Genomic DNA, 72,089 nt, shown 5'->3' with positions numbered 1-72,089 from the left:
TGGGGTGATGTTGGTGGAGGAGGGGACTGGGGGTGTTGTGGGGGTGATGGTGGTGGAGGAGGGGTGTGGGGGTGTTGTGGGGGTGATGGTGGTGGAGGAGGGGTGTGTGGGTGTTGTGGGGGTGATGGTGGTGGAGGAGGGGTGTGGGGGTGTTGTGGGGGTGATGGTGGTGGAGGAGGGGTGTGGGGGTGTTGCAGGGGTGATGGTGGTGGAGGAGGGGTGTGGGGGTGTTGTGGGGTGATGTTGGTGGAGGAGGGGACTGGGGGTGTTGTGGGGGTGAATGTGGTGAAGGAGGGGTGTGGGGATGTTGTGGGGGTGATGGTGCTGGAGGAGGGATGTGGGGGTGTTGTGGGGGTGATGGTGGTGGAGGAGGGGTGTGGGGGTGTTGTGGGGGTGATGGTGGTGGAGGAGTGGTGTGGGGGTTTTGTGGGGGTGATAGTGGTGGAGGAGGGGTGTGGGGGTGTTGTGGGGGTGATAGTGGTGGAGGAGGGGTGTGGGGGTGTTGTGGAGTTGATGGTCGATGAGGGTGGATGTGGGGTTTTGTGGGGGTGATGGTGGTGGAGGAGGCGTGTGGGGGTGTTGTGGGGGTGTTGGTCGTTGACGGTGAATGTGGGGTTTTGTGGGGGTGATGGTGGTGGTGGAGGGATGTGGGGGTGGTAGAGGCGGTGATGACACATGTGCCATTGGGAACCGCAAATCAGTGCGATTTCACTTGCTCGTCCGATGCCGACCTCCGCCCCGTCGACTACCCTCTCACCGGGCCCACCAACCAGACCCAATTCCTGCTCCTCTGCTGCAGTGAGGGGCCGCACGTCCGGTGTTCCCCGTCCAGTTTTACCCTCTCCCGGCGGCAGTGGGCCACCTTCTCCTGCGAGGGGGAATGGAGACAGAAAACCCACATTGTTAGAGAGTTGGACGCATGCAGCACAGGGAGTGGGTAGCTGGTGGCCTTCGTGGCCAGCGCACCCGGCCATTGCGACTGCTATGGTTCCTGGCATGTGGTGCAGGGTGGGGGTTCAGTCGCCCTCCGGGTGCAGGACTGGGCTGGTGGGGTGGTTAAGTGTGTCTGGAGCAAGGGTTGGTGCCAGGGACACAGTGCCTCCTAGTCACCCTGGCCGCCCTGAGTAGGTTGTGCAGTTTTTTCAGGCACTGCTATCCGTTGCTGGTGGTCGGGCCCATGGCGCACACAACCTCTGCCACCTGAGCCCAGGCTTTGTATGCTCCAACTCTCCGAAATGGCGTCATCAGGTCGCCCGCCACTGGAACTTGAAGCCCCTCCCCGATGCGCCGCCCCCGATGGGCCGAGTTCCCGAACGCGTGGTTGGCGTGTAGTCTCAGCGGGCGGGAGCCAGTCTGCTGGATGGGGGGGGCTTCCGTGAGGGCTGGGGGGGGGGCACTGGTGGGGGGCGGCCAGGAGGTGGCTGGAGGATGCTGTCTGGCAGGTCGGGTCCACGCACGGCCGGCGCCATGTTTTACGGCGTGACCGCTGCGGGTCGTCACCGTGCCGTTCTCCGGGCGTTATTATTGTAGGAGCCGGGGGTTTTACGTGGAGCGGTGCGGCAGCTAGCCCCTCACCGGTTGCAAGATCCTCAGCACTTAGGCTCAAAAATGGTGAATCCAGCCCTTAGTCTCTGAAACGGAGAATCTCGCCTCAGCTCATCTTTAGACTGGGCGCTTTGCAGACTTAAAACTCAACATTGAGTTCAACAATTTTCGATTCCAACCTCTGCCCCCATATTGTTTCCCTTTTCTTTGCTGCTTTTCATTTCTCTCTCGTTTTTCTCTCTTTCTCTCTGGATGATAATTGTTCCTGATTCTACCATTCACACATCTTCTGTTTCTTTTTGTGTCCCATTATCATTCCATTTGGCTTTGTGCCATGAACCCTTTTGTTATTTAATCTCGTCTGCTGTTCACGCCATCATGGACCTTCATTGTTTGTTCTTTTCCCAGCTTCCTCCTTTTGTTTGTTTGAAACCTATTGCACCTCTAACTTTTCCCACTTCTGATCAAAAGTCATCGACCTGAAATATTTATCTCTGTTTCCTTTTCCACGCATGCTGCCAGACCTGCCGTGCGTTTCCAGCATTTCCTGTTATTATTTCAGATACCCATCATCCGCAGAATTTTGTTTTTATAATATTCCGGGAGTTTGTTCAAATGAACAGGAGTCTGGCTTGGAATTTGAAAATGGATGAAAGGAAATGTTCCAAAAAAACGTCTTTCCTCATCGGTTGTTTCGGATGTGGAGTTCTCTGCCAGAAACCATTGGTGATGTTGAATCCATGTATTCTTTGAGAAAGGAATTAGATAGTTGCTTTAAAAAGAGGGATATAAATGGGAATGGGCAGAGTCCCCACTCCCCTGCCCTTTTCCTGTAGCCCCCAACGTTTTTATCTTCAGTGTATGTACAATTCACTTTGCAAATCACAATTGAATCTCTCGGACAGTGCACTCCAGATCCTAACAACTCGCTGTGCAAAGAAATGCTTCCTCATCCCACCAGTGCTTCATTTGTCAATCACCTTAAATTGGTGTGCGGGATTCTCCATCCTTCCGGCCAGGTGTTTCTCGGCAGCGCGCCGTTCGCTGGCAGCGGGATTCTCTGCTATCCTCATTGATACATCTGTTTGAGGCCAATTACCTTTAGAAAGATTTTTGAATTTCCGGTGATTGACTGGAAGGTTCACACACCAAAAATGTTGAGTATAAAAACTTTCACTGTAACAAACAAACTGAAAGCAATATTGACTAAACACGATTTCAGTAGTCAACTTACATTTTAAAGCACAGAAAGGTTGCCCCATTTCACTTTTAAAATAATGGAAAATGCCCCGCCAGCCCAATGCTCCAGATGGCTTGCTTAACTTTTCCACCTGGGTTTTGTTTAATCCTCATACTGACTTTCTCGGTGAGGGCTACCCTGGATATTTCTCCCTCCAGCCAAAGTTAGGCAAATGGTCCAATTTTGTGTAAATCCTTATGAATTTTGCCTCTACAGCCCAAGTGCAAGATACCCCAACCACATTCTGTGTGATGAGCAATAGAGGCGGCAGCCTCTATCTCTATGCATTCTCTTCCTCTCTCTTAGATTCTTGTAAACTGACTTATTTCTGTCAGGTTTAATGATATCTTAGAAAACCCTGTAAGCTGACACTTCATGACTTGCTAAGGGTCTCCCTCTCTCAAAGTCCATCTCATGACAACATGAATCACATAGGCCTGGTATATAAGTAGAAATGCTAATTAGTTATCCTCTAGGTCCCAACAACATTCCATCAAAGGGGGCTGGTTTAGCACAGGGCTAAATAGCTGGCTTTTAAAGCAGACCAAGGCAGGCCAGCAGCATGGTTCAATTCCCATACCAGCCTCCCCGAACAGGTGCCAGAATGTGGTGACTAGGGGCTTTTCACAGTAACTTCATTTGAAGCCTACTTTTGACAATAAGCGATTTTCATTTCATCTTGGAATTAAATAGGCAGATTAAAACATAACCATTTACAAAACCTGACATTTCTAACACTTCCCTGTGAAACCTGGGACAGGATTGTCAACAGCCATTCAGGATACTTTAGAACTGAGTGCCACTTCTGCTCTCCCTCTTTTTTTCCACTTCCCACGTGATTATAATTCAAATTCTACGTGCCAGAGGTCTGCATGCCAAACATGTGCGACTTGGCGCTGGTGGAAGATTTTCATTGGAGAGACTCATCATCGATGAACTTTGAGATTGCCAGCCATCCTGCCCATGCATGCCGGATCAGGCAGTGCGCAGGCCCGGAGCCCAGTGGGGTGGACAGCCTCCTCCTGATGGCAGCGCGCTGTCCAGGGTCAGTTTTTTTCAGCAAACAATGGAGTTCTCCCACCGGAAGCGGTGTAGAGAGCAGGTTATGTGCCCCATATGCTGACTTTACAACCGACGTCACATGTTCTGGCCATGAGAGAGATTCCTCCATTTTGCAGCTGCCAGCAGGGCGCCTGGTGAACAACCCATGAAGAAGCTGAAAACAGGAACAAAGCAGCATGAAGATGATTACCTGAGGTATGGGTTATTAATTGTGCCACTGCAAATCAGGATTCCAAGTTCATGTGTGTTATATGCAGGGAAGCACCGGCAAATGAAAGTTTAAAACCCTCAAAACTTCAAAAGCATTTGAGGACTAAACATGGCGAGTTCGAGGACAAAACTCTTTATTCTTTTCAACGGATGCAGTGAGATCTTAAATCATCAGCTGAAGTCATTAGCAGAAATATAACATTGGAAACAAAGCAAGTTAGTTCATGAGGTTCACCTGTCACATTAAAGGTAAGAGAAAATGTTGGGTCGAGAAGGTTGGCCGGCGTGGGTTGCGAAGGTCGGCCGTCGTGTGTCACAAAGATCGGGCAGCATGGGTCGCAAAGGTCGGCCAGCGTGGGTTCCAAATGTCAGCCGGCATGGGTCGAAAAGGTCGGCCGGTATGGGTCGCGAAGGTCGGCCAGTGTAGGTTGCAAAGGGTGGCCGGCATGGGTCGCGAAGGTCGACAGGTGTGGGTTGCAAAGGGCGGCCAGCATGGGTCCCATAGGTTGGCCGGCGTGTGTCCCAAAGGTTGGCTAGCATGGGTCCCAAAGGTCGGCCGGATTGGTTCCCGAAGGATGGCTGGTTGGTCATAATGGGTCCGGGCAAAAAAGTTTGAAAAACACTGAGTTGACAATGATCCAAGTTTCAACAAAATCAGAGAATTTACAGAATTTATAGTGCAGAAGGAGGCTATTCAGCCCATCGAGTCTGCACCGGCCCTTACAAAGAGCACCCTACTGAAGCCCACGTATCTACCCTATCCCCGTAACCCAATAACCTCCACTTAACATTTTTTGGACACCAAGGGCAATTTAGAATGGCCAATCCACTTAACCCGCACGCCTTTGGACTGGGAGGAAACCGGAGCACCCGGAGGAAACCCACACAGACACGGGGAGAAAGAGCAAACTCCACACAGTCACCCGGTGCCAAAATTGATCCCGGGTACCTGGCGCTGTGAGGCAGCAGTGCTAACCACTGTGCCACCGTGCTTCCCATTATCTTGCTGGCATCTCGCATTATTTGTGAAGATCTTGGTAGAATGAAGAAATTCCAAGTGACATTGACGATCCCTTAATGATCACAATCTTCATGAAAGGAGACAAGTTGAACTGCACCAACTGCAGAGGAAAAGGCAATGGTGTAATGATCCTGGACTAGCAATCCAGAGACCCAGGATAATGCCCTGGGGATTCAAGCTTGACGTCCACCATGATTCTCCACCCTCTGGTCCAGGAATCAGGTGGCCGAGAATTGGTGCAGGTCTTGATAAGCATGTACCTGGTGTGGTGGACCTCGCGGTGGGCCAAGAGGGTAAATCTCCTGTCCACGTGGGCTATGGGATTGTGATGGAACATTGCTGCAGCCTGCAAGGCAGTCATCCGGCTGCGCATGCCGCCGACTGCCCACTGTGAACTTAGTGCCACAGATCGTATGGGTGCCTCCCCAGGCCACCCCCCAGGTGACCTTTGATCCCAGCCGACCCATCAATGGGATGGGTGTGCTCCAATGAAAGAGGCGCCATCATCTTGGCTGTGATGAGGGTGTTTAGGGAGCGGAGTGCCTATATGCAGCTCCTGCTTGTCAGGCTCTCCAGTGCCGATCCCGACCCCATTATATCACACGGCCACATGCATTGGAATTGCACTAGTTCCACGTGGTGCTGGTACGAGCCCAATAGGATGCCCTGAATCGTTTTGAGACCGGCGCCGCTATCGTGAACATAGAACACTCGCGATTCAGTCCTGGTGTCATCACCTAGTCTCTCAAATGGAGAATCCAGCCCAACATTCTTGACAATCTCCCAACACCAAAAGGAACAAAGATTAGTCAACAGTTCAATATAATTCTGTCCAACTTGGTGGGAAAGAAAATGGCACATTTCATGTATGATTGATTGTTTCTTCGTACATCTTCCCAGCGATGTTTCCCATGAGAATCTAAACTCATTTTGGCTTCCACAGTGGAATACATATGTGTATGCAGAATATATTTGGTCCAAACAATCATGGCATTGACAGGTAGATCACACTGCACAAGCTAAAATTTCCCAGCCTGGCTCTGCACACACTCAAAACGATCCATGCTCCGAACGTCACTATGGAAGAGCTAATATTTTCCAAGCCGTCTGGATCCAGACTGCATAAGCAGATGTTTTTGAGATTGTCCCATTTGAAGCAAATAGTCCACTTCCTGGAGACTAGAGTCCAATATCCTATCATTTCTACGCTGTTCTTGCTGATCATTCTGCCCATCCTATTGCTTTGCAAACTTTCAATAGTCCAATTCACAGGTACTTTGGCTTCAATTGTCTGACAAAAAAATCACTTTAATTGTTAGTCAGGTGATAATGTAACTGCATGGAGTAAAATAGGACTAATTAGCTTCAGTGCAAATGAACTGATCTGCATGAGATTGATTCCAGCTTTGCGCTTCCCAGTTTACCAATTTTAATGAAGCACAGACGCTGCAGGAAAGGATGTCCCGAAGCGTGGTACATTGGCGAGACCATGCAGACGCTGCGACAACGGATGAACGGACATCGTGCGACAATCGCCAGGCGGGAATGTTCCCTTCCAGTCGGGGAACACTTCAGCAGTCAAGGGCATTCAGCCTCTGATCTCCGGGTAAGCGTTCTCCAAGGCGGCCTTCAGGACGCGCGACAATGCAGAATTGCCGAGCAGAAACGTATAGCCAAGTTCCGCACACATGAGTACGGCCTCAACTGGGACCTTGGATTCATGTTGCATTACATTCACCCCCCACCATCTGGCCTGGGCTTGCGAAATCCTACCAACTGTCCTGACTTGAGACAATTCACACCTCTTTAACCTGGGATTATCCCTCTCTCTGGATCTGTAAAGACTTAATTACCTGCGAATGCTCGCATTCAAAGCATTGTCTTGCATCTTTGACCTTGTCTATATATATGTTTCTGGAACCTACCTCTTCATTCACCTGAGGAAGTGATTTGAAGCAAACCTGCTGGACTTGAACCTGGTATTGTAAGACTTCTTACTATTGATAGGAAAGATAATGAAATCCATATTCAAAGATGGGAACAACCATCGAGAAACAGAAAATACAATAAAGTACCATCATAGATTATCATAGAATTTACAGCGCAGAAGGAGGCCATTCGGCCCATCGAGTCTGCACCAGCTCTTGGAAAGAGCATCCTACCCAAGGTCAACACCTCCACCCTATCCCCATAACCCAGTAACCCCACCAACACTAAGGGCAATTTTGGACACAAAGGGCAATTTATCATGGCCAATTCACCAACCTGAACATCTTTGGACTGTGGGAGGAAACCGGAGCACCCGGAGGAAACCCACGCACACACGGGGAGGATGTGCAGACTCCGCACAGACAGTGACCCAAGCCGGAATCGAACCTGGGACCCTGGAGCTGTGAAGCAATTGTGCTATCCACAATGCTACCGTGCTGCCCACCATCAGGCCAGCTTTTAAAAGGGAAAGCCATGCTTGAGCAAGCTTACTGAATTCAGTGAAGCAACAGAGAGGGTAAATAAGGGTAATGTGGAGCATGTAATAAATTGACAGAAATACATTTCCACAAGGCTTTTGATAAAGTGCCGCAAAGCATACTCAGAACCAATTGGAGGAAATATGGGCAGGATTCTCTGTTCCTGGGACTAAGGGCTGGATTCTCCGATTTTGAGACTAAGTGCTGAAGCCGGCGTGGAAACAGTGGCGTTCTGAAAAAATGGCGCAACAGCTGCACTGATTCAGCTACTTTAAATGGGCTAGCACCATCGCCACGTGTTACACGGTGGACCAGGGCAGCACGGTAGCACAGTGGTTAGCACTGCGGCTTCACAGGGCCGGGGGTCCCAGGTTCAATTCTCAGCTTGGGTCACTGTCGATGTGGAGTCTGCACGTTCTCCCAGTGTCTGTATGGGTTTCCTCGGGGTGCTCCGGTTTCCACCCACAAGTCACGGAAGATGTGCTGTTAGGTAATTTGGATATTCTGAATTCGCCCTCTGTGTACCTGCACAGGTGCCGGAGAGTGGCGACGAGGGGCTTTTCACAGTAACTTCATTGCAGTGTTAATGTAAGCCTATTTGTGACAAGAAAGATTATTATTATTATTTATTTCAGGGGTACCGTTGGCTGTCACTGTCTTCACCAGGGGCTACTGTGGGTGTTGCCCTTGGTGGGCCACCAGTGGGTGACAGCCGCCGGGGGGGAGGGGGGGGGATTGGGGCAAGGGGGGTGTTCTGGCAGGAGGTAGGGTGTGTGGGTTGGGATGTGGGGGCACCCATAAGGCCGGTGTCAGTCTGCAGAACCAGGGACCAAGGTGGGTGGTCAGTGAGTGTGCAGCAAGATGGTCACTGTAATGACGGTCCGTGCCTGGACACCGCCCCAGTCCAGTGGGGAGGTCAACCCGGCCACTCGGCCTGTTCCCCCCGTCACCCTCCCTCTCCCGGCCCTGGCAGCCGGGGGGGCCACTCCAGCCAGCATGGCCAGTGTCCAGTCCGGCAGCTCGCAGCCGCTCCTCTCCGGGTCCGACCTCCTCTCTCTCTGCTTCACCAGCCACGACGGCAGCTTCATGTTTTTTAAAAGCACAAGTGAACCGCGCCGTCGGGAACTTGGCCCTCGGAGGTGGAAAATCGCGAAGGCCCCAGAGAAAAACGGGTTGGGCCCGCTAATAATATGCAAACCGTGTTTACTGTATGTACGTTATGGACCGCATTGGCGCTGGTGTCGAGGTGCTGGAGAATCGGAATTTGGTGTCAAATCGGCGCCAGCCATGATTTTTGTGTTGGAACCTTTTATCCGCCCAATCGCATTTTGTGATTTTGGCGTCAGCAAATGGAGATTCCCGCCCATGGAGTCAATGGACAAATAGTAGGATCGATAGCAATGTGGCTACAAAATAGAAACCAGGGCATAAGGGTTACAGATTGGCCCATAACTTGCGTGTTTTGTGCTGGTGTATGGAGAGCGCACGCTGCACATGTGCATCGGGATTATGCAGATGTCCCAAAGTACAAAGATGTTCAACCTTCCGAAACGTTTTGAAGTTTTTTTCTGCTAGTGTGAAGCAGCTGAATGTGGAATCATGGAGCAGCGCTAACACGGCCTGTGTGCCCCAATGTTAGGCCGTTATTTACGCTTATTTATATGCACTTTGTCTTTCTCTTCCAGAATCAGTGGGCAGAGGCAGGAGGCACTGGAGAGAATTTTTTAGGAGGGTTAATCTTTTATGATTGTGTTCATAGGATGATTAAAATGCACATAAAGTTTTTAAACTTTGGTTTGTCATGAAGCTGTTAATTCCATTAAAAAGTACTTCAATGTGTTAAGTAAGTTTGGAGTCACAGAAAGTGAAAGAAAGTTTTTGTAAACTTTGATTTGTCATGAAGATGTTAAATCCATTAAAGGAACGATAATGGATAGAGTAGGTTTGGAGTGTATGTAATAAGCTTCAGCTGTATTGTTTAAGAGTCTCCCTGATGTAATGTTGATCCTTACAGACCTCAGTGATTACTTCAAATACTTTATTTTTTATGAATTTAGAGTACCCAATTATTTTTTTTCAAATTTTGAGGGGCAATTTAGTGTGGCCAATCCACCTAATCTGCACATCTTTAGGTTGTGGGGGTGAAACCCACACAGACATGGGGAGTATGTGCAAATTCCACACAGACAGTGACCCAGGGCCTGGATTCAAACTTGGGTCCGCAGTGGCTAACCACTGCGCCATATGCCGCCCACTACTTCAAATACTTTAGGAAAGTTTAATGCCTTAATGACATATGCAAGCCTCTGATAAGCAAATGTGAATTATCTCTCTGACAGGCATTGAAGAATGAGGCTGGTTTCGCTCAGTTGGCTGGACAGCTGGTTTGCAATGCAAAGTCAGCGGTGTGGGTTCAATTCCTGTACTGGTTGAGATTATTCATGAAGGCCTACCTTCAACCTTGTCCCTTGACTGAGATGTGGTGATCCTTCGGTTAAACCAGCAGCAGTTAGCACTTCACCTTAAAGGGGAAAGCAGCCGACGGACATCTGGGACTATGTTGACTTTACTTTATTGCAAAATCCAACGCAAATTCAATATTTGGAGTCATGCTCCACCACCACTGGAGCAACACACCAGCTTGGCTTCGATGTAGGCACAGGGATTAAGAGAGAAGAGTCAGGCTACATGTCCGCCTGATGAAGAAGTGATTCAATTACCCACGCCTGAGAGTGTACAGGCAAAGGACATCATATAAAATTATATCAGAGGAGATAATAATAATCTTTATTACTGTCAAGTAGGCTTATATTAATACTGCAATGAAGTTACTGTGAAAATCCCGTAGTTGCCACACATATTACATAGAACATACAGTGCAGAAGGAGGCCATTCGGCCCATCGAGTCTGCACCGACCCACATTAATCCCTCACTTCCACCTTATCCCCGCAACCCAATAACCCCTCCCAACCCTTATGGACACTACGGGTAATTTAGCATGGCCAATCCACCTAACCTGCACATCTTTGGACTGTGGGAGGAAACCGGAGCACCCGGAGGAAACCCACGCACACACGGGGAGAACGTGCAAACTCCGCACAGACAGTGACCCAGCGGGGAATCGAACCTGGGGCCCTGGCGCTGTGAAGCCACAGTGCTAATCACTTGTGCTACCGTGCTGCCCACACCATGGCGCCTGTTCGGGTACACTGAGGGAGAATTCAAAATGTCCAAATTACCTAATAGCAGATGTGTGCTAGGAGACTATATTTAAGCAAGGAAGCAATGGGACATTTGTGAAATGCTGAAGACAAACTCTAACTGCCGCACTGTCTTAACAGTGGACATGAAACTCAGGACAGTGCTGAATTATTTTGTGTCTGGGTCCTTTCAACATGGCATTAGTGACATATGTACCCTTTCACACAATGCTGCGAGGACCTGCATTCATCAGGTAATTACTGACATTTATTGCAGGGCTTTGGAGCTTATTAGTTTTGGCATATCCTCCGTGAAGATGAAGGAGCGGTCTAACGCATTCCATAGGATTACTAGTTTTGCAAAAGTAATCGGGGCTTTCGCTGGAATACATATTGCACTGAAGGTACCAAGAAATGGCACTGTCTCATGCATCAACAGGAGGGGATTCCATTCTTTAAATGTAATGATAGTGTGTGATGCACAAGTGAGGATCCTTACTGTAAATACAAACAACCGGGGAAGTGCCCATCACTCACTTGTCTTTGCAAACTCAATGTTACACCGGGTCATGACAACATTACCAGGGATTACAGGATGGTTACTGGGCGATAAGGGATACCCATTGAGAACATGGCTTATGACATTATTCTGGAGGACCAATGGTGAAGCACAGGAATGATACAACCGTGAACATGTAGCAACACGTCTGGTGGTGGGGAGGACAATTGATGTTTTGTAATCACGTTTTCGCTCTCTGGACAGGTCAGGGGGAACATTACAATATGCACTGGAGGTAGTCACAAAGATTGTTGTGCATGATACAACTTTACCCTTCAGCATGGACTGAGCATTCACCCGGAAAATGGCTTGCCACCAGAAATGGGGGAGCTGAACGGGGTCAATATGGAGTCTGATGCAGACATAGCTCCTGGTGCAGGTGTGCAAGCTCAGGTTCCAGGTGATGCAAGAGCAGTTCGAGATCTCCTGGCAGCTGCTGCTTTTGGACATTGAACTCTCCTTCTTTCCTTCCCTCCCTCCCCTCCTCCCCTCCCTTCACCACCCTTCCTTCTCCCCCCCTCCCTCCCTTCACCTCCCTAATTTACAGAATGAAAGCACAACCGTTGAGTTCAAGTAAAAAAAAATATTTTAGGGCAGCACGGTGGCACAGTGGGTAGCACTGCAGCCTCAAGGCGCCGAGGTCCCAGGTCCGATCCCGGCCCTGGGCCACTGTCTGTGTGGAGTTTGCACATTCTCTCCGTGTCTGCGTGGGTCTCACCCCCACAACCCAAAAACAATGTGCAGGTTAGGTGAATTGGCCATGCTAAATTGCCCCTTGATTGGAAAAAAAGTATTGGGTACTCTAAATTAATTTTAAAAAAATATTTTATTGATTATTGTGTTAATGTGAAAAGATCTATTTTATTGCAAGAAATTTGGAAAAGTTGAGGTCGTTAGTAAACAAAATATCATACTGGCACTGTGAGTGTTAAATGTTGAGTTGAATGTAAACAGAGTAACAAAGCTTTGTATTTATAACATTATTTTTGTTAATAAAGATTTTCCAATAAACTTAATAAAGACAGAAATATAATAAGGATAAACAATTTTTTTAAAAAATCAGCGGAGGGATTCTCCGTTCCTGAGACTAAATGTTGATGCCGGAGCAGGAATTGTGCACTTCCATAACACTCATACGACCTGTGGCCCTAAGTGCACAGCGGGTGGTCAGCGGCATGAGCAGCTGCATGGCTGCCTTGCCAGCTGCGGCAATGGTGCTCCGTGCCTGTCCACCCCGACCGCACAGCCCACCTCCTGACCATTCTCCTCTACTCCCCCTCGGCCCTGGCAGAAGTCCCCTGGCCAACGGCACAACTGTCAGCAAACTATGGAAATGTTGGACACTTCCCGTACCCCCTCTCTCTCTCTCCCTCAGCGGCCACAACACCTGTTTCATGATTTTTAAAAGCACACATGAACTGCGCCGTCAGCAATTCACCCCAGTGGAGGTGGAGCATCACGGAGGCCCCAGAGAATACCGGGCCAGGCTCACTAATGATATGCCAATGGTGTTTGCTGTACGTGCGTTCTGGAACGCATTGACACCGCTGTCGAGGCACCAGAGAATAGTGATTTGGCGTGAAACTTGCGCCCGCCACGATTCTGGCATCAAAACCGATTCTCCGCCCACGCGTGTTTCCTGATTCCGGTGTCAACCGACGGAGAATCCCGCTCCAGGTCTTACAAGGACAGAGGCAGCTAAAATTGAAAAGCCCTGGGGGGCACTTTTAAAATCTTAAGATGAGGTCAGAACCATCTCCTAACACCATTTTATGACCCCTTCTGCAGGTAGGTAAGGAGACGGTGTGATTGACATTTTGTCCTGATTCAAGAATCTCCATTGTCAGTGCTCCAAGACATTCTGACTTCTCTTCTTTCCAACTAAATTTTCAGTTGCCATTCTAAATTAAAACATAGAAACACTTTTAAGCATGTCATACATAATGTTATATAATAATATCGCGCAGATTTAAAGAGCAGTTTCACAGATTTGAAACAAATAACAAAACCTATGTTCACTTAAAATATTAAATAATAATCATCTTCAATCATAAAAGATAAAATTAAACATTATTTTAAACAAACAATAACAATAGCATTCGCTGTTTAAAAGAAAGAACAAAACAAGGTTTAAAATTTAAAAAAAACATTTAATACAGCTGTTTAACCTGCTGCTTGTTATCTTCAATATAAACCTGCAGTTTAAATCCCTGACAATGGCATTCCCTTAGTTCCTCCATTACAAGGGGACATGGCTACATTCAAACTGCGCCTCGTCCTGGCCTGCGCAGTGTCCTTAATGCAGGCACGAGGATGCTGCTGGAATCGGAAAGTTCGTCGTGATTTTTGGGCACTAGTAAGTGGGCACCTTTATAACTCAGCATTGGCAAGTCATGGCTTCCTGCCGATACACGGAGGTTATGGACCATTTCTTGGAATGGTCACTTCAGGGGCCTTATCTAGCACCCCTTCCACCATCAGCTCCACCAGCATATTCGAGACGTACCTCGTGGTAGTCACACCTTCCACACCTTCAGGCAGGCCCACTATTTACAAGTTCTGCCTTCTCGAGGTATTCTCCTGCTCCTCCACCTTTGCCCTCACTGATTTTCAAAGGTCTCCTAAGAGCCCCACCTCCTCCTCCTGAGCCACCACACGATCGCTGTGGTCCGAGATCACTCCTTCGATTTCTCAATCTGGGACCCCTGCACCTCCAAGCACATCTCCTCCCGTTCCATCGAACTCTTCAGGGATGCCACAGCTCCTTCAATGGCCTTCGAGTGATCCTCCCCCATTTCTTTCCTCAGTTGGCGGAATTCCTCCTTAATGAAAGCCTTCAACTGCTCCATCTGGGGCTTTTCACCTTGCAGCAGCCCTTCCCCCGCAGCCATCCTCACACGGGCTGCTGCTGCACCACAAGTTTCCTCCAACTCTTTAGCCTGGTCTCTCACCGTCTTCTGCCGGGTTTGATAACCTGTGGACATACCACTCCTTGGGGAAACTAATCCTCCGACCTTCAACTACATCTTTTCGACACAATTACACTCAATATCGAGCAAAAAGAGCTCTTTTCTATCCCTTTGAGCAGGAGCTGTCCTGTGTGTGATCACTCACATCATGGCCGCAACCGGAAGTTGATCGCAAGAGCTTTATCTAATTTCTTCTTAAAATTACACACCGTTTTGGCCTCAACTATTTTCTGTGGTAGCGAATTCCACAGATTCACCACTCTCTGGGTGAATACATTTCTCCTCACCTCAGTCCTAAAAGGTTTATCCCTTATCCTCAAACTATGACCCCTAGTTCTGTGTCAGGCTATTGCTTGACTAGTCTTTGAGACAGCTCACCCAATTTGGCAGTAACCCCGAGACGTAAATGAAGACTTTGCAAGGACTTTGCAAAGCACAGTGGTTAGCACTGTTGCCTCACTGCATCAGGAACCCATGTTCGATTCTGTGTGGACTGTGCACGTTCTCCCCGTGGGTTTCCCCTGGGTGCTCTGGTTGCATACCACAGTCCAAAGATGTGCAGGTTAGGTAGGTTTACGGGGTCACGGGGATGGGGCAGGGGAGTGGGCCGAGGTAAGCTCTTTCGGGGGGGGGGGGGGTCAATGCAGACCCAATGGGCTGAATGGGCTCATTCTGCATTGTAGGGATTCCATGGATCCTATGGACAGGGCTGGGTATACTGTTCTTGTTTCACTGTCTAGGTCAATGTTAGGTGCTCAGCCTGGTATAATGCCCTTTTGGTTTTGTAGCAGTTTGTATAATTGAGTGGCTTGCTGGGCCATTTTGGACAATATTTAAGAATCAAGCACAATGTGTGGGCCTGGAGTCACATGTAGGCCAGATCAGGTAAGCATGGCAGATTTTCTACCCTGAAGGAGATTAGTGAACCAGATGAGCTTTTATGACAAACGACAATGGTTTCATGCTCACTATTGCAGAGACTGACTTTTTAATTCCAGATCTGTTCATTGAATTTCAATTCCACCAGCTGGCATGGCCCAATAGCATTAGCCTGGGCGTCTCAGTGACATAACCATCATGCCACCTACTCCCCTGAAAGACAGTGGTAATGGACAATGGTAAAGACAATGACTAGGTAAAGTTTGATTTTGGTCTTCAGCTTAATGTCATGTTGCACCCAGACATGATTATAGAGTCAACTGTAGAAAGAACTTGCTTTCTGGATGTGTGCACGGTTATCGTTGTTAATAATGACATCTTGAGAGATGTTTTCTGCAACCTAGATACTGTACCATCCATCAATAGCTACATCTGATGTTTCATAGTGTGTACCTGGTGGTTTGGATATCAATGTTTTTGGTGGTTCAGGGAGAATTTGTTTGCTATAGTCTGGATATCTTTCTTGTTGTGGGGAGCTAGGGCAGAGGCAAAGTCATCTGCTTATGGAAGCTCCTTGATGATTGACTCAGTGACTTTGGTAGAGGCCTGCAGTCTGGAGAGATTGAAGAGCTTCCCTGAATGGAACCTAATGTTGATGCCTGCAGGCTTGTCACCAGTATGAGGTGGTACATTTTGGTAGGAAAAATCGAAGACCACATTTTGCTTGGAAAATAATCACCAAATTGAATAGAGGAACTGAGGTACCTGGGTGTACATTTCCACTAAAAGTAGCGACACAGGTCATAAAAAAAGCAAGTAAAGTACAGGATTCATTTTTAGAGGGATATATTTGACAAATGGAGAAATTCTGGTAGATTTTCGCGACTGAGGTGTGTAGCTCGAGCCAGGAAATTTCCCGACTTGGTAGATCTGCTTTGGTATAAAGTGTCCCTTTCCAACCTATTTTTACTCTGGGGATGTGGGAGTGACATAGAACCAGGGCTACTGCCCCTGGAAGTATATTGGAGGCAGCCACAAGGGTGTCCCTTTGCTGAGATGGGCTAGTTATAAGGCCATTCTTGGCTCTGTGGAACCTTGGCCAAGTTACATTTTTCTGGCTACATTTTAGGTCCCCAGCCCACACCCTTCAAATTGCAACATCCTCCAAACACTCCCCATGCCATCTGCATGACCCCATGCCAACACATGCTCCCCATCCACACCCATTGCCCAATGTCAACTCACACCCCTTACCCTGTCTCAATAGCCCCTCATACCCTAAATGCCAACTCATGGCTCTTCCAAGCTCATTCACACAGTATTCGTTATGTACAGAATAAATGAACCATATGATAATAATGGCATATGTGAAACTACTGAAAAAAAAATGCCCATCCCTAATTTTTGAAGAAGAACTGGTATTCCTATGACCCTATAAAAGTGCCAATTAACCAACACATGCGAGTATCAATAATAGAAGTTTTAAGCACTTGGTACCTCTTAAGTGGGGGCCCTGTACACAAGCAGCGTGAGGTAGATGTCAGAAGCAGAATCCGCGGCCTTGCAGATGAGCTGCTTCACAATGTGCATACCTTTTTCAACCTTCCCATTGGACTGCGGATAGTGTGGGCTGGAAGTGACATGTTTGAAATGGTATGACTTGGCAAACATAGACCACTCTTGGCTGTTGAAGCACGGGCCATTGTCACTCATGACAGTGAGTGGGATGCCATGCCTGGAGAACATCTCCTTACAGGCCTTGATGATGGTCCGAGATGTGATGTCTGAGGACTTCACGGCTTCAAGGTAATTGGAGAAATAGTCAATAATCAACACGTAGTCACGACCATTCGCACGAAAGAGGTCGATGCCAACCTTGGACCACGGGGAGGGCTCGATTTCATGCTGGAGCGTCTCCTTGCTCTGCGCTGGATGGAAGCATTGACAGGTCGCACAGTTGAGGACCATGTTCGAGATGTCCTGGCTAATACCGGGCCAGTAGACAGCCTGCCTGGCTCTGTGTCTACACTTCTCGACGCCCAGGTGTCCCTCATGGATTTGGCGGAGGACCAAGCTCTGGAGACTGAGTGGAATGACAATCCGGTCCAGCTTGAGGAGGATACCATCAATCACCGTCAGGTCGTCCTTTATATTGTACTTACTTTCTGCCAGCCATTGGCGAGGTGGTGTATGACATGCTGCAAGAGGGGGTCTTTGGCTGTCTCCTCGTGGATACGAACCACCTTCTCATCAGACGCCGGGAGGGTGCTAGCAAACTGCTGCACCTGTGATTCAATCTGCTGGATGATTTCCAGCGGTTCACTAGGTAATTTGATGGAGCGGGACAATGCATCAGCGATGATGAGCTCCTTGCCAGGCGTGTACACTAAGTCAAAGTTGTACCTTCTGAGTTTGAGGAGGATACACTGCAACCGAGGCGTCATGTCATTAAGGTCCTTGTGGATAATATGGACCAGAGGCCTATGATCTGTCTCGACAGTGAATGTCGGCAGGCCGTAGACATAGTCGTGAAACTTGAGAATGCCAGTGAGAAGGCCCAGGCATTCCTTCTCTATTTGCGCATACCTTGTTTCAGTGGGCGTCATGGCCCTCGATGCGTAGGCTACCGGTGCCCAGGATTAAGTGTCATCGCGTCGAAGCAGCACCGCACCGATGCCATCCTGGCTCGCATCTGTCGAGATCTTCGTCTCCCTTTCTGGGTCGAAAAATGCCAAGACGGGTGCAGTGGTGAGCTTGGCTTTCAGCTACAACCACTCTGCCTGATGTGCTGCCTTCCACTCAAAGGCAGTGGACTTTTTCACCAGGTGTCGTAGGGCCGTGGTGTGTGAGGCCAGGTTTGGGATGAATTTGCCCAGAAAATTGACCATGCCCAGGAAGAGCAACACCGTCTTCTTGTCTTCAGGGACCTTCACGGCTTCGATGGCCTTGACCGTGTCTGTGTCCGGGCGCACGCCCTGCTGAGAGATCTGGTCACCTAGGAACTTGAGTGTCGGCATGCCAAAGTAACATTTGGACCTGTTCAGCTTCAGGCCATTGGCACGGACATGGCGGAATACCTGCTGGAGACGGGAAACATGTTCTTCAGGGGTCGTGGACCAGATGATGATGTTGTCCACGTACACACAAACCCCTTCAATGCCCTTCATCATCTGCTCCATGATGGAAGATCTCCGATGCCGATACAATGCCAAACGGCATGCGATTATAGCAGTATCTGCCAAACGGTATGTTGAAGGTACAGAGCCTTCTGCTGGACTCATCCAGCTGGATTTGCCAAAATCCATGTGACGCATCTAATTTGGTAAAAAAACATGCGTGTGCCATCTCACTGGTGAGTTCCTCCCGCTTCGGGATGGGGTAGTGTTCACGCAGTATATTCTTATTAAGATCCTTGATCCTTGAGATATTGAATTCCAAGATGGCGCCAGAGCGAGGCGACTCTCTGCGAGCTCTCCCCAACAGATCCACTTTTTACTTAACTTATACTCGTTCTAATCTTTTAAAAATTAATTCCAAAACTAACATTATTACTAACGTCACTCTTTTATCTTCTCTTGCAGGCTTGAAAATACTCCGAGGCCCTTGGAGACCTTTTGACCCGACCCGACCTGACCTCTGCGACCTGGAAGAAGATCGGGCCCAAAACGGAAGTGAAGCCCTGACCTCGACTTGGAGCCGACCCGGACCTCGGAGCTCCCAACCCGGCCTAACTACCGAGGCCAGCCCCCGGATTGTCTTGCCCAGTCCCCGGAGCTCCCGACCCGACCGCCGACGGCAAGACCCGGCCCAACACTACCCTCAGAGACCCGCCCAGCAACCCGACCCGGAAAGGCCCGCCCAACAACTCGACCTACCTGGTGATGGAAGAAAGAAAAATCCACGTGGAGGCCCGACCGGGCCTACTTCAAGATCCGATCCCAGGAGCACCCAGGGAGGGAATAGACAATGGGACCCAGCCCAACCTGCCTCAGGAAGCCCCGGCCCACGACCCAGGACCCCCGAAACGGCAGAGACCCTGCGCGAGGACCCAAACGCGCTGCAAAGGTATTCCAGCGCCCGCAGAACGCCAGGAACCATCCGGATTGCAAACATGCCCCCCTAGCAACCCCTCTACCTCAACCAGTGCCCGGGACCCCCCTGCCAGATGCGACCCCAGATACGTAAACAGCACCCTGGTCCCCGCCAGGGCCCTGGACCCCGCCAGACGCAACCACGTACCTTCCACAAGAGCTGACATCTCCCATCGGATCCCAGGATCATCCAGCAGCAGCAGTCGACCGAGGAAGCGAGGGAAACGCGGCGGTCTGCAGGTTAGACTGAGCAACGCGGTTTCAAGACCCCTCTCCCCAGCATATTCCTGGCAAACGTCCAAGCGATCGAAAACAAGCTGGATGAACTTAACGCCAGACTTACCTCTCAGACAGAAGTAAGAGACTGCTGTGTGCTCTGTTTCACAGAGACATGGCTCAGCCCCGCCTCACCGGACTGTGCCATACAACCTGAAGGCTTCTCAATTCACCGGGCGGACCGCACGGCATCATCAGGCAAAACGAAGGGTGGAGGGGTGTGCCTCCTCATCAACTCCTCTTGGTGCTTAGATGTGGCGACCCTGGCGACCTACTGCTCCCCAGACCTGGAATACCTGACCGTGAAGTGCCGCCCATATTATCTTCCACGTGAGTTCACTTCAGCCATTATCATGGCGGTCTACATCCCACCCCAGGCAGTAGTGAGGAAGGCGCTGGACGAACTATACACAGTAATAAACAACTACGAAACAGAACACCCGGAGGCCTTGTTCATCGTGGCCGGAGACTTCAACAAGGCCAACCTCAAGAGTGTACTGCCAAAATTCTACCAGCACATCTCCTGTCCCACCAGGGGCGACAACACTCTTGACCACTGCTACTCAAAAATCAAGAGCGCCTACCGTTCTGTCCCCCGACCTCACTTTGGGAGATCAGACCATAAGACAGTGCTCCTCCTCCTGGCATACAGGCAGAAACTCAAGCGGGAGAATCCAGCTAAGAAGCTTGTGCAGGTCTGAGGAGACAGAAGAGCTCTTGCGTGACTGCTTAGAGACAGTGGACTGGTCCATATTTAAGAACTCAGCGACCAACTTAAATGAGTATGCCACCACCGTCATAGACTTCATCAGCAAATGTGTGGACGACTGCGTGCCAAAGAAAGCAGTACGTACGTTTCCCAACTGGAAACCATGGCTCAATCGCCAGATTGACTCCCTACTGAAGGACAGATTTGAGGCGTTCAAGACAGACGACCCTGACCTATACAAGAAATCCAGGTAAGACCTCCGCAAAGCCATCCGAGATGCCAAGAGAGAATATCAAACTAAGCTAGAGTCACAGACGGACTCTCGGCGGTTGTGGCAAGGACTAAACAACATAACGGGCTACAAAGCGAAGCCGAACAGTATCTCTGGCAGCAGCGCACCCCTCCCCAATTCTATGCTTGGTTCGAGCAGGTAACCAACAATCCGCTGTCGAGTGCCCTTGGCAGCCCATAATTCACCCATACCCACCATCACAGCTTCCGAAGTCAGATTGGCCTTCCTGAAAGTGAACCCTCGGAAGGCGACGGGCCCGGATGGGATCCCTGGTCGTGCACTCAGAGCCTGCGCGGACCAGCTGGCAGAGGTATTCATGGACATCTTTAACCTGTCCCTACTCCATTCCGAGGTCCCCACCTGCTTCAAGAAGTCCACCACCATACCGGTACCAAAGAAGAACCAGGCAACGTGCCTCAATGACTACCATCCAGTGGCCCTGACTTCAGTCGTAATGAAGTGATTCGAGAGGTTGATCATGGAGCGCATCACCTCCATGCTCCCAGAAAGCCTTGATCCACTGCAATTCGCAGACCGTTGCAACCGGTCCATATCAGACGCCATTTCCCTGGCCCGACACTCATCCCGAGAGCATCTCGAAAACCAGGACTCCTACATCAGACTCCTATTTATTGACTTCAGCTCCGCCTTCAACACCATAATCCCAGCCAAGCTCATATCAAAGCTCCAAAACCTAGGACTTGGCTCCCCACTCTGCAACTGGATCCTTGATTTTCTGACCAACAGACCACATTCAGTAAAAATGAACAACAACACCTCCTCCACAATAGTCCTCAACACCGGGGCCCCGCAAGGCTGCGTACTTAGCCCCCTACTCTACTCCCTGTACACACACGACTGCGTGGCAAAACATGGTTCCAACTCCATCTACAAGTTTGCTGACGATACGACCATAGTGGGCCGGATCTCGAATAACGACGAATCAGAATACAGGCGGGAGATAGAGAACCTAGTGGAGTGGTGTAGCGACAACAATCGCTCCCTCAATGGCAGCAAAACTAAAGAGCTGGTCATTGACTTCAGGAAGCAAAGTACTGTACACACCCCTGTCAGCATCAACGGGGCCGAGGTGGAGATGGTTAGCAGTTTTAAATTCCTAGGGATTCACATCTCCAAAAATCTGCCCTGGTCCACCCAGGAAACTGAGGAAATTCAGCATGTCCACATTAACTCTTACCAACTTTTACAGATGCACCATAGAACGCATCCTATCAGGCTGCATCACAGCCTGGTATGGCAACTGCTCGGCCCACGACCGCAAGAAACTTCAGAGAGTTGTGAACACCGCCCAGTCCATCACATGAACCTGCCTCCCATCCATTGACTCCATCTACACCTCCCGCTGCCTGGGGAAAGTGGGCAGCATAATCAAAGATCCCGCCCACCCGGCTTACTCACTCTTCCAACTTCTTCCATCGGGCAGGAGATACAGAAGTCTGAGAACACGCACGAACAGACTCAAAACAGCTTCTTCCCCACTGTCACCAGACTCCTAAATGACCCTCTTATGGACTGACCTCATTAACACTACACCCTGTATGCTTCATCCGATGCCAGTGCTTATGTAGTTACATTGTATATGTTGTGTTGCCCTATTATGTATTTTCTTTTCTTCCCTTTTCTTCCCATGTACTTAATGATCTGTTGAGCTGCTCGCAGAAAAATACTTTTCACTGTACCTCGGTACACGTGACAATAAACAAATCCAATCTAATCCAATCCTTGGGATCAAGACAGATGCGCAGGTCTCCCGAAGGCTTTCTAACACATACCATTGAGCTGACCCAGTCAGTCAGTTCGGTTACCTTGGAAATGATGCCCTGTTGCTGAAGATCCTTGAGCTGTGCCTTCAGGCGCTCCCTCAGCAGAGCCGGGACCTGGTGTGGTGCGTGGTACCACGTAGCAGAATCTTGTATCGATATGGCAGCATGCCCATCCCACCGAACACATCTGGATACTGAGCGAAGATGTCGTCAATGCACGAGGTTCAGCTGCTTGCAGGCCTGCGCGCCAAGTAGCGATGCCCTGTCTGGCTTGACAATTTCAAAACGTAACCGTGCATGGGTGCTCCGGTTGGAGACGAGATGATGGCAGGATCCCAGTGCCGTGATGGCATTTCAGTTGTAGTCCAGGAGTCTGCAGGCTGCTGGAAGGACCTTGGGGGGCTTCTTGATGCGTTTGAAATCTCCCTGTGAGAGGAGGTTGGAAGCACCTGTGTCCAGTTTAAACTGGATGGAGCAGTGGTTGACCTGCATCACCGCACGCCATTCGTCCGCAGAATCCACAGTGAGGATGGATTGAATTTGTGATGAGTTGGATGTGGCATATTCACATTTGGTAATGATGCCCACACAGTAGGCGGACTCCAGGCATTCTTCCTCTGGATCCGCTGTGCTGCCAGGATCAGAATCCTGTAATCGTTGTTGCACACTCTGAACGTGCCGTCGTCGGAATTGGGAGCGCTGGCCCCTGACTGGTGGTGCAGACCTGCACAAGGCTGCATAGTGTCCAGGCTTCCCGCAGTTTAAACATCGCCTGCCTCTTGCAGGGCAGTGTTTCTTTAAGTGGGCATTGCTGCAGTTCGAGCACGTCATGACGTTGGCGTCCTGACGCTCCGCGTGTCGTCGCACATGCGCAGTGCGGGTGTCAGCCGCTTCGTTATCCCGTTTGCATCGCGCATGCGTGGGGCCCCGGGAAACGCACGCAAAATGGCCACTTTCATCAATGCTGAGGCGCTGCATCCGGGAGATGGCCTGCACACTCTCTGCCTCGTGGGAGGCAAGTTGCTAATTTTCAGCCGATTTGTACTGGACATAGCGATTTTTGGCATGCTCATGCACTGTGCATGATTCAATCGCGACTGGCAGGGTCATATGCTTGATTTTTAGTAGCTGCTCTCTCACAGGAACAGAGTGAACTCCAAAAACGATTTGGTCTCTGATCATGGAGTCAGCAATATCACCAAAGTTGCAGGACAGCGCTAGCAGGCGGAGGTTAGTTAAGAAGGAGTTGAAAGATTCATCTTTACCTTGTAAATGCTGTTTGAATTTGTAGCGCTCGAAGATTTCATTGGTGTCCACTTCACAGTGACTGTCAAACTTGTCCAGGATGGTCTGAAACTTTGCCTTGTCCTGGCCTTCGGTGAAGTGAAATGAGTTGAAGAGTTTGATGGCTTGATCACCCGCTGTTGAGAGGAGAAGCGCGATCTTCTTTGCATCAGACGCACCCACGAGGTCTGAAGCTTCGATGTACAGCAGAAACTTTTGCTTGAATGTTCACCAGTTGGCACTGAGATTGCCGGAGGTCCTGAGCTGGTGAGGAGCCTGAATCTTCTCCATGGTGCCGGGATACATTTGCTGGTCGTCACGGAACGGACTGAGGTAAACCACCTCGATTAAGCAGTCTCCTGGTAGCATGATGTGTTATGTACCCTGGGATAACACACGCTGCAACTGGTTGCAGCATTAACCAAAAGATACTCCAGACCTTGAAGTTAGTTCAATCTGATTTATTGAACTAGTAGCACAGTTAGCACAGTTCTCTGTGAGTTCGACTCTCTGCTAACCTAAGTGTGGTTACTCTGACTGAACCAGACTAGCTCTTAGCAACGTGCTGGAGGTGCGATACTGTATATACACCCTGACTCACTCTGTAGATGTTCATCAGTGAAAAGAGGTGGAGTGTGAGTGCCTCGTGCTTTTTATAGTGAGATACAACCCCCGAGTGTCCTGGCTGCTCATTGGTCATGTCCTGTTCTCTGTGTTCATTAGCTGCCTGTCTGTGCCTGTCTGTATATCATTATCTGCATGTCTGCATATCATGACAGTGAGCCTACTCATACCATCTCCTCCTTGTCTTGGAATGATGTGTAATTGTCTACTTTTGCTTTTGTCTTTTCTTTCAAATTAGGGAAACTCCCCAGTGGTGCACTACATGTGAGGCAAGAGCCAATGCACACTCTAAAGTAGCAGTGACAGGGGTTCTTGATTATAACTATCATTATAACTTGTAATATTAGCCCTGTAATGCAAGGCAATTGCTTACAGCGGATTGCACAGCTATGCTGGTAAGTAACTCAGGGGCTGAGCTTTTTCCCGTCAAAACAAACCAGTTGGCAAATCATTCAAGCCATTTTCTTTTGTTGATCTGTGTGTGCCATTACAAACATGTTTCCCCTCATGAGCACTTTTAAGATGTTTTGGACGGTTTTGCAATTTTTCAGCTTATTCGATTGTATCAGGCGTACCTTCAGCTTATTCTGTGCACGTTCGACCCACAACAAAGTTTGCTTGGTGCGATAAAAAACAGCTGACAATATGCATTGGTGGGAAAGCAGGCTGGCTTATTTTTTCTAGAGTTTGAGGCTAGAGGTTGGTGGGTGACGCAGGTTGTGTGCTGAAAGTATTGGCTGCAGGGTTGGTGGGTACCGTGATGGTTGACTTGTGGCTCAATGTTCCATCAGACACCTCTTGCGAGGATGCAGTGATACAAGCTGTGAAAGGAAATGTTCCATTTGAAACTGAGAGCAGTGCAACCAATGAGGTTTTATTATAATACTCCACCTTATCTTTTCTTTACACTCACCTGAAGCAACTTGCAAAACAGGGAGCATTTTGCGTAGGTGCACGACAAGAATGCTGACAGCCATTTTATTAGATTTTAGAAATAAAGCAAAATGCAGAAAATATGAAATTTTAAAAAAGTCTGCATCTGAAAGAAGGAGATAAGTTAGTGTCTGGCAGGGGAAGCTTTCGATAGAATGTGTTGCATTCTTGGATTGCATGTCCCCACAGGGTCAATAGTTAATGAGGTTGTTATTTGCACTCTACATCCTGACATACGAAGTTCAAACAATGCAACATTTATTTTTATTCATTCATAGGGCATCGCCGGTTAGGCCAGCATTTATTGCCCAGCCCTAATTGTCCTTGAACTGAATGGCTTGCCAGACCAGAGGGCATTTAAAAGTCAGCTACATTGCTGTGGATCTGGAGATCCAGGTAGGCCAGAGCAGGTAAGGCAAGCTGATTTCCTTCCCTCAGTGAGCATAACGATCTTTACACCAAATCTATGATCCTATCACGTTTGATGTAGGTTCAAACATTAGAATCTGACTTGAAGATGGGAAACTGAAATAATTTAGATTCCAGGCCTAATATTTAAATAAGACACATTCGGATTCTCCGATCTGAGTTCATCACGCCACCGCTGCCAGCGAGAACGGAGAACTTGGCGCTCAGCCAACACTTCACTCATTGCAGCGGGACCGGAGAATCCCGCCAGAGAGAACGGATGGAGAACTCCGGCCCATGGAGTTTGTTAGATGATCTGAAATTGATCATATGGTTGCTGAAGGCAGAACAATGACTTCCACGCCCATGACCACTGCTATCTAGAAGGACAAGAGCAGCAGATACCTGGGAACCCCACCACCTGGAGGTTGCCCTCCAAGTCACTCACCACCCTGACTTGGAAAAATATCGATGTTCCTTCACTGTCACTGGGTCAAAATCCTGGAACTCCCTCCCTAACAGCACTGTGGGTGCACCTACTCCTCAGGAACTGCAGCTGTTCAAGAAGGCAGCTCACCACCACCTTCTCAAGGACCACAAGGGATGGGCAATAAATGCTGGTCTAACCAGCGACCCCCACATCCTGTAAATGAAGTTTAAAAAAGAATGCAAGTTGTCTTGTTTCAACATCAAGAAGGTGTTCTTTCATTTTGTTCCCCATTCTCTTCTACGCAATTATGTGGCTGATTGACAAAATAAAAACGTGATTTTGTGTGGAAAATGACTTGTATCAAAATAAGATTGATATTGAAGTTTTTTTTAATGATACGGAGAAGGATGTACGAGGCACCTGCTGGAAATGTTATTTATCTCACAAATCTGATGCAGTGGAATGTGACATTGACATTGCAAAGATAATGTGGCAAGTGCCACTGAATGAGCTAGATTGTGCAACGCTGGGTGCAAATCAAATGATATTACAAAAGGGTGGAGAGGAGACAGAGGCACGTAGAACACCATAACCAATTGCACTTTGGGTGAAGCTAAACTCGGAAAGTTTAGTTCAGTTAAGGAAGCACCCTCAATACTGCACAAACACACAAGACTTACTGAATTCCCAGGTGGGGGCTGCATTTAAAACCACTGCTTTACAATTCTATTTGGAGGTGCAAATGAAAAACAAAAGGGCCAGAATTCTCCACCCGTTTTCTGGTGCCAGAATTTTCTGGTCCCATTGGCAGCGCACCCCCGCCAGCAGAATTCCTATTGACAGCGGTGGGGGCAGAGAATGCCACGGCCAGCGAACGCCGTGCTGTGTCCCGCCACCGGAAAACACATGGCTGGGAGGGAGGAGAATCCCTCTCAAGATCTGCATTAAATACTTTTCATGATCTAAGGATTCCCAAAGCGACTTACTACCAGTGAGGTACTTTCTAAGTACAATCACTGCCTCAATGTAGGGAATATGGCTGCCACCTGCCACATTGCACATGCAGTAAGGTCGCACAAAATGAAATATAGTCCAGGACAATGAACCATGCTTTACTGTCACTACTTTTGTTTCCTTTTCTTCCAATCTAACAGCGTGTAAACAATGGGCTGGATTTTCCGACAATTCCTGCCTCAGGTTCGCCAGTGGCAGAGGGTGCCAACAATGGGAACTCCCAGTGACAACGGAGGGTGTGATGAACAGTTCCTGCCTTATCATCATGTAAGGTGATGTCTCCTTTAAGACCGGGCTTGGAACCCTGGGGACTCTGCCTCTGGCTCCGCCCATCTGTGAGCCATATATAAAGGGCTGCCTCATGGTCTGTGTAGCAGTCAGCACTTGTCTCAGGTCTAACATACTTCTTAGTCTAATAAAGCCTTCTTTACAGTTTAATCTCTAAGCTTCGTTATTGAGGGTACCTCAGAGGGACTGGAAGATCTCGCCACCAGCCAATGGTGGGGCATCTCCGCTGCTACAAAACACAACATGGGGAGGTGGAGGGGAGGGGGCAGAAAGCCCCGCCCAATGAAACAAAACTAAATTACCAAATTAATTTAGACCTCAAAGGTGTTTAAGAAACACAGTTCATTTCAGAATATTGTGGGCTGGATTCTCCGCACCCCGACGCCGAAATCGCGGGGCGGGGAATCCACTTTCCCGCAAGGAATTGGGACCGGCGCCGGTTCCCCGATTCTCTGGGCCCCGAAACGCGGCGTACCCAGAGAGTATGCCACGCCGCATATCCCCTACCAGTGGCCATTGCTGAAGGCCCGCTCCGCCATTCTCTGACCTCGACCGAAGTCCCGACAGTGTGGATCCAATATGGTCCTGTCAGTCGGGATACTTGCGTGACGACTGCGGACTCAGTCTGCGGCCGCCCTGGTCAGGGGCGGGCCGATCGGAGGGCAGGGGGGGCCTGAAATGCAACAGGGCAATTTGTGGGAGGGTGGTCCGGGTCGGGCGCGCGGCCGATCGGGGGCACTATGTTGAAGGTTCAGCCCCGCGGTCTGAGTCTGCCATGGAGCATGGCGGCCGCTGGAGGCCGCTGCCGTGCGCATGCGCGGCCTCTGACCCGGAAGTGCGGGGGCTTGTGTCTGCAGCAAAAGCTGCTAGTTTTACGCTGGTTCACTGCTAGCTCCCTGCAGGGCTCAGAATATGTGGCCCTTTCACGTCAATTTTTCTGGCGTGAATGTCCACAGTTTTTACGATGGCGAGGGGACATAGTCCCAAAAACAGGGAATCCAGCCCAGGATACCTGGATGGTAGATTTTCATCTTCACCATCTGGGTGGCATCTGGTGCAGTGTGCCATCCATGAGAACCTACAGGATTCCCATCCTATTGATTTCAGTGGAAGGAAAATCGGGTGAGTTCTGAAATGGACTGGTGGGTAAACCGCTCTGTCAGATGACCACCTTGGACAAAGAATTCAGAAAACGCCCCCCCTTATTAATTCATTACTACTCTCTGAGTTTGTTACTATTTCTGAATCTCGTTGCTTCATTTTACTGCATATTTGAAGTATTATTTTGAGTTTGTTCTAATTTTATACTTTTCCAACTCTCATAGAATCATAGAGTGCAGAAGGAAGCCATTCGGCCCATCGAGTCTTCACCGGACCTTGGAAAAAGCACCCTACTTAAGCCCATGCCTACACCCTAGCCCCGTAACTCACTAACCCCACCTAACCTTTTTGGACACTAAGGGCAATTTAACATGGCCAATCCCACCTAACCTGCATATCTTTGGACTGTGGGAGGAAACCGGAGCACCTGGAAGAAACCCACGCAGTTACGGGGAGAAAGTGCGAACTCCACACAGACAGTGACCCAAGGCCGGAATTGAACCCCTCCTTCAAGAGCTGGTTCTCACTGTGTTTAAAGTTGCACCAGTGTTTAGAAATGACCATTCCTCATGTATGTGTGCCTAGACTCTGCAAGACAAGAGACGATTGGACCATGGACGGTGTCAAAGGCATGGTCAGTCCACCCTTGGTATTTCCCAATGGTAATCACTGAATGGCAATCCTAAGCAGAAATCCAGGCTGATAATTTCCCCTTCCACACACCAGCATACTGAGGTCAACTGGCGAGCCTTAATTGCAAGATTAACTAGTTCAATACGCAACAGGCCAGGAATTGGACCTGATATGCAGGTCTTACAGCAAGGTATTGTACACCGAGGCATGTTTACTCGCTCAGTAATTAGGAGAAATTTAAATTAATCAGCGTGAGAAAAAAATAATCTTTTGTTGGGAGAACAAAGGTGCTGATCGAGACTCCATGATCGGAGTGATGGCATCGCATGTTGGTTGGGTTGCCAAATGTGATCAAAAGTATTCCTGGAGGTTTCATCACGTGACTTGCCCCCACCCTCCAGCCATTAGTCAGCAAACACACCCATCCTTGTGCTACGCTGGGCTGGATTCTCCGTCCCCTGGCAATGTGTGTCTCGGCAGCGTGCCATTCGCTGCCGTTGAGATTCTCTACTCCACTACTTTCAATGGGATTTCCCATCGAAGCCACCCCGTGCCGTCAGGAAATCCGGGGCAGAATTCTGCTCACTGTCTTCCTTCACCAATTGGAAAGCAAAAAGACATCATTACCAATTGGGTGATGTTAGCCAAACAGCTCCCCCTCCTCCCCACTCCAGTTTTCAATATTCTCACACCTTGTAAAGAGAAATGTTCAAATAAAATTATTTTAAAAAATCTTTTTTTTAAATGTCCCGATGACTTTTCTCCAGGATTGCACACAGCACAAATCCTGGCGATTAATCTTCAACTGCTGGAGACGCTAAGATAATCCGGGGTGGTGGTGGTGGTGGTGATGGGTGAGATCGATGGGGGAAGTTTGACAAGCCAAACTTGTGACTGTCATTTAAAGTGATAATCTACTTTTGGTCTCTGGTAAATATCTGTCTGAAGGTAACCAAACAATTCATACACATGACATTACTCAAATCTGGGGCGAGATTCTCCGACCCCCTGCCGGGTCGGAGAATCGCTGGGGGCTGGCGTGAATCCCGCCTCTGCCGGTTGCCGAAGTCTCCGGCACCGGATATTCGGCGGGGGCGGGAATCGCGCTGCGCCGGTTGGCGGGCCCCCCCGCGCGATTCTCCGGCCCGGATGGGCCGAAGTCCCACCGCTAAAATGCCTGTCCTGCCGGCATAAATTAAACCACCTACCTTACCAGCGGGACAAGGCGTCGCGGGCGGGCTCCGGGGTCCTGGGGGGGGCGCAGGGCGATCTGGCCCCGGGGGGTGCCCCCACGGTGGCCTGGCCCGCGATCGGGGCCCACCGATCCGCGGGCGGGCCTGTGCCGTGGGGGCACTCTTTCCTTTCCGCCTTCGCCACGGTCTCCACCATGGCGGAGGCGGAAGAGACTCTCTCCACTGCGCATGCGTGGGAATGCCGTCAGCGGCCGCTAACGCTCCCGCGCATGCGCCGCCCGGAGATGTAATTTCCGCGCCAGTTGGCGGGGCACCAAAGGCCTTTTCCGCCAGCTGGCGGGGCGGACATTCGTCCGGTGCGGGCCTAGCCCCTTAAGGTTGGGGCTCGGCCCCCAAAGATGCGGAGCATTCCGCACCTTTGGGGCGGCGTGATGCCCGACTGATTTGCACCGTTTTGGGCGCCAGTCGGCGGACATCGCGCCGTTTCCGGAGAATTTCGCCCATATGTTGCTAATTCTTAGTTGCGATTGGTTTGCAATTACATCATCCAGTGTGAACCATATTTACAGCTAAATTTTGCTTAGCTGTTGCCTGAAGTTTGGTATTATTTCACTGATTTTTAGCGGGATCGTACGTTTGAAGTGGGTTTAAGCCGAGCTGGCTCAAAAATGATAGTAAAGTGATGTATTGCTTCAATTATACATTTTAACGCTGGAAATAAATGAGATGGCTCTTCTTTACTCACTTGGGGCACAATTCGCACCCGACTTGGTGCTGGAGCAAGGCTGTTAAATAGAATCCCGCGAGACGTTGTGACCTGGATCTCACTCTCGCTGGGCGAGATTCAGATCTGCATAATTAAATGAGCCATATATTTCGTACTGGTTCACCGAAACATGAACCAGACATAAAGGCACATGGAGGAGAGTCTCCAGACCATTTGATCCCCCCAAGTGGTCAGGGACAGGACAGGGTGGCACCCTGGCACTCTGCTGGCACCTGGGCACCTTGGTGTTGTCAGCCTGGCACAATGACAGTGACACCCTGGCAGTGCCAGGGTGCCCAGGTGAGACCGCCATTGTTCCAGGGGCACTGCTATGGTTCTAGGGGCACTGGCAGGGTGCCATGCTGACAGTGCCAGGGTGCCCTGGTGCCAAGTTGGCACTGAATTTTGGATGAGCTTGGAGCAGTGAGACAAAATGGCACCCCAATTCCCAGCGGAAAATCCTTCTAAGTGTGGTCTCGGTGGAGAGAATCTCCTTGAGGCCCAAAAACCAGCAAAGTGCCGTTGAATAGTGGGATGTTTCATCGCTGAAAAACACCCCACTCTACTTGCCATTCAGCAGACTTTAACTCAAGATTACAGATTTTTCACTGCCAGATTCCACTTTCATCTCTGACACCCGCTGGCTCTGCACAACCAGTGACAATTAACCCTCATCAGAACAATTATATTCACCGACTAGCTCTCCCTGGGCTGCTGAGTGAGAAAGGAAAGATGATTTTGATGTGGCTGATTGAGCAAACGGCGAAGATTGTTCATCTTATTTGGTTTCTCCTCCTTCTTCTCATTGACATCTTGCGTTGGGTTAGCTATAATGTGCCTACAAAACAGTTCCTCTGAAGATGTCAGATCATCGACCCGGAGGTGGGAGGGCGATGTGGATCAGAGTTAATGAGTGCATGGGTGAGACTTTGAGGAGCATTAGGTTCCGGTTGTTGAGAGTGAGTAAGGTGGTGGGAAGGAGGAGGGGTAGAGTGGGTTAGGATGGAGGAGAAATCTTGTCAGGGGTCTAGTTTGAGGGCTATGGTGACGACAGCGTTGCCAATGGTTCCGAGTAAGTATTCAGGGAGCCCAGTCCACGGGAAAGATATGGGCCGGGATTTTCCGACCCCGTGGCAGGTCGGAGAATCCCAGGGGGGTCGCAAGAATCGCGCCCCGCCCACCGAAGCTGGCTTCCCGATTCTCGCCCGCTGATTCTCGGGCGTCCACGGGATTCCCGCCGCGCCGGACGGGGGCCGTTGAAAGCGCCCTCCCCCGGTGATTCTCCTGGCCTCGACGGGCAGAGTGGCCACCGAGTTCGCCGAGTCCCGCCAGCGTGGGTTACTCAGGTCCCACACGGTGGGACCTGGGAGGTGTCTTTGCGGGGGCCGTCCTGGAGGGGTGGCGGGGGGGGATCCGACCCCGGGGGGGCCCTCGGTGGCCTGGCCCGCGATCGGGGCCTACCGATTGGAGGGTGGGCCGGTTCCGTGGGGGCCTATGTTTCTCCGACCGGGCCCCTGTAGGTCTCCGCCATATTGCTCGGGGGCCGGCACAGTGAAGGGAACCCCGCGCATGCGCGAATCAGGCCGGCCGTTCCGCGCATGTGCGGAAATAGGCCCGGCAAAGCGCGCATGCGCGATCTCGCGCCGCCCGTTCTGCGCCGGCTGGAGCTGCGGGGAACATTCTGCCGCCGACCTAGGAAGTGGAGCATTTCCCATTATCGGGGACGGTTGACGCCGGAGTGGTTGGCACCGCTTTTCACGCCGGCATGGGGACATAGCCCCATTATTGGAGAATCCCGCCCATGGAATCAGTTGAGGAGGCATTTTAGGTGAAAGGGATGTCGGCTAACGCCGCTGTGCGAGAATCATGGGTTGAGCCGGGGTGGGGATGGATAGAGTATACAAGAGGTGGAGGGAAGTGGGGCTGGTCAAGGTGAGGGATCTGTACTTGGAGGCAGGGTTCGCCAGTCTGGAGGAGCTAAGGGAGAGGGTAGAGCTGGAGGGGGTTCCCTAGGTTGCCGGGCTCCACCCTGCTGGAGTGACTGCTGCTTCCGGATGTGGAAGGGGAGGGCAGAATTGGGGATATACATAAGTGGCTGGGGGAGCAGGGAGGCGAGCGGGTGGTGACGATCAAGGAGAAATGGGAAGCGGAGTTGGGAGGGGAGATCAATTGGGGAGTATGGAGTGATGCACTGTGTAGGGTAAGCAGGATCTCTTCTTGTGCAAGGATGAGCCGAATACAGTTTAAGGTGGTGCACAGGGTGCTTATGACTCAAACAAACACCAAAGAACAAAGAAAAGTACAGCACAGGAGCAGGCCCTTCGGCCCTCCAAGCCCGTGCCGACCATGCTGCCCGACTAAACTACAATCTTCTACACTTCCTGGGTCCGTATGCCTCTATTCCCATCCTATTCATGTATTTGTCAAGATGCCCTTTAAATGTCACTATCGTCCCTGCTTCCACCACCTCCTCCGGCAGCGAGTTCCAGGCACCCACTACCCTCTGTGTAAAAAACTTGCCTCGTACATCTACTTTAAACCTTGCCCCTCTCACCTTAAACCTATGGCCCCTAGTAATTGACCCCTCTACCCTGGGGAAAAGCCTCTGACTATCCACTCAGTCTATGCCCCTCATAATTTTGTATACCTCTATCAGGTCGCCCCTCAACCTCTGTCGTTCCAGTGAGAACAAACCAAGTTTATTCAGCCGCTCCTCATAGCTAGTGCCCTCCATACCAGGCAACATTCTGGTAAGTCTCTTCTGCACACTCTCTAAAGCCTCCACATCCTTCTGGTAGTGTGGCGACCAGAATTGAACACTATACTCCAAGTGTGGCCTAACTAAGGTTCTATACAGCTGCAACATGACTTGCCAATTCTTATACTCAATGCCCCGGCCAATGAAGGCAAGCATACCGTATGCCTTCTTGACTACCTTCTCCACCTGTGTTGCCCCTTTCAGTGAGCTGTGGACCTGTACACATAGATCTCTCTGACTTTCAATACTCTTGAGGGTTCTACCATTCACTGTATATTCCCTCCCTGCATTAGACCTTCCAAAATGCATTACCTCACATTTGTCCGGATTAAACTCCATCTGCCATCTCTCCGCCCAAGTCTACAAACAATCTAAATCCTGCTGTATCCGCTGACAGTCCTCATCGCTTTCCGAAATTCCACCAACCTTTGTGTCGTCTGCAAACTTACTAATCAGACCAGTTACATTTTCCTCCAAATCATTTATATATACTATAAACAGCAAAGGTCCCAGCACTGATCCCTGCGGAACACCACTGGTCACAGCCCTCCAATTAGAAAAGCATCCTTCCATTGCTACTCTCTGCCTTCTATGACCTAGCCAGTTCTGTATCCACCTTGCCAGCTTCACCTTTTGTACCAGTCTACCATGAGGGACCTTGTCAAAGGCCTTACTGAAGTCCATATAGACAACATCCACTGCCCTACCTGCATCAATCACCTTAGTGACCTCTTCGAAAAACTATCAAGTTAGTGAGACACGACCAACCCTTCACAAAACCATGCTACCTCTCACTAATACGTTCATTTGCTTCCAAGTGGGAGTAGATCCAGTCTCGAAGAATTTTCTCCAGTAATTTCCCGACCACTGACGTAAGGCTCACCGGCCTGTAGTTCCCTGGATTATCCTTGCCACCCTTCTTAAACAGAGGAACAACATTGGCTATTCTCCAGTCCTCCGGGACATCACCTGAAGACAGTGAGGATCCAAAGATTTCTGTCAAGGCCTCAGCAATTTCTTCTCTAGCCTCCTTCAGTATTCTGGGGTAGATCCCATCAGGCCCTGGGGACTTATCTACCTTAATATTTTTCAAGACACCCAACACCCCGTCTTTTTGGATCTCAATGTGACCCAGGCTGTCTACACACCCTTCTCCAGACTCAACATCCACCAATTCCTTCTCTTTGGTGAATACTGATGCAAACACTCGGGTGAGAATGAGTGGGTTCTTTCAGGGGGTAGCAGATGAGTGTGAGAGGTGTGGGCGGGGGCCAGCGAATCATGCGCACGTGTTTTGGGGTTGCGATTCTGGGCAGGAATGTTTGCGGTCTTAGCCAGGATAGTGGAGGAGGAGGTGGACATGGACTCTTTGGTGACGATGAACTGAAGCGAGACTGATGAAAGACATATTAATTAATATATTTTGCATGGACCCTGCTGGATTCTCCAGTCCCCCAGCCGTGTGTTTCTCGGCGATGCACCATTCATTGGCGGCGGGATTCCCTCTCCCTGCCACTTGCCAATGGAATTTCCCATTGCAGCCACCCCACAACTCCAGGAAACCCGTAGGCAGGGGTGCGCTGCCAGCGGGAAACGAGAATCCCAATGGCCGGAGACTTCCGGCACTTATTTCCATTTCCCTGTTGTTTATCCGGTCTGCCTCAGGTGTGTACCTGGGGTGAATCCACTTCAGAGTGAATCTAAAAGCTGGGTATATGTGCTGCTGTACTGCAGCATTATAAGCACAGAGCCAACCTGTCACTGGAGGGAGCCTTCGATTTCCTCCCTATCGTGTGAGGTACACTGGTATAACACTGGCTGCAACTGGATGCAGTTTAGATGAGAAAGATACTCCAGACCTTGAAGTTAGTTCAATCAGGTTTATTGAACTAATAGCACAGTTAGCACAGTTCTCTGTGAGTTCGACTCTCTGCTATCTTAAGTGTGGTTACTCTGTCTGACTGAACCAGACTAGCTCTTAGCCACATGGTGGGGGGGGGGGGGGGGTGAGATTGTAACAACACCCTTGACTGACTCTCTAGATGTTCATCAGTGGAAAGAGGCGGAGTGTGAGTGCCTCGTGTCTTTTATAGTCAGATCCCACCCCTGAGTGTCCTGCCTGCTTATTGGTCATGTCCTGTTCTCTGTGTCCATTAGCTGCTTGTCTGTATATCATTATGTGTATGTGCCTGCATATCATTGTTTTCTTATGTGTACTTTGTAACATAAGCGGCTTCCTTGTGTTGCATTTGTCAAAGGAAGGTCGAGACGTGTAAATAACTTCAACTCATTTATTTACACCATGTACACTTTTATAACTTGAGTTCGACACTACTGCTAATCCTATTGTAGCTACCTAAACTGACTAACCAGCTGCTGTCTTCCACGTGGTGGGTGTGATAATGAATCAACCCTGTGCCTCTCCTCACTGACTGTCTCCACTGGCCGAAGGGGCTGATCATGTGTGCGGTGTCCTTTATGTATGGGTTGGTGTAATGCGCCCCTGTGGTCGTGTCACCTTCTTGTGTATCGTGAATGTCCATTGGTCGCCTCCCATCTAACTTATCTATTGGTTGAGTGTGTGTGTGTGATGTTTCTGGTGCTCCCTCTAGTGTCTGTCTAGCTTACATGTAATTACAGTGAAGCACATCACCACAATCACGACATTCCCCAGGTCTCCAGCCAACCCTGACTGGTGTGATGATTTAAAATTGCCACTGCTGAATTCTCTTGCTTGAATAGCTAGATTTCTGTGACTTTTAGTCCAATTGACAGTAAACTGATGACCGCGCCATATAGTCTCTCAGGGGCCAATATAAGTGATTTATTTACTTCTGCTGCATGCCAAGGTTGGATCCAGCCTTATGCTATGCACCCTTAGCAGATTGATAAAGAGTTTGTAAATGTTGCAGCTTTAAACTCTCACAGCAGCATCATGTACCTTTCGTATTGTACAGTCCACTGGGTCACAAAAATGAAGGACAGAAAATTGGTTCTTCAACTGCTTTACTTTTTGATCCTATTATCCTCATTAAGGTACAGAAGAGTATTTTCCGGCAGCACGGTGGCGTAGTGGTTAGCGCTGCTGCCTCACAACACCGAGGTCCCAGGTTCGATCCCAGCTATGGGTAACTGTCGGTGTGGAGTTTACATATTTTCCCCGTGTTTGCGTGGGTTTCACCCCCACAACCCAAAGATGTGCAGGGTAGGTGGATTAGCCTCGCTAAATTACCCCTTAATTGGAAAAAATGAATTGAGTACTCTAAATTTTTTTTTTTAATTTAAAAAAAGATGAGTATTTTCCTCTTCACCTCCCCAATCTGGGTCAGCGACAGAGCTGCAATGCTATAAGCCCTATATTTTGCATTGCACTTCAATCTACAAAGGCTTCATTCAGGTAGCAAAGGTTGCATTCTTTGCCTTAATTTATGTGTAGCAGCTCACGATTGAGTCTGTGATAGCCACAAATCACCAGGTAATAATAACCATTGAGGCAGGTCACTGCCATGAAATAGCAAATTCAAGAATATATACATACAGTTCATTAGATTTCCGAACCTCTGAAGATTTTAGTATGACAAGGAGGCCAGAAAACTGTGCGATGTGTTCGGAAGTTTATAGCTAGCACTGAAATGGAAAAGAAATGTAAAACAAATCTGATTCAACTACTTTATGCAAAAGTCTAGAGCATCGAAGGTGCCATATTTTGTTGCCCGATACAAAAAAAAGTATTGAAAAATAGAACGTTAATCATTTTAGGCTGGGTTTTTCTGATTTTAAGTCAGAAGTTTACAAACAGCTACATTTGTCTAAAATCTGAGCTCAGGAGTATGAGGTTGTGTCGGAAAAGTTGCAGTTTTTCAGCTCCAGCCTTAAAGATCATCAATCTAACCAGATTATGGTTTGATCCTGTAATTAATAGAACATTCAAGCGCTGATAATTTATGCCACCAGAAATAGTCAGGCAAATTAGAGATTCTGCTATCATCAAGCGTTTAATTGCAATGGAGACGTAGTTCAACCAATCACTTAAAAAGAAACCATACTAATGCCACAATAGCATGTCGGATGCCCAAGAGAGCATGTTCACAATGCAGGTAGCTTCAACGTGAAAGAAAGAGCCAACGATGGCATGGAGACTGCAAAAGCTATGTCCAACCCTGCATCTTGGAGTGGTAAGATGTGTGCAAGCTCACTCATAGTCATTTCCAGGTTACAGGCAACTAAGATAAATGGGATGGGGGTTCGAATCTATACTGGATGACAGTACAGCTCTGGAAAAGGCTTGCCTTCTCAGTTGAGGAATGGCTGCAGCATGCAGGAGAATTCGACAAAGTAAAGACAACAAAAGCGTGAAGGGAGATGACTTCTAAAAAGTAATAGCGCGTAATAAAATCATTACATTCAGACCAGAGGGTAAGCAATAAACACAATACTTGTCAATTTATGTTACTGCTGTTTGGTGGAGAACAGATGTTGTGCTAGGCAACAATTGGATATCGGTGATTCAAGTAAGTACCTGTGGGCTCACTTCCTTATAGCCAGACCTGCTGAGTATTCCAGCGCTTTCTATTCTTATTTCAGATTTCCATTCCAGTATTTTCCATTTCTATCTGTTAATTTTACCCAAGCTAGGAACTCCCCTGCCAAAAGCCTAGTTAAAATTCACAACTTACTTTTTCTCCAATTGAATCCTACCACCTAAGGTGATTTCTCTTCTGCTGTCTCCCATTTTGGCTGAAATTCAATGAATGACCACAAGGAAGATGCTATTTGCTATTCCAGGCAGTCTTTTCCAATACACATTGTCTTCATTCACAATCTCTACATTATTTAATCTTCTGGTCCCCATTTCAAAGTTTAAATATCCCCCTCTACTCTTAGGCCACAATGAAAAGTTATTTTGACAACTCACAGCAACTGACACGGGTGATGTTGCCTCAGATTTTCCTTTCCCTAGTGGGCCACCACTCTGGACATTGCATAGAAACTTATCACATGGGTCTGAATTTCTGCTCACCACCGTGAGAGTCAGCATGTAACTGTAACCAACCCCACCCCGACAGGCCCACTGCCATTTCCTGTAGAATTGAGCGTTCAATGACAGCCAGCGAAATATCCGCCCACCCTTGGAAAGAAATCCCGGGCACGATCTTCCTACCTCGTTGCGCTCTCGCTCAAGCGAAACAAGGCCGGTGAATAGCGGGAGAGGCCAAAAACCATAACCATGCCAGGCACCAAACAGTTTGCGATGCAACCAGCCTGCTCCCATTGGTGAAATCGGGATCTCGACATGGCGGCGCGAGAAACCAATTATCACCACTTCAGCTCCAGTTCCATGTAATTAGAACATAAGAACATAAGAACTAGGAACAGGAGTAGGCCATCTTGCCCCTCGAGCCTGCTCCGCCATTTAATGAGATCATGGCTGATCTTTGTGGACTCAGCTCCACTCTCCGGCCCGTACACCATATCCCCGAATCCCTTTATTCTTTAGAAAGGCATCTATCTTTTTCTTAAAAACGTTTAAAGAAGGAGCCTCCCCATATCCAACGGCCTCCTGTCATTCATCGGCCTCTCCAGCAAGTGGTCACGCTGGCGCAGATTAGTATTCCTTTTGAAAAACATGAACCTGGCAGAAGGGCTTCTGTGGGGAGCCGAGGAGACGAGTAGCCATCTTTGCTCACAGGCAAAGAGACCAAGGGCGATGGGATTGCCACCCCAGTGCTCAGCGGGGGATGGGACCCTCAGCTTGGGGTGGGGGATCCTCCGAAGTGGTGGCCCGCCATAGGAGGGTTGGGGGGGGGCACAGCTGGGCAGCCAGGTGGGCAACTGCCTGCGGCACCACCATGCCAACCCGTGGATTGTTTACCCATTCCGGGGCACCCTTGTCCCTGCCTGTCTGCCCCACCAGCCACTCGTAACCCCCATCGACTGCCGAGACCTCTGGCCATGCGGCTGAAGGCTATTTCATAGATTTCATAGAATTTACAGTGCAGAAGGAGGCCATTCGGCCCATCGAGTCTGCACCGGCTCTTGGAAAGAGCACCCTACCCAAGCACACACCACCCTATCCCCATAACCCAGTAACCCCACTCAACCAACACTAAGGGCAATTTTGGACACTAAGGGCAATTTTGGACACTAAGGGCAATTTAGCATGGCCAATCCACCTAACCTGCACATCTTTGGACTGTGGGAGGAAACCGGAGCACCCGGAGGAAACCCACGCACACACGGGGAGAACGTGCAGACTCCGCACAGACAGTGACCCAGCCGGGAATCGAACCTGGGACCCTGGAGCTGTGAAGCAATTGCGCTAACCGCTATGCTACCGTGCTGCCCCAGGTGAACCCCAGGGCCCTATGGGCACCGGCCGGGGTAAGAGGCGCTATTTCTAATAGGGAATTGGCAATTGTGGTTAAGTGAGCACTTCACAGAACCCAAGTGGATCCCCGTGGGCGGGGTGGGCCATGTAGCATGTGGGAGCCATTGCCTAGAATCCCAATCACACCTTGATGCCTGGACACTGTGCCTGATCACTGTGGGAGGAAACACCACACACGCAGCAGCCAACATCCGAAACAGCCAGGGGATGGGTCAGAGCTCCAGGGACATATCAGAGGGTGGGTGGGTGGCACGGGGAGATGCCTGGAGAGATGGGCCAAGGGTTCGGAGGTCAACCTGCATTGCAGTAGAAAGTAACAGAGGCATCATACTGGTTGTGCACAGTGGTGTGTAATGTGTTTTACAATTCCCCACTCTCCCGATGGGGCCACCCCCACCCCCACCCCCACCCCCCTCCCCCGGTGCCCTCAGTGATCCTCAACGTGCTTGGCCCTCCTAGCTCTACTTCTACATCTAGGTGTGTCCCCAGGATGCACATCTAAGGTGGAGGCAGCCAGCTGCTTACCCTGTCCCGTGGCCTTAGATGCCCCTCGTGGGCGTCCTCTGGGGGCTCTGAGGCCGGAGGGCCCCGGCTCACTTGTTGGTGGCACATGCACAGCCGCGCCGCCCTGTCCCCTGTGATGACTTCAAACCGCGGCCTCATCAGAGGGGTGGAACTCGAAGGAGCTGATGGCCACTGTCGCCACTCCATGGGAAGGATCCGGGTTGCCACACAGCGCCTCTTACCCCGGCCGGTGCCCATAGGGCCCTGGGGTTCACCTTGGGATAGAGGGGGAGCTGGTTCGAGCCCCGTCTGCCCCGCATCGCCTGGCTCTGCCAGCCCTGGTGCCTCCCTAATGTCTGCACCATCATGTCGACACCCTCAGCGATGCTCCTCAGTGACTGGGACATGCTCGGCAGCGCCTCGGCAGTGCCCACATGCAACTGGGAAAAGCTCCGCTGTGTCTCGGCCATTCCCATCTGAGAACAGGACATGTCCCATAGATACTCATCAAGGTCAGCATGGTAACGGGTCACATCCCCCAGCGAGTCGGACATTCTGCCGAGACCCTCAGCCATGGTCGTCACCGACTGCGTGATGCCTTGGACCCTTCACTAATGGTGCCGACATTGTGCACCAATCTTCCCACTGCGGTCGCCACACGAGCAGTATTGGCCTCGGTGCCACGCATTGCTGCCGCCATCTCCTGCACCCAAAGTCTCTGGGTCTCCTCCAAGCGACTATGGATCTTCTGGAGTGACGCTGACATCTCCCTCTGAATGCCCCGGTTTCTCCCTAACGTCTCGATCAGCTCCAGGATTTCCACTCCCAGAGGCTCAGCAATAGGGTTGGGACCCAGCTGGATGCTGGGATCCAGCAGCCGTCCAACTGCTGTCTCATCTGGGGTTTCCTGCCTCCACCTGATGTGCATCATCAACACTGTGGTGCTCACCGGATTCTGCCCCAGAAGCCTGACCACTAACATGTCCCACCAAGGTGTGTATGTGTCTGCGCTGGCGAAGGGTGGGAATGAAAGCTGTGACGAGACGGTAATGGTTGCATCCTCGGAGCTCTCCTCCGAGGTGCTCGGAGTCAGGAGAGGTGTCGCCCGGGATGGGCCAACACCATTGGCTGGAGGACCTGCAGGAGAATGGACATGTGGTCAGTGGGAGAGGAAGGGGCAGTCAGTACGGCAATAACAACTCGCGTTCGAAAGGTCCTTTGGGTGGAGCCCGGTGGTTCCTCATCTCTGCGGCATCTGCCAGCCTGAGTGACCAATCTGTCCTCTGCCGCCCCAGTCACCTCCTGGGCCCGTTTCTCAAAGGAGGTGAGGATTCTTAAGTCCGGCACTCCTCCACTAGTCTGGGCCCTCTCCCGACGATTGTTGCAGAGTTTTTTCTGAGGAGCCGCAGAGGGGGCATTGCTGTCACATGCATGGTTCACAGTGGTGGGGGGGGGGGGGGGGGTGAAGGAAGGGTTGGGGGGTGGAAGGCAGAGGGTGTGGAGGGAGGATTGGGTGTCACATGGGGAGTTGACGGGTGGATGCTCCCTTGAGGAAGGGTGGGGGGCTTGGTGTCTACTCACTCGTGCTGCCCGGTGTAGGTCGTTGTCCTTCTTCCTGCACTGCTGGCCAGTCCTCCCGGTCACACTGCCCAAGCTCACAGCTGCCACCACCTCATCCCCGGCAGCACTGGCTGCCTTGTGGTTGACTCTCCTGGACCTCTGGGAACAAGACATCCCTCCTGTCCTCCACAGCGTCTAGGGGCCTCCCCAGGTCAGCATTCCCGAATCTTGGGTCCGGTCTCCTCAGCCCATTATTGCGAGCTGGCTGGGATTGGCTGAGCAAGTGCAGCTTAAGTGCTTCTCGACATTGTTAGCGGGGGGCTAGCGAGCGCAGTGCCAGCCAATCAGCTGGCGAGCCTTCATTTGTGGCGAGAAGCCCGTTAAGTGGACCAGTTAACGTTGAGTAGCGTTGCCAGTTCGCTGGGCCGAGCGCCAGGAATCTCGCGGCAATTCCCACTCGCCATCACACTTCTAAATTGTTCCAGAGAATCGCAGCCCCTGCCTTGAAGTTCTGCAACCCGTCCTGGCACAGCGCTGCAGTGGCCAGAAGTGGTGCTGCAGTGCTATGCGTCCACCTGAGTCCCAGGGCCGCACTTGAGGTAAGTCCTGGAGGTGCCAGGGGCAAGTGGGTAGGGGTTGGCCTGGGGGGTCGAGACGGCAGTGTGGGTAGGCCGGAGAGGAGGCAGGGCCGGAGCTCCCAGGTCCTGGAGGTGCCCCGAACTTGAAGGAGCCTTCAGATGGAGGGAACCCTCCCTCCCCTTCACGCCCGAGATGGCGGTTCGTTCACTTTTCATTTCCAGCTCTTACCCATGCCCGGCAACCTAAACATTAAGACCGGGCGGGAAAAGGCTGGGTTTCCTGTCATAGGCCGTGCCCGTTCCACCGTGAGATTGTACCTTGGGCGGGGAAGACGGCATCTAGGAGGGAATCCCATTATTGCAATCTTACACTTCTCCCTTCGCCTCAGAATCTGGGGGCGGCGTGGTGGTGTGGGTGGGGGGGGGGGGGGGGGGTCTAAAATTCTGGCCATGGAGCAATCACAGACCCCAATCCTGCTGTGCGGCAGCACCACTCTTGGGAGCTGCAATATACTGTTGGCTCCAAACCCTTTCCATCTAACTTGCAAAGCTTTTCAATCTTTGAAAACGTGAATGGAAAATGGAGCAGGGGTGACACTTCTGCTGTCACATGGACTGAAAAATGCGTTTACTGTATGGGAGGGCAAAGCACCATCTATCCACTAACCGCGATAGAGCACTTCCTCTCAGGGCATTGTGATAACACTGTTTATTAGTACCGTTGTAGGAAGTGGAAACTATGGTTAAAATGTAACCGAGGCACATTAGTTAATCTTGCAAATGTGGAAGTCCCGTTTTATACATGCCCACCTAGTTCAACATAGGAATAAAGGTCACATGTTGCTTTCAGCCACAATTTTGTCCTGTTCTTATCAAGTTTTCACTTTTCTTTCACAAGATATCTAATGTAAAATAAAGTCACAATCATCCCAGATGACCATAGTGTGCCTTCCCCTTTGAAGAGGGAGAGCTGACTGGTGGTGATTTAACCTGAGGACGCCTCAGGCGAGGGGCAAAGCTGAGAAGGCGGGGCCTTCATGAATACCACAGTTGCTACGTGTTATCTAAGTCTCAGATTAACTCCAGCAGCACGCGGACTCAAGTTCCTGTAGTGCCTTACTTGTTTTATTCTGAAGAGTATTTTTATTGTAGAATTCTGTTGTACTGATGTTTAATATGCTTGCACTAAATTCCTCTCTCAGCTAAAGTAGCCCAACAGAAATTACCACCCTCCTGTTGAAAGAATTGGAGAATGTTCCTGGAGACCCATCTTCATTCTCAGGGGGCCAATCTCCTTTCTTCAATCGTGGGTCAGTGATGTTGGGCACCTTTTCAATATGGCACCCGGACACAACAGCAGACTCCGCGCTGCCCAGGCCTGCCCTGACACTGAATACGGCGTGAAACAGTCGGGTGCATAATTAATAAGGTCGGGGTCGGACGATTTGGTGCATTTTGTTGCCAGCTCCCACACATGGAAATGCTCCATGTTCTCGTCCGCACCATAACACTTAGTTTCAAAATGAGAGAATTCTGCCGCCTGTATCACATTGCAGCAAAGAAATCTTTGGCTGGTCTTATACTAATATTGTTTTTAATTCAGTTTTCAGGTGACCAGCAGCCATGTGCTAGCTTCTAGTGTTTATATCGTTTCCACAGAATACTCCTATCTTGGCTGTAGCCTCATCGACCCAGATGTTCTGGATCTTCCTTCCAGGTGAGGTGTCAGGTTTAGTAATTCAGTTGCTGGGATTGTATTTCTCATTGCTGACCTGAAACCTGAATGATCATGGACCAGGTTGTGTTGGTTATTAGTTAGGCCATTTCCTGCGTCCTTTTGCTCAAGTTGTTCTGCCCTGTAAATTGTCGGGTGGATGAGCTAACAACAGCGTGATGAGGGCAACAGGGCAGTGTATCCCTTAATCAATCAGATTAAAAGCTTGAAAGGTTGACAGAAAGGACTGTGAACGATGGTAAATTGGAATGGATAATCCCAATGTCAAATCAGCAACAGTCAATGAAATAATGAGAGGGAGAAAAGCGACAAAATTACCGTTCCATAGGATTCTTTACATCCATCCAAGCAGCCATGTGTGGCCTCTGTGTAATATCTCATCTGAAAGACAGATGCAGGGAACTGAGACACAGTCATCGTGACCTCTGGAGGATGACTGTTTGGAGGAATTTTTAAAAACATTTAGATTACCCATTTATTTTTCTCCAATTAAGGGGCAATATAGCGTGGTCAATCCACCTAACCTGCCCATCTGTGGGTTGTGGGGGTGAGACCCACGCAGACATGGGGGAAAAGTGCAAACTCCACACGGACAGTGGCCAAGGCCGGGATCGAACCCGGGTCCTCAGCGCCGTAGGAAGCAGTGCTAACCACTGCGCCACCGTGCCACCCTTGTTTGGAGGGTAAGCAGAAACAGTTGACTGAGAAGAAGGCCCAGCGCACCAGCGGCCAACGAGTTGTCCACCTTCTCAGCTCACTGCCTTCCTTTGCAGCTAATGTGGCCGAGGCTGCCAGGCCAAAGTGCGGCTACTGAACAACACCAGGCAAAATTTAACACAGATTGCCCACCACAGCACAAACCATCATCTCACCGGACAGAACAATTCCCAAATTAATTACAGTACTTAACTTTCCGCGATGATTTAAAGCAAATTAATGAAACTCCCAGGGGGCTTATGGGTGAGCGGCCATTTTCCAATGGTGGTGCGGTGCAAATTGTCCTTGCAAATCGCACCTCTCTTGTGACAACTTACAATTCACGCACTCCTCTTCCCAAATTGCACGCTAATTTCCACATTAATAATAATAGACATAGGTCAATCGGACACCATTTGGCTGGATTCTCCGCCCCGCCGTGCCACATTTCCGTTTCATCCCGCCGGCGGGATTCTCCGTTACGCCGGTCGGTCAATGGGGTTTCCCATTCTGGGGCTGCCCCATGTCGTCGCGAAACCCCCAGGCTGCCGGCAAAGCGGAACATCCTACTGGCAGAGAATCCAGCCCCATTGTATTTTCAGCAAATTCCAGCAAAGCAGCATCAGGATAAATGTTCGGCTTGGTTCAATGGTGACGGTCCGACTTCTAAATAGTTGTGGGTTGAAGGTCTTGAATCTATATAATTTATAATATATAATTTAAAATGAATAATATGCAATTTAAACTGATACATTAACGTAACATCTTTAAATGTTTAGAGCATCGAATTAATCCTTTCGCTATCATTATCAGCTGGACATTTTTGGTGTGTAGTAATAAGCAGGGGAATAAATAAACACCAGTACTGTAATTAGACAGCAATCAAATCTGGAAACGTTCGTAAGTGTATGTGATAACTTTCTACATTTGTATATTGCTTCTCATCTTATATCTCTTTATAAAAAAGCATTTTGCGACATGAGATTCGATGTGAGGAGTGCTACACATCTTTTGGTATACTGGGTGAAAGTAGGGGTTAAGTGCAAAGCAAGTAGTTTCAAATTTTAAACTTGTCTTAGTTACTCATTTGCCCTGATGGCTTCATGCCGAGACAAAAATGTATGTGCATTTGGACAAAACCAAGACTTATATATGCACCCAAAAACCTACGTATATTCTTACATGCGTGCAAGTACATCTATGCGAAAAGACACACTGGGGTAAATTCAAATAAAAGCCCATGGGAGGAGAATTAAGTGTGGTGTTTAATAGCTGGCTGATTTGCTACTGTTTATTTTCTGCTCCTGCTGTTGTTAAATTTTGCCTTCATTATACACACAGGTTTCAGGCTACATGGGGTGAATTTTATGGCCCCCTGCTGGTGTACCAGAAGGTAGAGGGGCATGTGAAATAAAACTGGATGGCTAGTCCGGTGACACCACCACGACGCCACCCTCTCCATTGTGTTGGGTGAAAACATTTACAACCTCTCCCTTAGTGTACATTTGCATGTTAGACACTACATGCTGAAGTATATCAGTACCGACTGGGTACAAGCAATGCAATTTCTGCGGTGAATGAATTCTGAATTGGCCTGCTAGCCAGGGGTGGTCCCACTGTAATTAATGGAATTCCGATGAACACACTTTGCTGTGTTATTGGAGCAATGTGAAGGGAGGCAGAGCTCCAAAATGCCAGCCTCCTTGAGGTTACTAATATCAAAGATATATAAACAAGGTGGTGGAAAGGGTTATGAATCCATCGTTTCAGGAGACAATTTTGGGGGACTAATTTAAACTGAAAGTATTCCTCTTACACCTTCCTCCCCTTCAGACAGTGAAGCATTTGCCATGCAAGCCAGGGAGCAGTGGCTTTACAGAAAAGCTTAATAAGTCTTTAATGGCATATTTTACAAGCAGTCCCAATGGGAAATAAACCTTGAGCAGCCTCGGTACCCTTAGTCGGCCACAAGGTGTATATAATTAATAATAGTTTCAGTTTATCAACAAAACATCTTTAATTTCCCTGCATAATACACATGTCTGTTCCTAGTGCAAATGTTTTGCAATATTTATATGCACTTGTCTGTAGTTCTCCTCATTGTAAGTATGAAAAAATGTGGATTGGAGTAAAGAATCAATTTTATTGCTGGGTTTCCACCTGAGTCCCTTGATTAAATAACCACTAATTACCTGTAATTATCCACCAGCACAAACGCTTGTGTTTCTTATTTTCACCATTTTCATTGTCTGGAGAAATACCATGGCTACTTAACCAGATGCAGCTGAAGTTACTGAAGGTACTTCAACTTCTTCATTCTGATTTCATGACTGCCATTTAAAAGGCTAGTAGTATAATTACAAAAATGTCCTCGGTGGGTATAATCCCTTGTCTGTGCTGAGTTAGCTGATTCCAGACAGTCGCCCTGGGCTAAGAAGGGAGAAATCAATCTCTGGTTACTATCCAGAGAATGCTGTCAGAAAGCATGCATGGCAACAACAATGGCCTGTATTTATATAAAGCCTTTCCTGTAGAAAAAATGCCCTAAGCACTTCACAGGAATAGTATAAACAAAAATATGACACTGAACTACATAAGGAAATATTAGATCCGATGATCACGAACCTGGTGAAGAAGAATGTTTTAAAAAATAAATTTAGAGAACCCAATTATCTTTTGTTTCCAATTAAGGGGCAATTTAGCGTGGCCAATCCACCTACCCTGCACATCTTTGGGTTGTGGGGGTGAAACCCACGCAGACACGGGGAGAATGTGCAAACTCCACACGGACAGTGACCCAGGGCCGGGATTTGAACCCGGGTCCTCAGCGCCGCAGCCCCAGTGCTATCCACTGCGCCACATGCCACCCTGAAAAAGAATGTTTTTAAGGAGGACAGTGAGGTAGAAGCAGAGGAGATGCAAGGAGGGACTTCCAGAGAGCACAGCCGAGGAAGCTGAAGACGCAGCCTCTAATGGTGAGGCATTTAACAATGCGGATGCTCAAGAGACCAGAACAAGATGAGTGCCGTTATAATCGGAAAGTTGTGGGACTGGAGGGGAATCTAGAGATAGGGAGAGGTAAGGCCATTTCAAGACTTGGAAACAAGAATGAAAATTTTAAAAACAAGACATTTTTTAAATGGATGCCAATGTAGGTCAGAGGGCACGTCAGTGATGGGGAAACTGGATTCGGCATGAGTTAAGAGATGGGAGCAGATCTTTGGATGACCTCTCCCTATTGGCAATCTTTATGTCAGAGATGATTTTTTTTCTTGTGGATGACTGGGTGGAAGTGAGGTGGCTGTGGGTTTGGAGGTGGCTTACGAACTGAAACTTAGCTTTTCAGCTAGCCTTACAGGTCTTGACACCATTTCTTATTATCAATTACCATTTTTCCCAAGTTGGGTATTTGCCTTCCATCTTTTGATATTAATAGAGAAGACCTTCCTAATGACTTTGAGATTGCCGTTGAAATGCTTCCTTTGTGCAGCACCTCATTCTACCAGAACTTCATAAGTGGGGCATGTATCTGAGAGGTGAGTATGCCTCCTCCATGTTTCAGTATTCCTGTGTGCCTATTATCAGGACCTTCCTGCTGTTCACACCGGCGGGATCTTCCAGTCCCGTCGATGACGCACCCCGCCATGGATTTCCTGGAGGTGTAGGGAGGATTCAATGGGAAATCCCATTGATAGCGGTGGGACCAGAAGACCTCACCGCTGGCCAACGGCAGGCCACCACATTCTGCCAAGAAACACGCGGCAGGGTGGCCAGAAAATCTCGCTCATTGTTGGTTTACATCTAGTTGGCAGCAATGGGATCATTCGTCAAGCATGGATCATTACCTAGTTCACTTCTGATTGTATGTTGCGGGAGGTTCTCCAGCAGCTACATGTCCATCACGTCATTCTGATTGAATAGTTCTACAAAGTGGTCTTTCCAGCAGGTTGAGACTGGCTGTGTCCTTGAGGAGGGTCTTGTTCCCTTTGGATCTCACCAGTGTTGTGCTGGGAATCCACAGATCTCTTTTTTGTCTTGAAAAAGGCACACGTGTCATTCATGTCAGGGAGGAGTTGAATTTCTTCTGCCTTCCCTGTCCATCATTTGTTCTTCAAGTCCAGGGTTCCTTTTTGAAACTTTAGCTTTGGTTGCCTTGTGGGTGAGCTCCTTTTCTGTGGAGTTTGGATCCTGTCCCAGATCTGGACCAAAAACAGAAAATGCTGGATAACCTCAGCAGGTCTGACAATATCTGTGGAGAGAGAACAGAGCTAAAGTTTCGAGTCTGGATGGATGGCTCTTTTGGAGGGTCGGCGCAGACTCGATGGGCCGAATAGCCTCCTTCTGCACTGTAGGGATTCTATGATTCTAACTTTGGAAATTATTTTACCGTAGGAGAAAGGTGCAGAACTGAAAAGAGCCCTAAATTATTTCCTGTTATATTATTGGTCCAGATTTTTCTGTCAGCTAAGTTAAATCCATTGGGTAAAGTGATAGGCAGACTCAAACTTTCTTTCTTGTCATGCCTTTATTTTAATGTATGGTGCAATCAGCCTAGGCTCAAACACTTCAGGCAGTAATGCAGCTTTATCAAATCATCCCTTTCCAGACATTCAAATCTCCCACTTCTTTCGCTGAACTCCACTATTGGTTATAAGTTTGTGCATTGCCTTATATGGTTTATTCTCTTTAGCGCTGTCCTTAGCAGTCTCAGCCTCCTCATTCGGCCTGTGCTGAGTTTCAAGCTGTCAATTTAATCAAATGCTGAGGTGATCAGAGTCTTTAACATCTGCTGATTTAATTGCTCGAGCATTATTGTACATCCCAACTACCCTTTGTGCTCATTTCCAACTTACCTCCATTTTTTTGCCATTTCTTCGCAGCCCGTGACTATCAAATGGAGCTCACAGTAAACCCCGCTCATAGCTGTCCACAAGCTTCTGTTTGGCAGCTCACTGTCATCGAGCGAGGCGCCCTCTATAGGGGATCTGGAATCTCTGCGCAGAGGGCAACAGCATGTCTCCTCAACCAATCACCCTGAGGCATGTTTACTGGGGCAGGGAGAGCCTGAACCCGGAAGAATAAATTAAAATACTTAATTCAATGTAAAATTATGTACAGTGAGCAAAATAATGAATTTTAAAGTGATTAAAGTATGTTTATGAATGAATGAATAAAATCAAACATTTCTAATCATGTTCGCCTTTAATCTCATTTTTTAAAAATTCTCAATTTACAATGCTTTTCTTCCCGTAATAATACTAAGGCATTGAAAATAAACAAATGAGCAATGTCATGAGAATCAGGCTGAATAATTCAGCAGAATACGTCATCTCTCTTTTTGGGTCAAATTTAAATAACTTGTAGAGACAAATAAGTTTTAAAATCATTTGACATGCCGACTGCCAGGTCCTTTGTGCAAATAACTTTATATAGGCCTCATCCTGCACTGGTCCTGGGTCAGCGCGTTCAGGCGGAGCTTTGAAAAAGCTTTGACCTTTCTATCTGATCACTGGTAACTTTCAGCAGCCTACAGTTTCTCTAGTTTTGAGAACTGCCGCTCAACTCAAGATGTTTATGTTGTTGTTAAATTGACTCATTCAGATTGATGGTACAATACTCCTGAACAGTCATTCACTCATTAGAAACGCAGTATGGAAAATATTATGCAGACTGCCAACACAATGACTGTAGGCAGACCTGTAGGTGTGAAACACTCCAAGATCTATTTTCAACGCCCAGAAGGTGAGTAAAAATAGCTATAGTCATTTTCTTGACAAAAAAGGTAATACGCAAAGAAACCCAGCTCATCATGGTTGTTGTCCAAGTTCTTGCAAGGATAGAGATTTCAATGATGGTTTATAGAGGCGTTAAGTGAAAAGTGACAGGCAGCTGCTTACGCAGCCAAACCTGAATACTCAACCATACTCTGTGACTCACAGGGTTATATATGTGCGCTCACTCATACTCCCAGTTCTCCATTCTCCTGAAAGACCTCAGATTCTTCTACCCTCACATCACCAATTATGCAGGCAAACAGTGCCTTTAGAATTAACGGAAAATACGACGATGATTATAGCAGTACTCCAAAGAAATTGTCTTTAAACAGTGATTTATGTAACTCGTGTAAAAATAAAATACAACCAAGAACCTTCGGGAGAGTTAGATGTGTGACCCATTTTATTTATTTATTCTTTTGAAATAAATTTAGATCACCCATTTCATTTTTTTTCCAATTAAGGGGCAATTTAACGTGGCCAATCCACCTGCCCTGCACATCTTTGCGTTGTGGGGGTGAAACCGACACAGACACAGGGAGAATGTGCAAACTCCACACGCACAGCGACCTGGAACCGGGATCGAACCCGGGTCCTCGGCGCCTTGAGGCAGTCGTGCTAACCACTGCGCCACTGTGCCGCCCTGTGTGACCTGTATTTTCTTTAAAGTAACAAATCTTCCAGTTGTCAAACAAAAAGTCATACTCTATGGGTGGCAGTTTCCAGTCCCATCATGGCATGCTTTCCAGCAGCGGTACAGGCTCGCTTTTGGTCACCAGCAGGATCTTCCAGTCCCACCGTTGTCTCTGGCATTTTGCATGGCTCTCCCATTGTGTTGCAGGGGAAAGAAACAGGACAGCCTCTTCAGTTAACCCTGCAGAAAGAACTAGGTCATCTCTCCTTCTGGGGACAAGCCAGAAAGTGATCCAATAGACTGCAAAGCCAATAAGGACAGCTCCAAAGTCCACCGGAACCATCGAACTTTACGCAACATAGCACCATTTACACCTCACAGACAAGCCATGGACTGATTTGTGTACTCTTTGTTTTTAATTTAAAGTGCCCAATTAATTTCTTTCCAGTTAAAGAGCAATTTAACGTGATCAATCCACCTAACCGGCACATCTTTTGGATTGTGCAAGCGCCACACAGACTGTGACCCGGGGCCGGGATCGAACCCGGGTCCTCAGCGCCGTGAGGCAGCAGTGCTAACTTGAATACTCTTTTAATACTTTTATTTGGGGCGCGATTCAACAGACCAAAGTTAAAGGATGCGATTCAGTGGCCTCATTGCGCTCGAGCGCAACAAGGCCGGTGTATAGCGGGAGAGGCCAAAAATGAGAACCGCGCCGGGCGCCAAACCATTCGTGGTGCAACCAGCCTGCTGCCATAGGCAAAATCGGGATCCCTCTGTAGCATGGCGAAATCACCACTTAAGCCCTATTTCCATACAATTAACGAGAGCCACCCCACATGCAACGGCCTCCCGTGATCCAACCGCCTCCCCAGCAAGTGGTCACACTAGCGCCGATTGGTACTGCTTTTTAAAAATGTGAACCTAGCTGGTAGGCTGCTGTGGAGACCCGAGGAGGTGAGTAGCCATCTTTGCTCACAGGCAATGATACCGGGGGCCCTGGGCTTGCTGCCCTGTTCTCAGAGGGGTGAGGGGGGGCAACCAGCGGTTCCAGCCTCGGTTGGGGTGGGCTGCCATGGGTGGGGGTCTCTGCTGGGGGGGGGGGCAACTGTGCGCGGAACCTCCGTGCCAACCCCTGGATCGTGTGTACCTGTTCCAGGGGCAACTCTAGTCCCTGCCTGTCTGCCCCACCAATCACCCATAACTCCCACTGACAGCGGAGGCCTCTGGCCATGCGACTGAAGGCTGTACCTTACAGGGAATTTGCAATCATAGTTAAAGTAGAACCTCACACATCCCAAGTGGATTCCCGTGGATGGGCGGGCCATGTATCATGTGGGGCTTATTGCCCAGCATCCCAATCAGACCATGATGCCTGGACACAGTGCGTGAACACTGCAGGAGCTAACACCACATACGCAGCAACCAAACTCCGAACACCCAGAGGGGAGATGTCCACTGCCGGGGGTGATTGAGTGCAACGTTGAGGTGACCTGTGTCCGGTCCAGGTTCCTTTACGTTTGCGTGTCTGGGGTGCAGGGTGTGGGGTCCAGTGAGCAGAGCCTCCCGTTGTGGCTGGGTGTGCATGGGCAGGGCGTGTCTGTGTGTGTGTGTGTGTGTGGGGGGGGGTGGGGGGGGGGGGGAGGAATGGAGGTTCCTGAGGTGGAAGACATTGCTGTTTGTCAGTCTCAGGCTCTCCACATTCTGTACAGCTGTCAAACTGTTTGGATGATATTTTGGCCCTGCGAATGTGCCCTGGTGGTGCTGCTGGCAGGCCGGATGGCGAGACGCCGAAGAAGGCAGCAGCTGTGTCGACACTGCGACACATGTGCTGGGCCCCGCTCCACACCCTGAGTACCTGGCCGCCAATTAGGCCTGGGTGCGACCAAGAGGGGGAGTTCACCACGGCCCAGCGTGTACAGGCTTTGCTGGTCTTTTGAGCAGATGACGGACAGTGCGTGGCCCAGGAGGCTGCTTCTTAACAAGGAGACAGTGCGGCACCTGTGCCATGTCCTCGAGGATTTGGCACCATGTGGAGGAGGAGAACACCTACTCCCGGTGGCCGTCTTGGTCACCACAACTCTGAAGCTTTACGCCTCAGGTTCATTCCAGGGCTCGAGAGGGGGTGCGGCATCTCACAAGCTACGGCCCACAGGGACATCCGACAGGCCATTAGCAGGGTCCTCAGCCGATGCCCTGTTTTCCCGGGAGGCGAACAAATAAACTTTGACACGGAACAAGCCCAACAAGATGCCTAGGCAACAGGAGTCTCCGCCATCGACAGGATGCCCCAGGTCCAGGGGATAATAGATGGCACGCATGTCGCCTTGCGTGCACCGGGCCATCTGGCAGTTCCCTACATCGACAAAATGGGGTTCCACTCCATGAACATCCAGCTTGTGTGCGACCACCACCTGAAGATCATACACATGTGTGCTCGCTTCCCAGGGAGCATGCACGACAGCTGCATCCTGGGGCTGTTGGACATTCCTGGCCGCTTTAAGGAGCACCCCAGGATGGACGGTTGACTCTTGGGGGATAAGGGGGATCTGCTGAGGACCCTGCTAATGACACCAGTGCAGAGACCGGTGACCAATGCGGAGACCCGGTACACCAAGGCCCATGCGGCCATCTGGGCTGCCATGGAACGGTGCATCGGACTGCTCAAAATGCTGTTCCATGCCTCAACCGCGTCGGTGGTGCCCTGCAGTACACTCCCTGGAGGGTAGCCCGCTTTGAGGTGGTCTGCTGCGTCCTCCACAACCTGGCGCAGCAGTGTGACGACTTGCTGGAGGTGGAGGAGGAGGAACATGTGGCCACCGAGGAGCGACGACGATGAGGAGGTGCTGGAGGATGATGCCAGGGAGGAACTGGAGACCAGCCAGAGGCTGGAGTACAGGTGGCAGTGATAAGGATTTGGCAAGCCCTGAGGACCAGCGAGGCCCTCATCATTGCCTGCTCCACATAGGACGTGGCTGTCATGTTAATCACCCAGGGGTAACACGGACTGCAACTGGATGCAGTTGCACTTGAAAGTAGACTCCAAACTTTGGTGTTGGTTCAATACGCTTTATTGAACTTGTTAAGCAGTGCACACAGTTCGCTGGATCACTCTACTAATCTAAGCGTGCTTACTATAACTAACTAGACCAGACTAGCTCTGAGCCACGTGTAGAAGGTGCTGACTGATATATACACCCTGACTATCACTCCAGTTGTCACCAGTGGAAAGAGGCAGACTGTTGATGCCTCGTGTGTTTTATAGTGGGCGACCACCTTCTAGTGTTCTGCCTGGTGATTGGTTGTGTTCTGTCCTGTGTGTTGATTGGCTGTACTGGGTGTCTGTCACTGCCTGTCTGTATCTCATTATGTGCATGAGTGCATATCATGACATCTCCCCTTTTTAAAAAAAAAATGTTGGTTGCTTGGAGCATATGCGACTGTATTTACTTTGTAGAACTGTTTCCATTAAATGGCGAGTGAATGAAAGCGAGTGGATGAATATGTACATAAAAGGTGTCTAGCGTGCAGATACAGAACAAAATTTACAGGATAAATGTCGATAAGTCCAATCTTTGGGATTTGCACCTGATCCTTGTCGACCGCTTGAGAGGTGGAGGTGCGGACGACAGCACCTTGACAGGCGGGATTGCTGCCAGATTGGTGGCCTCGTGGTGCGAGGTGTCCGGAGGAGGCACGATAACATATGGAAAACTAGGATCTGCTGGTGGGCAGGCAATTTTGCGCAGTGCCCTTCTGTTGCACCTGACAATGGGGCCATCAGCCATATGAACCACAAATGATCTGGGAGCAGCCTGTCGAACAACAACAGCTGGGGCTGACCAGCCTCCATCAGGTAGCTTGATCCGAACAGCATCTTCCGGAGAGAGCACAGGCAAATCGGTAGCATGAGCATCGTACGTCAGCTTTTGCCGGTTCCTGAGTTGCTGCACCTTTTGCAGCACTGGGAGGTGATCCAGGTCTGGTAAGTGTATGGCCGGAACAGTCGTCCGCAGGTCTCTATTCATGAGGAGTTGAGCCGGAGACATGCCGGTGGACAGAGGGGTTGCCCTGTACGCCAACAGCGCAAGGTTGAAGTCGGAAGCAGAGTCCGCAGCCTTGCAGAGCAGTTGCTTCACTCTATGGACCCCTTTCTTGACCTTCCCGTTGGACTGCGGGTACTGTGGGCTTGAGGTAATATGTTTGAATTAGTACGACTTTGCGAAATTGGACCACTCTTGGCTGTGGAAGCAGGGACCATTGTCACTCATGACAGTGAGTGGAATACCATGCCTGGCAAATGTCTCCTTGCAGGCCTTGATGACTGTCCTTGATGTGAGGTCTGACAGCTTCACAACTTCCGGGTAATTTGAGAAGTAATCTATGATGAGCACATCGTCACGCCCATTGGCGTGAAAAAGGTCAATTCCCACCTTGGACCACGGAGAGGTCACGATCTCGTGTTGCTGGAGTGTTTCTTTCGCCTGAGCAGGCTGGAAGCGCTGGCAGGTCGCACAATCGAGGAACATGTTGGATATGTCCTGGTTGATTCCAGGCCAATAGACAGCCTGCCGGGCCCTCCGCCTACACTTTTCGACACCGAGGTGTCCCTCGTGGATTTGTTTGAGCACTAAGCTCTGCAGGCTGTGAGGAATAACAATACGATCTAGCTTGAGGAGGATCCCCTCGACGACTGTCAAGTCAACCTTCACATTAAAGAACTGAGGGCATTGCCCTTTTTGCCAGCCATTTGCGAGGTGGTGCATAAAAGCTGCAGAAGAGGGTCTTTGGCAGTCTCTTCTCGAATGCTGATCACTCTTTCATCTGAGGCCGGGAGGTTGCTGGCACACAGCTGCACCTGTGCCTCAATCTGGCGGATGAAGTCAACCTGTTCACAGGGCGAGGTGATGGAGCATGACAGGGCATCCACAATTATTAGCTCCTTGCCTGGTGTGTATACTAACTCAAAATCGTACCTTCGGAGTCGAAGGAGAATGCGCTGAAGCCTGGGCGTCATGTCATTCAAGTCCTTATGAATGATATGGACCAAGGGTCTGTGGTCAGTCTCCACTGTGCAGGTTGGTTGACCGTAGACGTAGTCATGGAACTTTACAATGCCGGTTAGGAGGCCCAGGCACTCTTTTTCTATTTGGGCGTACCTCTGTTCAGTAGGAGTCATGGCCCTTGACGCATAAGCAACTGGAGCCCAGGACGAGGAGTCATCCCTCTGGAGGAGCACCGCACCAATGCCATCCTGGCTTGCGTCCGTGGAGATTTTTGTTTCTCTGTCCGGGTCAAAAAACGCGAGTACCGGAGCAGTGGCGAGCTTTGCATTGAGCTCAAGCCACTCTGCTTGATGTGCAGGTAGCCACTGGAATGCAGTGGACTTCTTCACCAGATGCCTGAGAGCCGTGGTGTGTGAGGCCAAGTTGGGAATGAATTTTCCCAAGACGTTCACCATTCCGAGGAAGCGTAGTACCGCCTTTTTGTCTTCCGGTGTCTTTATGGCGTTAATGGCCTTGACCTTGTCCGAATCCAGTCGCACACCCTGCTGGGATATCTGATCGCCCAAGAACTTGATGGTTGACATGCCAGAGGCCGTTTGCATGGACACGTCAAAAGACTTGTTTGAGACGAGATATGTGTTCCTCGGGGGTCGTGGACCATATGATTACATCATCTACGTAGACACGCACACCCTCAATGCCCTCCATCATCTGCTCCATGATCCTGTGGAAGATTTCAGAGACTGAGACAATGCCGAACAGCATACAGTTAAAACAGTACCTGCCAAATGGTGTGTTGAACGTGCAGAGCTTCCTGCTGGACTCGTCCAGTTGTAACTGCCAGAAACCACGCGATGCATCTAGCTTCGTGAAGAATTTGGCATGTGCCATCTCACTGGTCAGTTCCTCCCGCTTCGGGATCGGGTAGTGTTCCCGCATTATGTTCCGGTTAAGATCTTTGGGATCTATGCATATCCGCAACTCTCCTGAGGGCTTCTCCACACAGACCATCGAGCTGACCCAGTCAGTCGGTTCCGTCACTTTGGAGATGATGACCTGGTCTTGGAGCTCCTGTAGCTGTGCCTTTAAACGTTCCTTCAGAGGAGCCGGCACCCAGTGTGGTGCATGAATTACAGGCGTGGCATCAGGCCTGAGTAGGATCTTTGTAGCAGTATGGCAAAGTGCCCATTCCATCAAACACATCCGGATATTGAGCAAGGATGTCATCAATGTCAGCCTGAAGATCCACATTGGAAGAAGACATGGCATGGACTCGCTGTACGAGGTTGAGTAGCTTGCATGCAAGGGCACTGAGCAGGGATGCCTTATCAAGCTTGCCGATTTCGAAGCGCAGTGTGACATTGATGGTCTTGTTGGAGACAAATAGATGACAAGATCCTGGTGCAGTTGTGGCATTGCCATTATAATCGAGGAGCTGGCAGGCTGGCGGAAGAATTTTGGGTTGCTTTTTAATGCGGTCAAAATCAGCTTGAGAGATGAGATTTTCAGAAGCATCAGTGTCCAGCTTGAACTGGATGCTGCATTGATTTACGTGTATGACAGTACGCTATTCGTCCGCAGAATCCACATTGAGGATAGATAGGCGTCTTGTTGAATTTGAAGAGGCATACTCACATGTAGTGATGATGCCCACATGATAGGGGGACTCCAGGCAGTCGCCCTCTGGATCCGTAGTGCTACCAGGATCAGAATCCAGTAAACCTTGCTGTATCCATTGAATGCGCTTGCGGTGGAATTGGGATCGCTGGCCCTTGACTGGTGGTGCAGACCTGCACAAGGCTGCATAATGTCCAGGCTTCCCTCAATTTAAACATCGCCTGCCTTTTGCAGGGCGTTGCCGCTTTAAGTGGGCGGTGCCGCAGTTCGGGCACGTCATGACGTGGACATCGTTACACTCCTTGCGTCGTCGCACATGCGCAGTGCGGTCAGCCGACGTTCGCACCTGCGCAGTTTGGTTTTCAGCCACTTTGTTCTCCCGTTCGTGTTGCGCATGCGTGGGGCCCCGGGAAAAGCGCGTAAAATGGCCGCTTTCATCGATACTGAGGGCACTTCATCCGGGCGATGGCCTGTACACTCTCTGCCTCATGGGAGGCACGTATTTCGTATTCTGCCGATTTGAAACGGGAGTACCGATTACTCGCATGCTCATGCACTATACACGTCTCCATTGCGACTGGCAGGGTCATGTGCTTAATTTTGAGGAGTGCTCCTGCAAGGAATTGGAGTGCACCCCAAACACGATCTGATCCCTGATCATGGAATCATCGGTTGCACCATAATTGCAGGACTGCGCTAATATACGGAGATGAGTTAGAAAGGATTGGAAAGGTTCATACTTACCCTGAAGGCGTTGCTGTAAGATATAGCACTCAAGGTCTTGTTTGTTTAGACATCACAGTGACTGTTGAACTTCTCCAAAACGGTCTTGAATTTGGTCTTGTCCTGGCCATCGGTAAAATTAAGCGAGTTGAAAATCTGGGTGGCTTGGTCCCCCGCAGTTGATAGGAGCAGCGTGATTTTTCTGGCATCGGACGCATCCCCGAGGTCAGGGGCCTCAATGTAGAGTTGGAACCTTTGCTTGAAGACCCGCCAGTTGGCTCCGAGATTTGCGAAGATCCGTAGCTGTGGAGGGGCCTGGATCTTCTCCATTCCGCTGGAAGGCACTTGCTGGTCGTCACGGAATCACTCGAGGTAAACCACTTAGAGATAGTAGACTACTGGTACCATGTCGTGTTAATCACCCAGACGTAACAAGGACTGCAACTGGATGCAGTTGTACTTGAAAGTAGACTCCAAACTTTGGCGTTGATTCAATATGCTTTATTGAACTTGTTAAGCAGTGCACACAGTTCGCTGTGGGTTTGACACTCTACTAATCAAAGCGTGCTTACTATAACTAACTAGACCAGACTAGCGCTGAGCCACGTGTAGAAGGTGCTGACTGACATATACACCCTGACTGTCACTTCAGTTGTCACCAGTGGAAAGAGGCAGAGTGTTGATTCCTCGTGTGCTTTATAGTGGGAGACCACCTTCTAGTGTTCTGCCTGGTGATTGGTTGTGTTTTGTCCTGTGTGTTGATTGTCTGTACTGGGTGTCTGTCACTGCCTGTCTGTATCTCATTATGTACGTGAGTGCATATCATGACAGTGGCCAAATCTGTTATCACAACCCCCCTTCCCCCATCCTTCTGCGCCCCCCACCCTCACCAACCTCCCCTCATCCCTCACCCTCCTCCCCATTTCCCACCCTCCCAGAGTTTGTGTTACATCACTCCACGGTGCTGCGACTGTGTCCGCGGGTCATTGTCGAGGGCAGGGGTGTGATGATAACCCACAGAGAGCTGAGCGTTGGTGCTCCTCATTCGATGCCATAGTCTGCTGAATGCTCGCTCATGCCTAGCAGCTGCAGTGGTGTTCTGGGAGGGTGGGATGGGGCGGGTGGGGGGGGGGGGGGTCGTCCAAGACTCCTATGACTCGGGAATGGGGCATGGGTTTGGTGTGCGTCCCGCAATGCGGACAAACCTGCCAGAGGCGTCCTACAGGTTGTGGTGAAGGTATTTGAAGTGTACACCAGTGCCCCACTCTCCATGGTGCCGCCCACCCTCCCCACCACTCCTCCCCCACAATGCACAGTCCCCTCTTGCTCCCTACCTACCTCCTTCCCCCCCATCCCCCCGCCCCCCACCAGTGCCGTATCAGTGATCCTCGACGTGCTTAGGCTTTCGTGCTCTACCGCTGAGTCTCGGTGTATCCCCAGGATGCACATCAGAGGTGGAGGCAGCCAGCCACTTACCGCGTCCCATGACCTTTGATGTCCTGGCGGACGTCCTCGGGGGGCTATGGGACCAGAGGGCCTTGGCGAACTTGTTGCCGGCACATGCACAGCTGTGCCGCACTGTACCGGGTGCTGCCAACGAGACGCCGCGTCGTCAGAGGATTGGAACTCAGGCGTGCTGGTGGCCACCATTGCCATTCCATAGAATGGGTCTGGGTTGGCAATCAACATCCCCTCCTCCCAGTCGGTGCACATAAGGCCCTAGGGTTAACCTTGGGACAGAGGGGCAGCTGGATTGAGCACTGGCTGCCCCTGCCTGCCCCGGTGGCTCCCTGATATCTGCACCATAGAGTTTATGCCCTCGGCGATGCTCCTCAGTGACTGGGACATGCTGTGAGGCACCTCAGCAATGCCAATCTGCGACTGGGACAAGCTCCGCAGACCTCAGCTATTCCCATCTCATATCGGGACATGTCCTGCCGTGCCTCATCAAGATCCACCTCGTACTGGGTCACGCCCCCAGCGAGTCGGACAGTCTACTGAGGCCCATAGCCATGGCTGTCACCGACAGAGCCACGCCTTGGACACCTTCACGTTGTGCACCTGGCTCTCCACTGTGGTCGCCACCCTTGATGTGTTGGCCTTGGTGCCACACATTGCCGGCAGCATCTCCTGCGCCTGTAGCCTCTGGGACTCCTCCAGTCGGCTATGGACCTGCTGAAGTGTTGCTGACATGTCCCCCTGTGCATCAGCTCTGGGTAAAGCTGTTCCAGAGGCTCAGCATCTGACTCGGATCCAGCTGCGTCCTGGGATCCAGCAGACCTCCGACTGCTGTCTCACCTGGGAGTTGCTGCCTCCACCTGATGTAAATCAGCAACTATGTGGTGCTCACCAGAATGTGCCCCAAAAGCCTGACTACTAACGTTGCCTCCATAGTGTGCATATCTGTGCTGATGGAAGGTTGGGATGAAAGCTGTGACGCATCAATGGTGGCATCCTTGGAACTCTCCTTTGAGCTGTTAAAAACTCATGTTCGACAGTTCATCTTGGTGGAGTCCGATGGATCCTCATCCCTGACACGTGCACCGCCCTCCACAGTGATGACCGCTCTGTCCTCGGCCACCCCTGTAACCTCCAGGCCCTTTCCTCGAAGGTGGTGAGGGTCCTGATGTCCAGCACCTTGCTGCCCGTCTGGGCCCTCTGTCGATGGTTGTGGGACAACTTCTCTTGCGGTGACACAGAGAGGGCATCATTCACCGCGGGTCTGGTGGGGAAGGGGGTAGGATCAGGGTGTGGTGGGGGGGGTCTGGTGCCAAGTCACCCGTGTGGCCCGGTGCAGATCGTCTACTTTCTTGCGGAAATGGGTATCTGTCCACCTGGTGGCATTGTCCGAGCTGACGGCCGCTGCCACTTCCTCCCAGGCGGCACTGGTTGTCCTATGGCTTACCCTCCAGTGGGAACGGGACATCCCTCCTGGCCTGACCACCTCTAGGAGCCTCAGCAGGTCTACATCCCTGAATCGTGGGGCCGGTCGCCTCAGTGTCATGGCTGTGAGCTGAGTGGGATTGACTATGCAAAAGCAGTTTTAGTGCTGCTCGACCTTGTTAGCTGGGGGCTGCCGAGCACGTTTCCGGCGAATCGGCTGGTGAGCCATGATACGCAGAATGAAACCCATTGGGCCTCCTTAAGTTGACCAAACAACGTTGGATTGTGGTGACAGCCTCACCGGGCCAAGCGCTTGGAAGCTCGCGGCAATATCCGCTTGCTACCACACTTTTTCATTGAATTGCGCCAAAAGTCCGGTTTTTGGTACGTTTGGCTAGGAGTTTTGCGACATTCACATTGGCGAGATCATGGCCTATATTCAACGCCATCTAGTGCGAAAAATGAGCCCTCATGAGGTTTTCGATATTACTGGCTCCCTCGCGGTCTATTTTTTAATTTGGAGTGCCCAATTCATTTTTTCCAACTGAGGGGCAATTTAGTGTGGCCAATCCACCGAGCCTGCATACCTTTAGGGTTGTGGGGGTGAAACCCACGCAAGCATGCGGAGAATGTGCAAACTCCACATGGACCCAGAGCCAGGATCAACGCCGTGAGGCAGCAGGGCTAACCCACTGCTGCCCCCCCTCGCCGTCTTATTTGCCCAACTCGCGCCTCACTGCTCGTCGCTAACAAGGGGGAGCTATTCTTAAATGCTCCCTCGCCACTCACTCTCAGTCAATACCCAAGCATAACAGGCTTGTTCTTCGCTTTGGGGATGGCAACCTCACACTGCTTCTCGACACTGTGGATGAGCGGTAGGGCACTCTGTTCCCCCAAGGGCTTTGGAGGTCCAGCAGCAGGGTCAGCAATGCTTCCTGGGAGGCAGCGGCTGTCAGTTCGAGCAGCATGACCAGGAGGACCGCCGCCCAATGTCGAAAGAAGACCAACAACCTCCACCGAGCTGCAAGGTTGATTCACCACCTCTCTCCTGGCATTCGTTTCGTCTGCCACCCCTCAAATTATCAACCCCCTCCCCACAAATCACTGGCTGACACCTCGCACCCTCCACTCATCCAATCTTCAGGCATGGCCCTCAGAGCCCCCTGGCACCCACCAGCACAACACCTTCATGTCCAGGTGCTGTGCCCACACATGCCTATTATAGACCCCCATCACCCATCAAGTGTGCGGCACACAATCCCCTCTCTTTGTCCCGCAGGAGAAGATAGTCCATAATGAATGGGAAGGGGCTAAGACAGGAGGGAGAGATTTGAAATCCCAGAGATTTGAGTCCTCGCCCCCGATGGGGAATGGGCCCTGGAAATCGCAGGGTTGCCTGAGGCGAGAGCAGTCACAGCCCCCCCCCCCCCCTCCCCCCCGCCACACAAGAGAACACCTCGGAGGAGAGCTCCAAAGGTACCACCGGCGATGCGTTACAGCTAGCACCAGCCAGCACAGAGACACACACGTCGGTGGGCGACGATAGTGGCCAGGGGTCTGGGGCACAATCTGGTGAGCACCACACAGTCGCTGATGCACACCAGGTGGAGGCAGGAACATCCAAGGGAGCCAACACTTGGGGGCTTTTGCTGGACCCAAGGTCACAGCTGGGTCACAGCCAAATGCCGAACCTCTGGGCAAGGTTATCCCAGAGCCGATGCAGATGATCGGATACAGCCGTGACATTCAGGAGGGGGTTTCGGCAACATTCCAGCAACTGCAAGACTGATTGGAGGAGTCTCAAAGTCTTCAGGCGCAGGAAATGCTGCCAACAACATGTGGTACCAAGGCCAACACTGCTGGGGCAGCAACCGCAGTGGGAACTCTGCAGCACGACGGCCATGTCTTGAGAAGTGGTGTCCAAGGCATGGCTCAGACTGTGATGACTATGGCAGAGGGCCTCAAAATCATGTCTCAGTCACTGAAGGACGAATCCTAGAGACAGATGGACGTTGCCGAGGCACTGCAGAGCCTGGCTCATCACTGAGGAGCATCCCTGAGGCCGTCAACACCGTGATGCAGAAAATGGGGAGCCTCCAGGACAGGCAGGGCCGAATGACCCAGAGGCCTCTGGATCTCACTGCAGCTGCCTCTCCATCCTATGGAGACCCTAAGGACCCTACAGGCACTGTTAGGGAGGAGGAAGCGGTGGAGGCCAACCCGGGGCCTGTCACCACCAAGGAGACTACAGCGGTCCCCAGTTCTTCCAAATTCCCCCTTCCTGACACCAGCATATTTCAAGGGCAGCGGGCAGAACAGGTGTTGCTCTATTTATTTATCTCGATGAACCACAAGCCTTTTCCTTATGTCGATCAAATGACCACACAACCAGTTAGTTAGTTCAAAAGATGGTTTATTTACATACACAAGAGTTACCACAACATGCAAACACAATATCTACTACGAGTTAAACTACACCTATCAGCTACAATAACCTATCCTTAACTTCAGGGCAACCGGCACTGTGCAAATGGATAAAGGCCTTCATCTGGATTTCACTTGGCTGGTTGGAAGAAAGTGGCTCTGTCTCTGCTGGGCGCATCCGTCAGGTAGTGATCATTGGTCTTGAACTTAGCTGGCTGTTCCTGCTGCAATTGGGTGGCACAGGCCGGATCCAAGAGAGATAGAACATATGGCTGTGTCCTCTTTTTTTAAAAATAGAATTTACAGTGTAGAAGGAGGCCACTCGGCCCATCGAGTCCGCACCAGCTCTTGGAAAGAGCACCCTACCCAAGGTCAACACCTCCACCCTATCCCCATAACCCAGCAACCCCACCCAACACCAAGGGCAACTTTGGACACTAAGGGCAATTTATCATGGCCAATCCACCTAATCTGCGCACATCTTTGGACTATGGGAGGAAACCGGAGCACCCGGAGGAAACCCATGCACACACGGGGAGGATGTGTAGACTCCGCACAGACAGTGACCCAAGCCGGAATCGAACCTGAGACCCTGGAGCTGTGAAGCATTTGTGCTATCCACAATGCTACCGTGCTGCCCTGTCTCATGTCTGAGTCACTGAAGGATGAATCCTAGAGACAGATGGACGTTGCCGAGGCACTGCAGAGCCTGGCTCATCACTGAGGAGCATCCCTGAGGCTGTCAACACCGTGATGCACCGTGAGACATTTTCTCCCTCTGGGATTTCGCACTCTTTGGGGCGGTCCTTAACCTTGGATCCAATAGTTTGACAGGGCTCTGATCACTCTCTTCGATTTCGGCCAATAAAGGGGCGGGTGCCTTGGTAGCTGGGCGGGTCCTTAGCGGTCATTGACCGTGGCAGTTGTGCTTTCTGAGCAAGGGAGTGGCACCGATCAGTCTGTGGCTGTACCGGTTGCTTGATTGGAGTTCTATTGTCCTTGGAAAATGGGCCATTAAAATGTAAATGAGCGGGGGTTTTGATCAGGTCTGGTTACCTGTGTTTTAAATACACATAGGCTGTGTATCTGAGTCCTGAGTTGGCCATAATTCCCATGGTCCTTTGCAGGTGGCAATCTTAGATGGCTACACAGGGTGGTATGGCGACGCCAGTGACAACGGTAAGTCGGCCGTGGCCTTCCGGCTTCAAGCCCACCAGATGATGTCCGCCACAGGCATCAAAGGCCACAGGGTGTGGAAAGCAAAGGCTGCCTCCACCTCTGATGTGCATCCTGGAGACATACCTAGATGTCGCAGTAGACTACGAAAGATCAAGAAGATTGAGGAGCACTAAGTGGGCACGGTGGATCATTATATGTAGCTCGGGGGAATGTAAACCAGCCACAGTAAAATGTTCACTATTAAAACATGTCACACCTCATACATGTGAAACCTCTGTCAAATTAATCTTCACAGGGCTTGCCCGCACCCCCAACCGCTGTTCCCCTCTGCTTCCCCCAACCCCCTCCATAATCAAAAGCAGACCCGTTCGAGTGCACTGTTGGTAGAAAGACAGGAGGCAGACTCAAGCAAAAACTGAGTGTGGTGATTTGCCTGTGAATAGGATTTTACATAGTTAGCAATGCGACCTCCAACCAGCTGCTGGCTTCAGACATTGGTCACGTGACGTGAGACACTCGCCAGTCGGTAGTAAGGTGTATAACAGGACAGTCGCACAGAGGGTAGTTCCAGGAGAGTTCACTGAACTCATTTAGTAACTTTGTCTGTATTGCAATCCGTTTGTTATCTTTCCAGGTGTTCATCAATAAATCATCATTCTAGTTAAACAACTAGATATTCTGCATATGTCATTATAATGGTGGGATCACAAACACAACACTCCGGAGCACAAATGCTTTCTTCACAGCAAGTTATCATCACTCTCCTGCCTTGTCCAGTGATCGGCTGGCAGTGCCAATACAGGCCTATCACCCTGGAATGATGTTACACACACCCTTGGAGAGGGAACCAGGTGGTCGGGGAAGAGGCGGTGTTAGTGGTTAGATATTGGGAGGGTGGAGGGAAATAGGGGGGTATGGGAGGGTGGGATATTGGGAAGGAAGGAAATGGGGGGTGGGGGAATGTTGAGCTGATGGGCACAGCCTCTTCCTCGGAGAATCTGGAGACAATGAGGGCCTCCCTGATCCTCCTCGCCCGTTGGACCCTCGATCCAGCCTGTCCTCTATCCTTCGGCCCCTCCTGGGGCTTGTCGTCCAGTCCCTCCTGATCCACATCCACTTCCTCCTCAGTCGAGACAGCATGTCTTTCCGCCGCCTCCTCCTCCTTTGACCCGCTTTTGCGCCAGATTGTGGAGGGCACAATTGGACTCTTAATTTCTCATTTCTGACCTATATGTGTATGTTGTGCCTTTATTATTTTCCCTACGCTTTTAGTAACTAATAAACTTACTCTTTCCTTGTCTCAAGAAGGCCTAGTTAAATTTGCTCATCCTAAAAAGTAAATAATTTGGGCTGGGAAAAGGTATCCATGGGGAAAGTACTTACTCTTCAAAAATTCCATTGGAACTCTAACATCCACTTGAGTGAGCAGATTGGCCTCAGGCCAATGCTTCACTTGATATTCCCACAATGCTGCACTGGCTGATCGAGGATTTGAACACATGGCCTTCTGACTCAGAGTAATTTTAGATGGGATAGCAAGTTTCAGTTCACAAATTAGCATCGCGCATCTCAGTTAGATTTTGATAGAAGGAACTGAATATTTTGTTCTATTCAAACAGTAGAACTATCCTTGCTTTCATTTTAAAAACATCTGTAACCCTGCACCTTCGATTTGGCTTGACAGGCAGGATTGCAGAAAGGTCAAACGCCGAAATGCGCACCAGTCACAGTATCGAGGATCAAAATCATCCAGGGGAAGAGACCATCACGAAGAAATGAGTCTTGTAATTTCACCCTTCAGTAGTTTCAGATATTTATTACTGCTCCATTTTGGTGTTCCCTCTCCAATAAAACTGAATGTTCGATATACCTGTTCCCTCAGTTACAACATGTCCATTTTCAGTCTAAAGGGCCTCAGATCCTGGCTTGTAGCTACTTTGAAGCGGCAAATTTCTTCTCTGGGCTCCGTCAGCTTCATGGAACTATTGTTCAGCTTTTGTGAGGGTTCGTGGTCCTAAAACAACCGTTGAGATCACCATCCTCCAACTCTGATCTCTTAATGCATCCTTGATTTCCAGCACTTCCCCATTGGCCACCATGACTTTAGCTGCCTGTCACTTTAATAATCAACCTCCCTCCCTAAACCCTTCCATCCCTCGCCTCCTTCAAGTAGCTCCTTGAAATGCACCTCTTTGACCAAATGTTTGGTCACCTGACCTAACAGCATCTTCTTATCATAGAAGTTTACAGCATGGAAACAGGCCCTTCGGCCCAACCAGTCCATGCCGCCCAGTTTTTTACCATTAAGCTAGTCCCAGTTGCCCGCACTTGGCCCATAACCCTCTATACCCATCTTACCCATGTAACCATCTAAATGCTTTTTGAAAGACACAATTGTACCCGCTTCTACTACTACCTCTGGCAGCCCATTCCAGACACTCACTACCCTCTGAGTGAAGAAATTGCCCCTCTGGGCCCTTCTGAATCTCTCCCCTCTCACCTTAAACCTATGCCCTCTAGTTTTAGACTCCCCTACCTTTGGGAAAAGATGTTGACTATCTACCTTATCTATGCCCCTCATTATTTTATAGACCTCTATAAGATCACCCCTAAGCCTCCTACGCTCCAGGGAAAAAAGTCCCAGTCTATCCAGCCTCTCCTTATAACTCAAACCATCAAGTCCCGGCAACATCCTAGTAAATCTTTTCTGCACTCTTTCTAGTTTAATAATATCCTTTCTATAATAGGGTGACCAGAACTGCACACAGTATTCCAAGTGTGGCCATACCAATGTCTTGTACAACTTCAACAAGACGTCCCAACTCCTATATTCAATGTTCTGACCAATGAAACCAAGCATGCCGAATGCCTTCTTCACCACCCTGTCCACCTGCGACTCCACCTTCAAGGAGCTATGAACCTGTACTCCTAGATCTCTTTGTTCTATAACTCTCCCCAACGCCATACCATTAACTGAGTAGGTCCTGGCCTGATTCGATCTGCCAAAATGCATCACCTCACATTTATCTAAATTAAACTCCATCTGCCATTCGTCGGCCCACTGGGTCTCAGTGTTACATTCTGGTTGATAATGATCCTGTGGAGCACCTTGGTATGCTTTACTATGTTAGAGGCACTGTATAAGAGGCTACATTAAAGACAAAATTGTTTTAGGTCAGCTGCTGCTGCTAATGGCAACCTCTCCCTTGGCAACGGCAGTACAATCGCAACAGGAGGTTGCCTCTTCCCTGCACTGTGCCACTAGAGACAAACAAATATGACTAAAATTGGTGGGGTAAACCTGCCTCAAGGCACAGTCTTCCTAATGGGTGATGGCACTAGTCCCACACTGCACGGTTTTACATTCAGCAAGCCCCAGTGGACAGAAAATTAAAGTGGGCTGCTGGTTTCTCGTAGCTAGTTTAAAAACGTGGTGACCCTAATTTCTAACAGCAAAGCAACAGGCCAGATTTCAGAACCAGATTCAAAACCCCATTTACATTGCACAATATTCTTCCACTGGAATCAGTTCTCCAATCGAAAGAGGCCAAAAATACAAAAATAGTGAACAAGAACTGCAACAAAATCCGTTGCCTATGCCCAAAATAACAGCGAGGAGACAAGGAAGTTCAGCCACTTTCGGAGATGGTAGTTGCGCTGATGATTGCAACCTTGTTCTAATTTTTCCTCTGGTGATAAACTGATGTTCCACCTGGCTCCAGATAAACACGTACCTGATCCAAGAATAACTCTGACCCAAGCGGGGAGCCAAACCACTTTCCGTTCACTCCTATTGTGTAAATTTCCTAATCCAAGTATAACATTAAACATAAAATCCTGTTGCAGGCAGAAAACCTTCCTCTGTCCTCTGGGATTCAGTGGTCAATGCACTTCTCAGCCCTACCAGGTGTTAACAGCAGAATTTAGAAGTTTAGAAATCACATTGTGCTAAATGTTACATTTTGTTCAGTATTTTACGATGACTTGTCGAATGAGTGACAAACAAAAATGCAGTGGAGATTTCTGGAGCAACTATTTTTTACATTCAGTTCGTGGAACTGTACCTCCAGTGTGATTTCTCGATTTCTGAAATTGTTCTCTCGTTAAATTGAGCCATCCAGACCAGAAAGATCCTGAATTTCTTGTTCCACATTCCAAGGATTTATCCGGGAGACGGGCGAACGTTGTAAAAGAAAAATGTATTGCCTGTTCATAAATGAGATAGGAGTTAGTGAGCGTTCATCTACCCAGTTTCGTCATTAGCTCTTTTAAAGGTCAAACATCTGCAATGACTTATGTTGGATTTATGTCTGTCTTACTTGATTAAAAGAAATATATTTTTGTTTGCATAAGCGAGTTCCGAGGGGACCTGCTGAACTCAGTGAAGATGAGTTAACTTACACACAACCCAAGTAGGAAAATTAACTGTTAATGTGAATCTCTCGCAACAACCGGGGCAGAAATGCCCTCCCAATTGTTGGCACCACAATACAGTGCTTAAATTGAAAAATTACTGATTGTTCTGCAGAACAGTTTTCATTTTATTATCTTCTGATTCAAGCACATGTGAAAACAATATTTGGCATGATGAGAGAACAGTGAATTTCCAGGTCTATTACTTTGACACGAACCTTCCATATATTTCCCCCTTCGCCAGAAGCCATGGACTCCCTCGTGGAGTGAAGTTGTAAAGGTGATAGGTACCTTGTGATAATTCACCAAGTAGCTCTTATTCATGAATGAGCCATGGGAGCGAGTGCGCTGTGGATGACATTGGCCGGGATTTTCCACTCCCGTCTGTAGTGGATGCCATGGCGGGCGGGAGCCGGAAATGTCAGGAGCATAAAAATCCATTTTACGTTGGGCGGGAAAACAGGGTCCTATCGTCTGCTCCGAACTTCAATGGCATTTCCCGATGTGCAATGTCGGGAAGGCTATTTGAATAGATTTAATTATCGCGTTCGCTGGTCCCTAATGGTGGAAATGGGAGGGGCGGACCCTTGGAGGTTTCTGCACCCGAGGGAACGGGAGTACTCGTTTTTCTCAGCAGTCCATAAGGTATACTCGCGGATCGACTTTTTCGTGGTGGGGAAGGCTCTGCTGGCTGGGGTTAAGGAGTCGGAATACTCGGCAATTGCAGTGTCAGATCATGCTCCGCATTGGGTGGATATGATACTGGAGAAGGGGGTAGCGCAGAGGCTGGGGTGGAAATTAGATGTGGAACTTTTGGGGGACCAAGGGTTCTGTGACAAAATTGAAAAAGTAATTGAGGAATATGTAGGTTTCAACTGTACGGGTGAGCTGTCGAAGGCAGTTATCTGGGAGATTTTCCTGCCAAATGCTTTTTTCAGAGAGATTGGGGAAAGGATTACTTTGTTCATATGAGGAGGGAAGGTGGCCAGAGTTAGAAAGGTGCTGCTACAGAGGGGAAGGCAGGCAGGGGGTTTGGGCCTCCCGAATCTGAGCGGCGAATGTGGAGAATGTGCGGAGCTGGGTCAGGGGGGTTGATTCCCAGTGGGTCAGAATGGAGGAGAGTTTGTGCAGGGGGTCGGGATTGAAAGCACTAGCAACAGTGCCGCTTCCGATAGCCCCGGGGAAGTACTCAGGGAGTCAGGTAATAATAGCTTCATTGAGAATTTGGAGGCAGTTTCGGCAACACTTCGGGTTGGGGGCAGGGTCAAGGGAAATGCCGATTCGGGGGAACCACAGATTTGAGCCAGAGAAGTGGGATGGACATTTTCAGAAATGGGAGGAGAAGGGGATTAAGACACTAAAAGATTTGTTTCTTAGGGGTCGGTTTGTAGGATTGAAGGAGCTGGAAGTGAAGTATGGGCTGGAGCAGGGGGAAAGGTTTATATACATGCAGGTTCGAGATTCTGCCAGAAAGGAGATACAGAGCTTCCCGGTGGAGTCGGCCTCCACATTGCTGGAGGAGGTGCTGACGATAGGGGGACTGGAGAAGGGGGTAGTGTCAGCGGTTTACAGAACTATTTTGGAAGAGCAGAGGGCACCACTGGAAGGGATCAAAGCAAAGTGGGAGGAAGAGTTGGGAGAGGATATGGAGGAGGGGTTCTGGTGTGAGGTGCTCCGGAGAGTGAATGCCACCACCTCGTGCGCGAGATTGGGGCTGATACAGCTGAAGGTGGTATGCAGAGCACACCTCACGAGGGCGAGGATGAGCTGATTCTTTGAAGGAGTAGAAGATGTGTGTGAGCGTGGCGGGGGGCCCCCGCTAATCACGTTCATATGTTTTGGTCTTGTCCAAAGCTAGAGGATTACTGGAAGGAGATTTTTAGGGTAATTTCTAAAGTGATGCACATGAAACTGGACCTGGGTCCCCAGGAGGCCATATTCGGGGTGTTGGACCAGCCAGGGTTGGAAACGGGTGCGGAGGCAGATGTTGTAGCCTTCGCCTCATTGATCGCCCAAAGGCGGATCCTGAAAGGGAACCTGTGCCCTGGCGTGGCGCGAGAACCTGTTGGAATTCTTGACTCTTGAGAAGGTTAAGTTTGAACTGAGGGGAAGGATGGAGGGGTTCTACAATTCATGGGCATTATTCATTATGCACTTTCAAGAACTGGATAACATTGAACATTAGTTGGGGCGGGTGAGAGGGTTGCGGGGAGGGGGGCTGTGTGTGTTAATGGTGA

General features: G+C 49.8%; 3 long non-coding RNA genes across 3 annotated transcripts; 2 read left to right on the top strand and 1 right to left on the bottom strand.

Moving 5' to 3' along the window:
- The first annotated feature begins 25,423 nt into the window (after positions 1 to 25,423).
- On the top strand, positions 25,424 to 29,704 carry LOC140407778 (uncharacterized). The gene is made up of 3 exons (XR_011939820.1): positions 25,424 to 25,557; positions 27,140 to 27,271; positions 28,613 to 29,704. It is a non-coding gene; the product is annotated as an uncharacterized lncRNA (long non-coding RNA).
- A 14,204-nt stretch (positions 29,705 to 43,908) lies between these two features.
- On the top strand, positions 43,909 to 50,392 carry LOC140426071 (uncharacterized). Its single transcript, XR_011948124.1, has 2 exons — positions 43,909 to 44,485; positions 50,080 to 50,392. It is a non-coding gene; the product is annotated as an uncharacterized lncRNA (long non-coding RNA).
- LOC140426076 (uncharacterized) lies at positions 44,479 to 50,207 on the bottom strand. The gene is made up of 3 exons (XR_011948125.1): positions 50,053 to 50,207; positions 49,045 to 49,448; positions 44,479 to 45,895 (listed from the first exon to the last, which is right to left on the bottom strand). It is a non-coding gene; the product is annotated as an uncharacterized lncRNA (long non-coding RNA).
- Positions 50,393 to 72,089: the final 21,697 nt, after the last annotated feature.

The sequence above is a fragment of the Scyliorhinus torazame genome, chromosome 1, assembly GCF_047496885.1.
Source record: "Scyliorhinus torazame isolate Kashiwa2021f chromosome 1, sScyTor2.1, whole genome shotgun sequence".
Taxonomy (NCBI): Eukaryota; Metazoa; Chordata; class Chondrichthyes; order Carcharhiniformes; family Scyliorhinidae; genus Scyliorhinus; species Scyliorhinus torazame.
The sequence above is the reverse complement of the archived record's forward strand: the minus strand, read 5'-3'. Positions and strand labels throughout refer to the sequence as shown.